The sequence below is a fragment of the Schistocerca cancellata genome, chromosome 2, assembly GCF_023864275.1.
Source record: "Schistocerca cancellata isolate TAMUIC-IGC-003103 chromosome 2, iqSchCanc2.1, whole genome shotgun sequence".
Lineage (NCBI taxonomy): Eukaryota > Metazoa > Arthropoda > Insecta > Orthoptera > Acrididae > Schistocerca > Schistocerca cancellata.
The window spans coordinates 752,500,914-752,573,002 of record NC_064627.1 but is presented as its reverse complement, the minus strand read 5'-3'; the positions used below and the strand labels follow the sequence as shown (position 1 = coordinate 752,573,002).

The following is a 72,089-nucleotide window of genomic DNA, read 5'->3' as shown; positions in this document are numbered from 1 at the left end:
GGCAGGGTCAAAGTTGATAGGAGGGGTAGATGGAGGGGGCGAGGACATCATCAGGGAGAGGGAGCTGGCGGAAGCCACCTTGGGAGAGGGTATGGAGGGTGGAGAGATGGAGACCGGGTGGGACATGGGAATACAGGCGCGGCAGCAGGCGGGGGTGGGAGAGGATCGGGGAGACGAGCGGGTGGGGAGGATCGAGTTTACGGGAGGTGTATAGGATTCGTAACCTTTCGAGGAAGAGGAGGTGGGGGAAGGGGATAAGGTCATACAGGATCCGCGTGGGGGAAGGGAGACGGATGCGATAGGCAAGGCGGAGAGCATGGCGTTCAAGGATTTGGAGGGATTTATAAAAGGAAGGGGGGGCGGAGATCCAGGCGGGATGGGCATAACAGAGGATAGGGCGGATGAGGGACTTATAGGTGTGGAGGATGGTGGAGGGGTCCAGACCCCACATTCGGCCGGAAAGGAGCTTGAGGAGACGGAGTCGGGAACGTGCCTTGGCTTGGATTGTCTGGAGATGGGGAGTCCAGGAGAGGCGACGGTCGAGGGTGACGCCAAGGTACTTAAGGGTGGGGGTGAGAGCAATGGGACGGCCATAAACGGTGAGATAGAAATCAAGGAGGCGGAAGGAGGGAGTGGTTTTGCCTACAATGATCGCCTGGGTTTTGGAAGGATTGACCTTGAGCAACCACTGGTTGCACCAAGCGGTGAACCGGTCAAGATGGGATTGGAGAAGGTGTTGGGAGCGTCGCAGGGTGGGGGCAAGGGCAAGAAAGGCGGTGTCATCGGCAAGTGGCTGGGAGAGGTGGCCGAAACACCATATCCTTAACATACCCCCATAAGAAAAAATCGCAGGGGGTAAGATCAGGGCTTTTTGGAGGCCAGTGATGAAGTGCTCTGTCACGGGCTGCCTGGCGGCCGATCCATCGCCTCGGGTAGTTGACGTTCAGGTTTCATAACTAACCTTTTTCGTAGGACTCTCCATACAGTTGATTGTGGAATTTGCAGCTCTCTGCTAGCTCTGCGAGTCGATTTTCCTGGGCTGCGAACAAATGCTTGCTGGATGCGTGCTACATTTTCATCACTCGTTCTCGGCCGTCCAGAACTTTTTCCCTTTGCACAAACACCCATTCTCTGTAAACTGTTTATACCAACGTTTAATACACCACCTATCAGGAGGTTTAACACCATACTTCGTTCGAAATGCACGCTGAACAACTGTCGTCGATTCACTTCTGCCGTACTCAATATCACAAAAAGCTTTCTGTTGAGCGGTCGCCATCTTAGCATCAACTGACGCTGATGCCTAGTCAACAGCGCCTCAAGCGAACAAATGTACAACTAAATGAAACTTTATAGCTCCCTTAATTCGCCAACAGATAGTGCTTAGCTCTGCCTTTTGTCGTTGCAGAGTTTTAAATTCCTAAAGTTGTGGTATTCTTTTTGAATCACCCTGTATATTACACCGCATTCCGTGGCAATGTTGAGTGCCTCCAATGGGAATAGGCATTAGAACAAATACCACAAATAACTGCGACACTAAAACATGTGAAATGGTCAGTTTCACGAGTTCTGCGTGAAATAAATGTCTGAGTAAGACTAACCTCGTGATGCACCGTGCAAGGTACCGAGACAAAAGTTTTGTGTATCTAAAAAATTGAAGAAACAGGTAATTGCTCAGCATCTGTCACCCTTAAAATCTGTTAATCCTATCAGCCAGTCCGCATCTACAGATATGAAGAGTTATGGAGAAACTAATTCGTCTAAGTCTGCAGGCTTTTGTGGCCGTTGTCACTGAAGTTAAAAGCTTCTGGGTTTTTGGCCTCATCATATTTCCTCTAAAATGATCGATGGTTCGACCCCTCTGCTGGGATCTTTCGGCATCCGCTACTGTTAGAACATTGTCAGAGACGAGTTTTTTTTTCCTTATTGTGATTTCATTCCCCTGCCCCATATGGGCAGGGGAGGGGAGGGCTGTCAGTGGCATAATCCGCCACTCTTCAGCAGAGTGACACGAGAACTAAAACAAGAATAAAATGATACATAAGGCGATAAAAAGGGGAGAAAACGGAGGTAAAAATACACTGACATGGAGACGTTCGTGGGGGACAATTAAAGTCACCAGAAAGTCAAAAAACACTGTTGGCGATTCCTAAAACACAGAAGACACTGAATGCTCAGGCACAGGTTAAAAGTCGGCCACAGTATTAAGAACAGTCTGGAACAACACACTTAAAAACCACGTGGAGCACACACGACGAAGAATAAAACTGCCAGGTGGGACCTGCTGAGGGAAAGGTCAGAGAGGATGGAAAAGGAGGGGAGAGCAACGGGCAGCAGGGGAAGCGGCGGGATGAAGAGAGTAGGGGCGTCAGTGGGTACACGAAGAGGTAGGAGACACATGGGGCAGGAGATGAAGAGGGAAGACAAGGCAGGATGGAGTGCAGAGACACTGCAAGGGGGGCACAAGAGAGGGAGGGGGAGAGGGAGGGGGAAGCCGCTCAGGAGGAGGAAGGGGGATGAGAGGGAGCCCTGAGGAGGAGGCAGGAAGATGCGGTTAGAGTTGGTAGGAAGGGTAGATGTCAGGGCAAAGCTCATCATCTGGGAGGGGTAGATGGTGGAAGTTGCATTGGGAAAGGAGATGGAGGGTGTGGAGATGGAGAGAGTGTGGGACAACGGTAAAGGCGTGGCAACTAGGTGGGGGTGGAGAGGAAGGGAGACACCAGGGGCTGAGGGGGATCAAAGCGGCGGACAATATATGGTGTGCGGATGTGTTCAAGGAGAAGGTGAAGGAGGTGGGGGAAGGGGATGAGGATGAGGTTGTAGAGGATGTGCGTGGGGTACGGAAGGCAGATGCGGAAGGCGAGGCGGAGTGCATGGTGTTCGAGGATTTGGAGGGCTTTATAGAACTGGGGAGGGGCGGAAATCCAAGCTACGCTGGCATAACAGAATGGGGCGCATCAAGGATTTGTAGGTGTGAAGGATGGTGGAAGGATGCAGACCCCATGTCCGGCCGGACAGGAGTTTCAGGAGGCGAAGGCGGTTGTGAGCTTTGTGTTGAATGGTAAGGAGATGGGGAGTCCAGGTGAGGTAGCGGTCGAGTGTGAGGCCAAGGTATTTGAGGGTAGGAGAGGTGGATAGGACGGCCATAAATAGCGAGGTAGAAATCATGGAGGCAGAAGGTCAGAGACGAATGTCGCGTCCTCTTATAAAGGGGAGTTTTTCTGCGTTCGTGCTTGAGAAAGGGTATTATTGGTTAAAATTCTTATGGCTACCATTGGTAGACCATAGTCATAGGGTAATATCCCCGCAAAAATGGTATTCAGACACCTTTCTTTAGTCAAAACAATATAAAAGACGGAAACTGTTTCACCTGATTGCCTCCATAATACAAGCTTCTATCAAGTGACATGTGGCTGCGGCAAAGCGTATACAGGCGAAACGGGAAGTACTGTTAAAAACCACATTAAGGAACACGAACGGCACATGCGGCTAAAACAAAGTGCAAAATCGGCGGTAGCGGAACATTATGAGAACTGTGGCTCTAACAGATTTTAATAACGTACGTGTGCTGCCTAAGGAAACAAACATTTATAGCAGAAAGGTCCGAGAAGCGGTTGAAATTTCCAAGAATGCATCGAATTTCAATAGAGAGGACAGCTATAGGCTTCCGGCATCGTGGCTCCCCGCCATCAAGGAAATGAATAGCGTCCGCGGTGTGCAAGCGACATACACAACGCGCTCCAAGTCACGTCAGTGGATAATATTTTGTGTAAACATTTCCCCTCTCTTGCTCTGTTCGTTTCGAATCTCGCCATTGATGACGGCCAACCAATAGTGGTAGCAGGAATTGTAACCAATAACCCTTCTCCAACCTATGTGTGGAATAGTGCCTTTCTATCCAATGGCGATGGGCCACCAATGGTATCCACAGGATTTTAGCCAACAACGCCCCTCCTCCATCAGTGCGGGAATATTAGCCTATGACTATGGCCCACCAATGGTAACCATAAAAATTTTAACCAATACTACTACTTCTCCAGCACGAACGCGGGAAAGCTCTGTTGTAAGAGGACGCGACACTCGTCTCTGACAATGTTGTAGCAGTAGTGGACACCGGAAGATCCCAGCAGAGGGGTCGAAACGTCTATCATTTTAGAGGAAATATGACACGGTCTAATAACCCAGAAAATTTTAACTTCAGAAACTAATTCGCATTTGAAAGGCAAACCAGGCTCCGAGAATAACGAATTAAACTGAAATATTGCTATGACGCAGTCCTAGAGCCATTTTTGAAATGAATGGGGGACTGCGGCTGGTCAAGCTTTTACAAATAAGGATACCAACAGCCATACTTTTATAAAAACATTAATTATATGATCAATTTCGACACTACATTAATGTTATCAGCCTCTATGCAAACTGTATGGTGGTAACCAACATTGGATTAGGGAAGGTACCATGTATATTCACTGTTCTCATTGGTCTATTTGCACTGTGGGCACTCTAGAAATAAAAAATCAGTAATAAATTTTATAAGAAGTACGTCTGTTGGTATACCTTATTTCTATCAAAATGTTAGTCAAATGGAGCCAAAACACAACCAGCTGATCAATCGCCGCAATATTGTTTCACCATCAACCTGGTATGAAACTTATTATACAATCTACCAAGTAACCAATTTAATCACTTCGTACAGGCATTCTAGTAACTCGTCTGTGTGGGAATTTATCTGACTCCAATGCCCACGTCACGCTTCCATGAGACGTGCAAAATTGTACTTTCGATTTACTGTCCACCAGGAACATGATAACAAGGAAATGTTTTACCTGATCTGAATGTGAAGACTTTCCATTGCACTTTTGCGTTACAAAGTTTAGTGGTGTGTCGTAGATACTGCTGCTTGTACCAGAGCTGTTAACAGGTTTCAACGAGTGCCATTACGAATGTAACATAACCCTATTTAGAGGCTATAGGGTTTCGATTTCCTCGATCAAGTTATTTCGCCCTCTCAATGGAAACATGTCCCAGAAAGTACGTAAATAGCACTCAGAGCACTGAGCAATATTAGTGTAACAATTTACGCGAAAGCTGTAAGGACATGACTTTGTGCTTTAGTTGGAGTAACAGTGTCAGGGATCCATATCCCTGTTTTCTTACAGGAATAGAGAACGGACCATTTGGAAGGGCCATAGGCAATGTGTGTCCCGTCACCCGATAAGTATGTTCTATTGTAAAACGCCGAAGCTCGGGGATGAGCTATGTAGAAGCCCCAACGCTAGAAAATTGGAGCGAAATGCAGCAAAATATGTAGCGGATCGATGTTTGACGCAGAAATTTGCAGGTCACCCTCAAAAAATAACGTATTGCGCATCACTTCGCGGGGAGAGCATTGCATGATTACTCGATTGTTTGGCAGTCACTGGATGCAGTTACATCCATTAAACATAGGATTATGTAAATTGTAGCGATCGGTAAGATCGAATTATAAAAAAAATGTCGGCAGTAATCACAAAATTGATTATCGGGAAAGCAGGTGCGAGACATTCATTGTACGAATCCATTGGAAGGTGACGCCAACCACGAAGGAGTTACTTTTCAGAACCCTCGTTCGCCCGGTATTTTGGTATTGGTCGTCAGACCCTTTGACAGTTAGGACGTATGAAATAAACAGGATCGAGACAAGACCAGCGTAATAAGAGTTTAGTAAACGGAGTAGCGACACGGAGATCGTCATTCAATTCCGGTGACAATTACAATAGAGGCGTTATATATTACGGCGTGGTTTACTATTTAATACCGGAGTGCGGTCTAGAAGAGTCAGCCGATATATCTATTCCTCACGAGTGTACCTCACAAATACCATTAAAATGGAATTTGAAATCACAGAGTCTTACACTCTTTCTTACGGTTCCCCGCTAGCACAGGAAAGATGGGAGTATTGAGGAGAGCTCTACATAGCCTCCACCATGTAGCATGAAGCCGCTCGCAGTATATGGCTGTACATTTATAGAATACTACCACACTAAAATTTTAATTTTACTGTCAAGACAGGAATGTAAATTTCAGACTGAAAATTTACGATACCTTACGACCTACCACAGTATCAGTCATAGGTGTCTGGCGCGAAACATGATAGTAGCCACATTTTTTTCTAGCTCTATCTGGTAAATGGTAACGGAGAATTAAGCCCTCTGACGAAGGATGCCACACTTACGAAAACTGAGGATAGGCTTCTTGTTTACAGCTGCATCAGCAGCTGGATTGTTTATCAAGCTTTCACGTAATTTATCTCAGTACTGCGGTACTTCACCGGAAAGAAAAGGGAAGGAGTATTGCCAGACAAAGGGTTGGGGTATCGTATCCTATCTACGACCAGGTGACGAGTGTAAACCTTAGTGATATAAAACTCCAGCATTTATCTTATTCGATTTGAGGAAATCACGGAAAATTTGTACCTGCATGACTGAGCGGGGATTTGAGCCGCTGTACTTCCGAACAAGGGTCCAAATAGTTACCAGTGCCGTTAAACAGCAAACGTGTATTGTGTCCAGCACAGCATAACGTATGGTGTAATCGTTATGAAGAATACAATTTTTTCATTCGAGGACTTTCAACTCATGGCAAACTATCAATACACTCCTAAACATTAGCCGAACTCGGACGCACTATTTGAATAGCCATGGGTGTCAAGCCATTACTTTATGGAGTAACGGAAGGTAGTACAAAATGAAGAATCACGCTGTGTGTGTCGCACGAGGTATTCCTTTCAGTTGGCCTTCACCCGAGTACGTTGTGAAGAATTAAAATCAGGAGATGCCAAAGTGAGGTTCTAGTTTTGGTTCATCACTAGTTTTAGCCTCTGACGAACTGACCGTAGCCACTTTGCAACAATCTTAGAAAAATGCATATTTTTGTACTAACTGCTTGGAATCTTACCATTTATCACTAATTCAATTGTGTTCACAGCTAACGCCACTGCATCATGTACGAAGAAAATTATATTTGCTACGTTAAGGGATTCAGAAACATTGAACTGAATCCCACGGGACATCACTGGCGTGACCCGTCGAACTAAAAAGATCCAGTACTATCTTCCATACTATATGGAGATTAGAAACGTTCTGCTTGCAGCACTCTGGAAGCAATGATGAATGCTTGACAACCAGTCCGCTTTTGACCAATGCCGCTATCACAAAGGGAACTCTTCCTTAGGACTAGTACAACCACTATGGCCACTATGACGCTACGATCATGTCTAAGGAATATGGGGTTTTTAAGTACGAAGTTACAGTTCTTTAGCTCTCATAATACAGAAAAGTTTAAAATACCCGTAACACGATAAAACGTTTCAACGATGTTGTAAAAATAGATCCACCATATGCAATATGACAGGAAAGTCGTGGAATTAGTAGACATTACCAACTTAGATTGTCATTTTCCAACCAGACTTCGACCACAGGTTACTTTAGAGTTCAGTTTGTCACCACTACTCACAGTGTGTGCCCAGAGTGATGCCACTGACTAAAGAAGGGTGGCAAAAAAGCTGATTACTCACCAGTACCAGTAATTAACGGAGAGCTTTCACCAAATGTTAATTGCCTTAATCTCAAGAGAGAAACACTATTATAGACGAGACTATCAACTTTGAACAGGATAGAATTTAGTATTTTATTGGATTTTGCAAGCAGCAACTAACATTACGATATCTCGTTACGGAAAACGATGTGACTCCTTTGAAACTGCGGGTGAGAGCGAGAAACCGTCTGCATTTCTCCTCTTCTAGGACTCCATTTCACAGAAAAAGAGGACGTAAATACAGAGAGGTTAAACAAGTGCTCTGACAGTCATCTAAGACTAAGCCTACGCTGCACCCAGCGAAACACTTCCATCTTATGGAATCATGAGCGTGGCAATGTCTGTAACATCGTGCTAGACGATTTAAAATGAAACATTGGCGTGCCGAATATGTATGCCATTTCAAACAGGGAACACTGCATACATCTGCAGCATCAGAGAACGTCTCGCAAAACTGAAACAAATCTAAATGAAAGAAGCCGAAACCTTTGCCTATGATGTCGCTACTGGAACCTCGAAATTAAATAACGGGTGGAACTTCAAATTTTTGCGACAACGCCAACTGAGACTCGATATACTTGCCATGCGTCACGTTGAAATGAGCCCTACGACACGTAACTGCACGGAAACACCTGCGCTGACTGAGGAATCGCTGGTGGGGCTCTTAAGCGAACAGTCGATGAATGTGGCGCCACCTGTTGTCTGCTGTGTGTTTCCCATTGTACAGAAACTAAGCTTTCCAGCAGTACTTGTTAAGGTCTCTCTCTCTCTCTCTCTCTCTCTCTCGACGCACACACAGATTTATCTGCCGACCGACCGACCAACCAACCAACCAACCAATTTCGTGGTAGCATACAGGCGTCCAGACCAACTGTACTCTCAGCTATTATAGCGGCTCCATGTTGTGATCTTTTTATCTAAGATTTGTTGAGTTTTTCTACGAGATCCCACTTTACACAGAACCAAAAACGGAGGTGTGCTCTCTTTCTTTTAGAGATAACAAGGCGAAGAAAAGCCGCGAGAAAGCATTGGGCGAACATTCGAGGGTTGGATTCCCTCACTTCTTCGTCGAAGAGTTTCACTGCCTGGGCTACTCTCAGGGTGCACCTTCGACGTGGAAGATCCCCACCCTTGCCTTGCCGTCTGCTCGCCGTCACTACTGCTCGCAGCCGTCGCCGTCGCCGCCGCCGCCGCCGCCGCCGCCGCCGTTTGGTCGCCGCCTGCCGGTCCTCGCCGCCGCCGCCGTTTGGTCGCCGCCTGCCGGTCCTCGCCGCCTGCCGGTCCTCGCCGCCTGCCGCCTGTCGGTGCTCGCCGCCGCCGCCGCCGCCTGCCGGTCCTCGCCGCCTGCCGCCTGCCGGTGCACGCCGCCTGCCGGTGCTCGCCGCCCTCGCCGCCGCCTGCCGCTGCTGCCTGCTGTCCGTCCGTCTGTTTCGCCGCCGCCTGCTGTCCGTCCGTCTGTTTCGCCGCCGCCTGCTGCCCGTCCGTCTGTTCGCCGCCGCCGCCGCCGCCAGCCGGTGCTCACCGCCGCCGGTGCTCGCCGCCGCCGCCGTCGCCGTCCGCCCTGGTCGTCCGACCCTGATCTTCGTCCGTCTGCGTCTTCGCCTGTTCCCCGTTTGTGTCCTTTCCTTTTCGTGCTGTGCGTTTTTTCTTCCTGTCGTCATGTCCGCCCCCACCACCACCATCACTACTACCACCACCGCCATCGTCTATACATCCCCTTCCGCCGCCTCCACCACTATAACTTGGTGTGCCCAGTCCCCCCCCCCCCTCCTTTCATCCCACCTCTCCTCACTCTCCCTTCTCCCTCTATCTTTGTCGCCCCCTCTCCCGCTTCTTCCTCTCGCTCGTCTCGTACTGAGCCTTTCCCCCCACTCCCCCAGCCTGTCACTGCAGCTCCGGCTCGGGTGGTGGCCCGTCGGGCCACTGTCCACGACCCGCTCTCCCCGTCACCTTCGCCATCACCGCCGCCACTGCCACCGTCATCTTCATCGTCGCCGTCGCCTTCGCCTTCACCGTTCCCATCTCCGGCGCCGACTCCTGCCCCGGGACCTGCCACTCCCCGCCACATTCCCGTTGTTCCCGTCCCCCACACCTCCTCTGCCGCCGTCAAGCGCCCCAGTGGCACTCCTGTCTCTTCTGCTCCGAAAAAGGCTCCGCCTCGTCCCCATTCCCCCACCCCTGATGCCATGGATGTCTCCCTGCCCGTCCCTGCCCCCTCCTCCTCCTCCTCTACACCCTCCTCCTACCGCTACCTCCTCTCCCGTCCCGATCCCTCCCTCCTTGAAGCCCGGAACCTCACCCTCTTCCTTCGCCAGCATTGTCCTCGTGCCCCCATCTCCCTCCTCACTCCTCGCCGTGATTCGGTACTCATCTCCTCCCCCAGCCCTACCCTCCACACGGACCTCCTTTTCCGCATCCCTATCGCCCGCTTTGGCCCTCATGCCTCTCTCACCCCTGCTCCATCGCCACCTCCCTCCCGCCAACCACAACCTCCGCGTCGCCCGCCGACCCTCACCGCCGTGATCACTCGGCTCAGTCCAGTGATCACGGAGGAGGAGGTGTTGGCGGAGCTTCAAGCCCATCCCCATCTGGAGGTGCGTGCGGTTCGCCGGATCCATAACGCTGCCGGCCCCACCCGCCTTATGCGCGTTTTCTCTGAGCACGCCCCCTCCATAGACCGTCTCCTGAAGGAGGGTGCCCTCCTTTTTAACCAGCGTTATAAAGTTGACCCCTCCCGTTCCCCTCCTCAATCCCTCCACTGCCAAAGGTGCTTGCGATATAATGCGCACCCCACATCAGAGTGCCGCGAGGCCTTCACCTGCCCGCACTGTAGGCAAGCCCACTTTTTACGGCAGTGCCCCAATCTCCGGTCCCCCCCTTCATGTAATACCTGTAACCTCCCTCATCCCACCTATTCCCAGAAGTGTAAGGCCCGACCCCCTCCTACCACTCCTGAACTCACCGTTCCTGTCCGCCCTCTGGACGCCCCCACCCCTCCCGGCAACTCCCTTCGCCCACCCCCTACCGCTGAGGACATCATCCGATTCCTCACCATTGTCCTGCAGAATGTACATCCTTTTCAGCGCCCACACACCCTCCAACAGATCTCCCTCGCCGCCCGATCCGTATTCCACCTCAAAATGTACGCCACCTACTCCAACAACCAGGCCCATTTCACCTTCTCCCGTCTTGACACCCTCGTTTAAATCCCTGTCATGGCGCGACAGCAACGTATCCTTTTCAACAACATACGCTCCCTTCCCGCCAACAAAAACCTCTTCCTACACACCCTTGCCACCCACCGCGTGGATGCCTTCCTCCTCAATGAAACCTTCCTGCAACCCCACCACACAGTCCACACTTCGCCCTACCTCCTCCACCGCTCCGATAATCCCCTCCCGATTGCGCGTGGCGGAGTTGCCATTGGGCACCACTGCCAGATCCCCGTTCAGTTCCAACCTCTCCTTCCCGACCCCACCGAACACCTGATCCTTAGTGTCTTCTTCCCCGGCCTTACCATTACCTGCGCCACCATCTATGTTCGCCCCAACGCTCCTCTTCCCTTCGACTTCCTCTCCCACAGTGACCGTACCTTCTCCTCCTACGTGATCGCCGCCGACCTCAACATCCATAGTCGCTCCGCCGCCCAGTTACGGCGGTGGCATCGGTTCCTCTCCTCCCTTCAAGGCGACCTCATTCCCATCCCCCAGCACACCCGAATCCAACTCCACTCCTAATGTTATCCTATCCTCCCCCAACCTCCTTGGCCGCATCTCCCAGTCCTCCTCACCATTTCAGACGGTCGTCGCCCTCGCCCTGACCCTCGTACTGATCCCCCCCCCTAAGTATGTCCACGACTATTCCCGAGCCGACTGGAATGCCTACCGGGATACCCTTTCCACCCAGGTCGATAGCCACCCTCTCACCTACCACCACCCTGACGATGTCACCCATGCCGCCTCCTTTCTCCAGAAGACCTTGTCTGAGGCCGTGGAGGCCCACGTCCCAACTGTCGCCATCCACCCCCACCGTCCTACCTTACCCCCACAGGCCGTTCTCCTCCTCTGTGAATCCCGTCGTCTCTACCATGCCTTCCTCCGCACGCGTGACCCGGACACACTACGACGCCACCGGCAACTCCAGCGACACGTTCGTAATTTGCTCGCGGCTAAGAAACGCCGGGACTGGCGACAGACATGCACCCGTTTAAATGCTACCCTACCAATCAACTCGTCCAAGTTCTGGTCGGCCTTCCGTCGCCTTACCGGAACTAAACCCTCCCCCTACTATCCTCTTCTCCACGATGATCACCCCTTCCCTGACGCCCTTAGTAAGGCCAACCACTTTGCCTCCTACCTCTCCGATGTTTTTTCCATCCCCGATGATCCCCAGTTCTATTACTCCGTCTTCCCAGATATCCGCGATCGAACTGACACCTCTGTCCCTCCCCTCGCTCCTGGTTTCCAGTACTTGGACAACATTACACACACGGAACTCAATGCTCCTATCACTACACAGGATCTCATTGCTACACTCTGCACAAAACGCAACACCACTCCTGGTCACGATCGTGCCACCTACCGTCACCTTCGTGGAGCTCCTGTCTCTTTCCTCTCCACCCTGGCCAGGCTCTACAATGTAGTCCTGTCCACCGGTTACTACCCCGACCTGTGGAAAACCTCCCGTATCCTCATGTTCCTTAAACCTGGCAAACCACCGTCTGCTGTCTCCTCCTACCATCCCATCAGCCTTACCTCGGTCTTCAGCAAGGTCCTGGAATCTGTCCTCACCCGCCGCATCCACCAACATCTCCGCCAGCACCGCCTCCTTCCTGTCACCCAGTGTGGCTTTCGGCCGTCCTTCTCTTCCGACGATCTTCTCCTTCACCTCACTCATCTCCTTTCCGAACAGCTTAATTCCCGTCGCTCCGCAATCTTCCTCTCCCTTGACCTCGAACGCGCTTATGACCGCGTCTGGCATTCCGGTCTCCTCTTCAAGCTCCAAACTTTTGCCCTTCCCATTAACTACTTCCGTCTGATCGGTTCCTTTCTCTCCCGCCGTCCTTCCTATGTCACCATCCATAACATAGATTCCTACACCTTTTTCCCCTCCGCCGGTGTGCCCCAAGGATCCGTCCTCTCCCCCCTTCTGTACCTTTTGTACACGGCAGACATGCCGCCGCCGTCGCCCCCCGTCCACCTCCTCCAGTTTGCTGATGACACCGCCTTCCTCGCCCTTGCCCCCACCCTGCAACGCTCCCAACGCCTTCTCCAATCCCATCTTGACCGGTTCACCGCTTGGTGCAACCAGTGGTTGCTCAAGGTCAATCCCTCCAAAACCCAGGCGATCATTGTAGGCAAAACCACCCCTTCCTTCTGCCTCCTTGATTTCTATCTCACCATCTATGGCCGTCCTATCGCCCTCACTCCCACCCTTAAGTACCTTGGCGTCACCCTCGACCGTCGCCTCTCCTGGACTCCCCATCTCCGGACAATCCAAGCCAAGGCACGCTCCCGCCTCAGTCTACTCAAGCTCCTCTCCGGCCGTACGTGGGGTCTGGACCCCTCCACCATCCTCCACACCTATAAATCCCTCATCCGCCCTATCCTTTGTTACGCCCATCCAGCCTGGATCTCCGCCCCCCCCTACCTTCTATAAATCCCTCCAAATCCTTGAATGCCATGCTCTCCGCCTTGCCTATCGCATCCGTCTCCCCTCCCCCACGCGGATCCTGTATGATCTCATCCCCTTCCCCCACCTCCTCCTTTTCCTTGAAAGGATACGGATCCTGTACACCTCCCGTAAACTTGATCCTCCTCACCCGCTCGTGTCCCCGATCCTCTCCCACCCCCGCCCGCTGCCGCGCCCGTATTCCCACGTCCCACCCGGTCTCCATCTCTCCACCCTCCTTACCCTTTCCCAAGGTGGCTTCCGCCAGCTCCCCCTCCCCGATGATGTCCTCCTCCCCTGCATCTACCTCTCCTATCAACTTTGATCCTCCCCCCCCACCTCCTGTGTCCTTTCCTTTAGGCACCCTCCCTCCCCCCCTTTCCCTTCCCTTCTCTTTCCTTTCCCCCCTCCCTCCTACCCTCTCCTCCGGGCTTCCCCTCCCCCTTCCTCCCTTCCCCTCTCTCCTTTGCCCGTGGCATCTCTGCTCTCCCCCCTCCCATTTCCCCTTCCTCCTCCTCCACCTCCCCTCTTGGCAGGTCCCCGGACTTGTACACGCTGAGTGAACATTCGCGCGCCGGAGATCATCGCCATCAGTGTCTCGTGAGTGCCGTCATGTTTAGTGTTCAGTGTTCCCGTCGTACTCCATCGTTCACCTGTGCCATCGCCATCTTCAGTGTTCGTGCGTCGTGATAACAGTTTGTAGTGGATTATCGTCGAGTGTGAACGGCTCCGTGTTTGTCTTTATGTGTCTCCTTTTTATTACCCACCGTTATGTCACCTTTGTGTATTCTTTCTGTTCTTTCTTATCTCCTCTACGGCTGAAGAGCGGCGTACCATGCTGCTGACAGCCTGCCTGTTTGTACGGGTTTTAAAATAACAATAAAGAAAAAAAAACATTGGGCGAAGAAGTGACTACTGCAAGGAAAGAAAGGAGCCGATGGTTTTCGTATGTATCTCTGAATACAGCAGCCGAACATCATCAAAACCGCCCCTAACGAGAAAGAACATAGTCATGAGGGACACTGTAAGCTGCGAAGGAAGAAAGGAACGAACATTGGGTTTGATGTCCCGCCGCCGTCGAGGTTATTATAGAGGGAGCACCAGCACAGATAATGTCTAGGAGAGGGAAGGAAATTTCGAAGGAACCGTCCGGGCATTTTCCTCGAGCGATTTAGAGAAATCACGGGAAAGCTAAATCTGGATGGCAGGAAGCGGGTTCGAACCGTTGTTCTTCCCCGTCGTCCAGTGTGCTAACCACTGCGCCACCTAGTCCTGTTGTAGGCCTCGGGGAGAGGCTGTTACATTACGATTTCTAGCCACTGGCAGAAGTTACGAGGACCTCAAACTCAGTACTGTTGCAGCTCCACAATTATTAACTTAAGTGACTCATGAAACCAGCAATGTGATAGATAGTTGACTGAGGAAATACATCATGGTGTCTCAAAATAAAGACGTTAATGTAAATGTTTTTAATTTATTTGTGTACGTAGCACAAAAATTTGTCCTGTAAGTCTAGGAAACTCATTTCAGATTCGAGGAAGAAAGACTACATAAGGTGGTGGCGCACATCATGTAATAAATACAACAAATACATAAGAAATGAAGCATTTAGCAACTGTCATAAATGCAAAAAATAAACTCACACTTCGCTCTTCATACGAGAGAGCTTAGATATAGGCTAAATTTCCGTAACAGTTATAACAATGGCGCAAGTATATTTTGTGAATTAACGTCCATTGAGTGTCAATATTTTGGTTTTCAGATTTATTTTCCGATATAAGTCGGAAATAAGAACTAAAAACAGAAATACAGAACGTAGACGGACTTTAATTCTATGTGCCACACGAAACCATTGTGTATCCGTTAAAAAAAATAATAAAGTGCTTCATTTCTTGCATCTTTATTGCTATAATCATCGCACGGCGTATCCCACGAATATCCACCATCTTTAAATTTCTTCAGAAACACTCTCCTTAAAGTTTCGACCACCTCGGCCAGTTGTTGCAACAGCGCACACGGCACAATTTGTTATGAGCACTATGGGACTTAACATGTGATGTCATCAGTCCCCTAGAACTTTGAACTACTTAAACCTAACTAACCTAAGGACATCACACATATCCATGCCCGAGGCAGGATTCGAACCTGCGACCGTAGCAGTCGCGGAGTTCCGGACTGAAGCGCCTAGAACCGCACGGCCGCCGCGGCCGGCTCTTACCCGTCCGACATCCGGAAAGGGAAAGTTCGTTGGTCAAAAGGCCAACACAGTCCAATTTGTCGGTCGGTCGGTTGGTTGGTGCACGTGCTGGGCTCTTTAACAACTATTTTATAAAATACTGAATTCTTAATTAACACTTTTTAAATAAAGATTAAAAAATTCGAAAATTTCATTGATCAGTCTAATAATTGTACACGAAAATAACTTGATTTCTACGAACAGTTGGTAAAAACAGCTAAACAACACAATTATTATTTTCTCGTAAATATTAACGCGTATGTCACAAAACCTTGTAAACTATCGTAAAGTAAATAAATACTCAAGTACAGATCTCCGATCCAGCCAGGAATCGAACGCAGACAGCTTGGCGTGACAGTCTGCCATGCTAATATTTCCAGTATAAATAATTGTTAAAAGACAGAACTTGGTGTAGGAAAGAAAGAATCAGAAAACTGTTTTTCAGGTCTCAGGCGAAATGAAATAATTTTTTCCATCGCCGGTCAACCCCTATGCTGTGAAGAATTTTCTCCGGTAACAACCCCTAGACCACGTACTACACGCCACACTTTTCACCGAAGAACGTTACAATAAACATAACCAAGAAAATAAATAATGATAATCTATTTTGAAGCGATAGGCAACGACGCTATTAGCATATGATCAATTATCTTACAGAAACATTGGTACCTGTCCCAACGGTCATACAGAATGAAGAATCAATGCCTCACTTGGAGGTCAGCATGCGATTCCTCATCCATATTCGTGACAAAAGTCAATGTAAAAAAATGATATCAGGCGCATTGAGAAAACACGTGTATGAAAACGAGGAACGTGTGACATTGTCACGTTGGAATGTACACAGAAACATGTTTTGCCCTTCACTACCGTCCCACCCGTCTTAGATTACTTGGACATGGAATTCGACGCGTACCACGGCGATCAGATGAGAATCGTCGTGAGGTTCGTTTTCTTTATTATTTAGACGTCCGTTCTATAGTTCTCATCGTTTATAAGTAGTGCATCATTTTGTCGCATCACAATAGCCTATCACGTGACATTGAGGTGCATCGACACGCTTGTGTCTACTAACCATGCAGTGCACAACTGCTACCGAATTTTACGGACTATACGGCGCTACAGATTACAAGACGCACCTTAATTTGTAAGCTATTTTTTTTAAATTAACAATTTTGCCATTTTTATTATTAGATTGCAAGTACAGACTACAAAAAAATTCTTAATTTGTAGAACCGAACTGACTTTTATAATCCCTGAAAAGTCATCTGAACTTTCTTCTTCTTCGTCGTCGTCGTTGTCCTCTTCATATATAAGATGGTCTTTACTGTCATCGACAGCGTTATTTACGCCACTTTTCGTGAAAGATTTAGCAATAATGTCTTCTCTCACTCTAGACCACGGCTGTTTTATCCGTTGGCACACTTTTTTGTTTGTAGGTCCTTTTTAAAGCCCCCTTCGGTGTGAATTCATTTTGGGTTTCATCCATCATCCATTTGTTCCATTCCTCTCTCATATACACATTAAATTGTTGATTGAGGCATGAAGAGGTTGCAATTGTGAAGTATGCCCTCCCAGAAAAACAACTAGCTCTGTATTTCCCTGTCTCGGTTTCTTTCTTACAGCATTTTTCAAATGACAGCTAAACTGATCTAGCACAAGAAGAGAACCCCTCTTCAATAAAGCGCCTTCCGTTCTGTACCACTATCTGTTAATCCATGATTTCATACCAGCCTCATACATCCAATCTTTATCATGTATGTGAACAACACCACATGACGCTATTTCAGAAGGTTTTCGCATTGTTTTGCTCTTAAAAATTGTCATTGGATTGGCCGGCCGAAGTGGCCGTGCGGTTAAAGACGCTGCAGTCTGGAACCGCAAGACCGCTACGGTCGCAGGTTCGAATCCTGCCTCGGGCATGGATGTGTGTGATGTCCTTAGGTTAGTTAGGTTTAACTAGTTCTAAGTTCTAGGGGACTAATGACCTCAGCAGTTGAGTCCCATAGTGCTCAGAGCCATTTGTCATTGGATTGAGTTTATTACCGTCAGCGTAACATGAAAGGACAACATTATAGTGCATTTTTCATGTGCACTTGGTTTTATAGCCAGCCGGAGTGGCCATGCGGTTCTAGGCGCTACAGTCTGGAGCCGAGCGGCCGCTACGGTCGCAGGTTCGAATCCTGCCTCGGGCATAGATGTGTGTGACGTCCTTAGGTTAGTTAGGTTTAATTAGTTCTAAGTTCTAGGCGACTGATAACATCAGAAGTTAAATCGCAAAGTGCTCAGAGCCATTTGAACCATTTTTTTGGTTTTATAGAGTTTTAGCACCTTTCATGGCAACAGTTTTGTTACTCGGAATATCAAATGTCAGAGACGTTCCGTCCATATTCGCTATTTGGTTTAGTTCCACATTGGTTTTCTTTCGATGTTGAATAATAAATCGATGGAAAGATAATATTGTCTCTTCATACTCTTGTGGCATTTTCTGGGGTATTTTGGTTTTGGTTAGCATGCTAAGTCCATGACACTTCATAAATGCCAGCCGGGGTGGCCGAGCGGTTCTAGGCGCTATAGTCTGGAACCGCGCAACCGCTCCGGTCGCAGGTTCGAATCCTGCCTCGGGCATGGCTGTGTGTGATGTCCTTAGGTTAGTTAGGTTTAAGTAGTTCTAAGTTCTAGGGGACTGATGACCTCAGAAATTGAGTACCATAGTGCTCAGAGCTGTTTGAACTTAATAAATCTGTGGTATCAACAAACTCCACCCTTAAAGTCTGTTAAGTTCCATTGTAGCGCTAGCTTACGAGTGTGTGTTTGAATCATTTTTGTATTAATTCCTTTGTCATTTTGACGGTGTCCTCGGATTCCTTTCAAAATGTCATCTTCTACTTTTTGCCATTTTGCATTCAGTCCTCTATTTGCACGTTTAGTCTTCCTTATTTTTTCCAGTTCTTTTTTACTAGCCCGTCAATCGCGAATGGTTTTCTCTGTTGGTGGAGGGTCAGTCAGCTGATCTGTTTCCATGTTCTTCTGCATACGCCGTTACTTTCAATTTATATCCCGAATCATATGAATACCTCTTATTTTTTCCATGACGAAACATAACTACTAAAAAAAATATTGTACTGTTACCGATAACACAAATCACTTTCAATTCAAGTGCACTGGGACCGTAGACTGCAATGACGCATCATAGACTAGGCAGTGTTCTCTATCTGTGATGGCGGGACGGAAGGCAGACAGTGTTAGCAACCGTGCGATTCTCCGCGACTCATGTTCGTCACATCGGTGCACTGCTGCAGCCAGTTGAATCCAATGTTGCCAGATAGAGATAGATTTCCCGCAGCATCGAATATGTGGCCATATTTAAGACTGGCGGGAATTTTTAATCAAACACCGGACATTTTTATATTAATTTCGAGTATAAGACGCACCTGAATTTGGAAGTAAAAAGTGGGTCTTATAGTGCGTAAAGTACGGTATATTTCATGTCAAGTTCATGTAGGGCGGCTACTCAATGGAGAACGCAAACGATGAATACGTTGATGCGCCTTTCTTGCTGGGTGTATCTGCTGCTGCCGCTGCTGATCGTGCGTATGTCGCACGTTATTCTCATACGCGTCATCCCGATAAGCACGTTTTTCGTCGCCTGAAGCAACGCCTTCGACAAACAGGTGATCTTCGCCCATAAGTAATGGACAGATGTCGCCCAAGGGCTAGACGTAATCAACAAACAGAGGACGTGATTGTTGTGACCGTTCACCAATCACCTCGGCGAAGTACCCGTGATACTTCCAGGCAGTTCTAGATACGTCAAGGACTGGATGTTTAAGTGTTGCTCTATGAAGCCTGTATCAATAACATTACACATTAACACCAGCGATCAGAAGACCGCATTCAACGAGTACGGTTTTTCAATGGCTTTTTACGAAGTGGAAGATAGCGAACATTTCATAAATAACATGATACACGAAACTTCCTGGCAGATTAAAACTGTGTGCCGGACCGAGACTCGAACTCGGGACCTTTGCCTTTCGCGGGCAAGTGCTCTACCAACTGAGCTACCCAAGCACGACTCACGCCCCGTCCTCAAAGCTTTATTTCTGCCAGTACCTCGCCTCCTACCTTCCAAACTTTACAGAAGCTCTCCTGCGAAACTTGCAGAACTAGCAGTGCTGAAAGAAAGGATAGTAAGGAGACATGGCTTAGCCACAGCCTAGCAGCATTCTGGAGACATGATACACACTTACGAATTTAGCTTCACTCGTGAAGGTATTTTCAAGCTCAGTAACAACGATTACTAGTAGTAACACAACTCACATGTCACCCATGAACGTGACTTTCAGGCACACATTGACATAAACTTGCGGGCTAGAATCTTGGTAATCTTGGGCCCTTATCTATTGTCGTACAAATTGAATGTACAACTGTATCGCACGTTTCTTTGCAATATGTTTCCTGATGCATTAGAAAACGTTCTACTTTGTGTTCAGCGACAGCTATGGTTTCAGCATGCTGGTGCACCGTTCCACTTCGGAATGAATGTGCATAACTATTTAAATGAAGTGTTTCCAAAAACGAGAATTGGTTATGTAGGTCCAATGCTCTGGCCTCCACGTTCCCAGGACTTTAATCCACTAGATTATTGTTTGTGAGAACACTTAAAGGAAAAAGTTTATAGTACTCCACCCACGATTGTACACGATTCACCAACTCGTGTGCATGGCGCTTCGACAATGGTGGATACCGTTGTGTTGCGTACCGCCTAGTAAAGTATGATCCAACGAGTGGCGAACTGTTTGCAGATGCAGGGTGGCCATTTTGAACATCTTCTCTAAATTAAACGTTGCTCGTACGTCTACGTACCGTTTCAGTGAAGATAAGCATTGATGTCAAACGTACAAAATGGAATTATTGGGCATAGCTGATGTGCAATTCAGTGTAGTCTTCCTAATGTGCTTTTGTACCTCACTGGATATAGACGATATTACTGTATCCTCTATTATTTTCTATTGACTTTATTTATGTTATGGACGAAACAATTTACTCAATTACGTAAGTTCATGTTTTATCTTCTTGTTGTTGTTGTGGTCTTCAGTCCTGAGACTGGTTTGATGCAGCTCTCCATGCTACTCTATCCTGTGCAAGCTTCTTCATCTCCCAGTAACTACTGCAACCTACATCCTTCTGAATCTGCTTAGTGTATTCATCTCTTTGTCTCCCTCTACGATTTTTACCTTCCACGCTGCCCTCCAATACTAAATTGGTGATCCCTTGATGCCTCAGAACATGTCCTACCAACCGATCCCTTATTCTAGTCAAGTTGTTCCACAAATTTCTCTTCTCCACAATCCTGTTCAATACCTCATCATTAGTTATGTGATCTACCCATCTAATCTTCAGCATTCTTCTGTAGCTCCACATTTCAAAAGCTTCGTTTCTCTTCTTGTCCAAACTATTTATCGTCCATATTTCACTTCCATACATGGCTACACTCCATACAAATACTTTCAGAAACGACTTCCTGACACTTAAATCAATACTCGATGTTAACACATTTCTCTTCTTCAGAAACGCTTTCCTTGCCATTGCCAGTCTACATTTTATATCCTCTCTACTTCGACCACCATCAGTTATTTTGCTTCCCAAATAGCAAAACTCCTTTCGTACTTTAAGTGTCTCATTTCCTAATCTAATTCCCTCAGCATCACCCGACTTAATTCGACTACATTGCATTATCCTCGTTTTGCTTTTGTTGATGTTCATCTTATATCCACCTTTCAAGACACTATCCATTCCGTTCAACTGCTCTTCCAAGTCTTTTGCTGTCTCTGACAGAATTACAATGTCATCGGCAAACCTCAAAGTTTTTATTTCTTCTCCATGGATTTTAATACCTACTCCAAATTTTTCTTTTGTTTCCTTCACTGCTTGCTCAATATACAGATTGAATAACATCGGGGAGAGGCTACAACCCTGTCTCACTCCCTTCCCAACCACTGCCTGCTTCCCTTTCGTGTCCCTCGACTCTTATAACTGCCATCTAGTTTCTGTACAAATTGTAAATAGCCTTTCGCTCCCTGTATTTTACCCCTGCCACCTTCAGAACTTGAAAGAGAGTATTCCAGTCAACATTGTCAAAAGCTTTCTCTAAGCCTATAAATGCTAGAAACGTGGGTTTGCCTTTCCTTAATCTAGCTTCTAAGATAAGTCGTAGGGTCAGTATTGCCTCACGCGTTCCAATATTTCTACGGAATCCAAACTGATCTTCCCCGAGGTCAGCTTCTACTAGGTTTTCCATTCGTCTGTAAAGAATTCGCGTTAGTATTTTGCAGCCGTGACTTATTAAACTGAAAGTTCGGTATTTTTCGCATCTGTCAACACCTGCTTTCTTTGGGATTGGAATTATTATATTCTTCTTGAAGTCTGAGGGTATTTCGCCCGTCTGATATATCTTGCTCACCAGACGGTAGAGTTTTGTCAGGACTGGCTCTCCCAAGGCTGTCAGTAGTTCTAATGGAATGTTGTCTACTCCCGGGGCCTTGTTTCGACTCAGGTCTTTCAGTGCTCTGTCAAACTCATCACGCAGTATCATATCTCCCATTTCATCTTCATCGACATCCTCTTCCATTTCCATAATATTGTCCTCAAGTACATCGCTATTGTATAGACCCTCTATATACTCCTTCCACCTTTCTGCTTTCCCTTCTTTGCTTAGAACTGGGTTTCCATCTGAGCTCTTGATATTCATACAAGTGGTTCTCTTTTCTCCAAAGGTCTCTTTAATTTTCCTGTAGGCGGCATCTATGCTACCCGTGGTGAGACAAGCTTCTACGTCCTTACATTTGTCCTCTAGCCATCCCTGCTTAGCCATTTTGCACTTCCTGTCGATTTCATTTTTGAGACATCTGTATTCCTTTCTGCCTGCTTCATTTACTGCATTTTTATATTTTCTCCTTTCATCAATTAAGTTCAATATTTCTTCTGTTACCCAAGGATTTCTAGCAGCCCTCGTCTTTTTACCTCCTTTATCCTCTGCTGCCTTAACTACTTCATCCCTCAAAGCTACCCATTCTTCTTCTACTGTATTTCTTCCTCCCATTCCTGTCAATTGTTCCCTTATGGTCTCCTTGAAACTCCGTACAACCTCTGGTTTAGTAAGTTTATCCAGGTCCCATTTCGTTAAATTGCCACCTTTTTGCAGTTTCTTCAGTTTTAATCTACAGTTCATAACCAATAGATTGTGATCAGAGTCCACATCTGCCCCAGGAAAAGTCTTACAATTTAAAACCTGGTTCCTAAATCTCTGTCTTACCATTATATAATCTATCTGAAACCTGTCAGTATCTCCTGGCTTCTTATATGTATACAACCTTCTTTTATGATTCTTGAACCAAGTGTTAGCTATGATAAAGTTGTGCTTTGTGCAAAATTCTACCAGACAGCTTCCTTTTTCATTTCTTCCCCCCCAATCCATATTCACCTACTACGTTTCCATCTCTCCCTTTTCCTACTACCGAATTCCAGTCACCCATGACTATTAAATTTTCGTCTCCCTTCAGTATCTGACTAATTTCTTTTATTTCGTCATGCATTTCTTCAATTTCTTCGTCATCTGCAGAGGTAGTTGGCATATAAACTTGTACTACTGTAGTAGTCTTAATGTTGGAAAAAAGGCAACAGCAGCAGTAAGAAATAGGTCGGATACCGCACCTTGGGGGTGTAAATTGGAAACAATACTTTAACTGAAAGAAAAAAAAAGTGGTGTGAGCGTGACTCAGCCTGTATATCCATTCCCGACGGCTTTGCCTCGTCTCAGTTCGCTTGCTCGTTATTTTTTGTCGCATTTGTTCGTGGCGGATACGACATGACACGCCTTCAGTTTCGTTGCTGACCCCTTCACTGAGTTCTTTTGTTACGAAGGGCAGCCAATCCCCTGGCCGAACACGTTCCGCTACCGTACCGCCGGGCTCAGAGGACAATCCGGCAGAGTGCAGAGTTCATGCTACCTTTCCTTTGGCCACATTGTATGCGGTTACAGTGCTCCACAGAGCGTTGTTTCTTAAATTACATTTTTTTAAACTTATTGGTGGGATCAGTTTTTTCTAGATACACATCTGTGTTGAATTCGGGTGACGAATCACATGCTGACCACCAAGTGCGGCATTTTTTCTTCACCATGTATATAAATTTCCTCTCGTCAGTACCACATATTCCATGGAAAAGAAGTATAATCCGACCTATCCCGTAGAACTCAAATCCACAGTCACCTACTTTGTGATTATATTGACCAGTCAGTATCGTACTCGCTGGATTCGAAACCCTGTTGTATATTATTCACAACTAAATTACTGAATACTTATGAAAATTCAACTAACATTACAAACTATCGAACCACCACCGCATCGCATGGTTAACATTTCTGTGGCTGAACGACTTGTTTGGCATAGCGGTAGTAAATTCCGTACACAAACCTGCTTCGTGAAGCAGTCTGTGTGTTAGTGGAAACTATATTAAAATCCGTAGAGTAGCTGCTGAGATTAACCGTCACATGCAGACAGAAAAGTAATTATATGTACTTTCAGACACGCTATAGATTCTGGTCAAGCTCCGCTGCTCCCTGGAGTTGCTGCGGCTGTTTATTTTACTGTTTTTCCCGCCAGATACTACCTCCTCCGTAGCTGACCAGCTCCTAGCTCCCATCATTGCCACGAGATGTCACTCCATGCACCAATTAAATGTGGAGCAGGGAGCACTACACATATTTATCACTCATCATTACTGTAACTACACACACAAACTATCCTACTGTACAAAGAAAAAAAACAAAGCTCGGTAGGAGACTTTCAGCCCAGCCCCTCATGCAGCATGCTGAGGACACCGCCTACTTAGCCACCACACACACAGTGAGGTATTTAGAGCTAATGCTCTGCAGGAAACTAACATGGAATGCACATCTCCTTACCAATCAACACAAAGACCGAAACCTACTATAAGCACTAACAGACTGCACCTATGTTTTACATCTGTCCCCAAGTATCTTCACCTATAGCCTCATTTGTCACATCCTCACCCACGCAAACGTTCCTGGATCTCAACCTCCTCTAAATTCCCCTTGAAATTCTGGAAAGACTTGACTCCACATCGACTTCCGCAGCCGTCTACCATCCCCAGCTCCCATCTTATACTAACTCATCCACGTCCCATTCTTCCTAGGGCGCCTTCTCAATTATTCGCAAAATTTAGTCGCAGCACCAAATATCCAACCCACTAATCACCAATCCAAGAACCCCGCTGCGCCAGAATTTCAAACAACTCAAGCTCCCCAACGATGAAATCCGCCCTTTGGTAAACCCATCTTTCCAACACTAGTCACAACGCTCCACCTGCTACCATCCTTCCATTTCTTTCCCTCCTTCTTTCCCGACCTTGCTTTTAGCCGCTACCTGCGGCTCCACGAGACTCCGTTCTCATACTCATTATTCCACCTCTGCCATGACGATGATCATTTCAAATACCATCAGCATTACCATTGCACCTTAGCATCACTCCCATTATCATCCGTGATTATATTTTAACTATAATATAAATCACGTATAACGGTTTAAAAAATCATCAATATTGTCCGCCGAGCCGGCCGAAGTGGCCGCGCGGTTCTGGCGCTGCAGTCTGGAACCGCGAGACCGCTACGGTCGCAGGCTCGAATCCTGCCTCGGGCATGGATGTGTGTGATGTCCTTAGGTTAGTTAGGTTTAACTAGTTCTAAGTTCTAGGGGACTAATGACCTCAGCAGTTGAGTCCCATAGTGCTCAGAGCCATTTGAACCATTTGTCCGCCAATGTTCTTTTCCCGGAAAAACTTTATTTAGTGTCATTCAGTTTTATGTAAAAACTCTAAATATTGTCGACTCATGTGTTTTTAAAATCATCGTCTCCTTTAGCTAAATTTATCTGCATTTTGAACCATCTATAAATTTTTATACACTTATATGAATATGGTGTCTGTTCTTTCGGCCACGTCCGAAAGAACATATCCATATAAGTGTATAGTTCTGGCAATACCGGCCGTGATCTTCCTCTTCTGTGCGGATGCACACATATTATCCGAACTCTTACGGGACTTGGTAAGAATGTCTTCCACGAGTAATGAGTGTATTAGTTAGGAGCACTACGAATATAGTGTGTGGACATATAAGGTGAGAATGTGGGTCTCGCGGTAGGCGTGCGTGAGATACTCCCTGCAGTCGCACTATTCTCTGTGCCCTCGGTGGCTCAGATGGATAGGGCGTCTGCCATGTAAGCAGGAGATCCTGGGTTTGAGTCCCGGTCAGAGCACATGTTTTCATCTGTCCGCGTTGATTTATATCAACACGCGTCAGCAGCTGAAGGTATTAATATATAATTCTAATTTCATTTTGTAAATTTGTGTAGCGCTTACCTGAAGAGCGGTTTTATCCGCTGCCAGTCAGCCCTGTCCAGCTTTCGTAAATACCACAGCATATTCAAATGGTTCAAATGGCTCTGAGCACTATGGGACTTAACATCTGAGGTCATCAGTCCCCTAGAACTTATACTACTTAAACTTAACTAACCTAAGGACATCACACACACCCATGACCGAGACAGGATTCGAACCTGCGACCGTAGCGGTCGCGCGGTTCCAGACTGAAGCGCCTAGAACCGCTCGGCCACTTCGGCCGGCACCATAGCACAAACACTGCACGGACTGAGGGAACTGTTCGCCTGAAATACGCTATGAACAACCACGAGTCCGCAATATTGACACTACGAGAATTCAGAAAACCATTCTAAAACGTCAGCTTTGACATATTGCTCAGAAAAATGCGACAGCTAATTTTTTCACATAGACCCCTGATGTGGTGTGAAAGCTGCTTGAAAAACAGACAGCGACTTGTTGTCTGCAGGAATGAAAAGTCGTCCTGTTCTCTCAGGAGTACTACAAGAGTCAGTCAAGAGCCCACCATTGTTCTCCTAGTACAGTGGTTTCCAACCTTTCTTGAAACATTACTCTTGAGTGCAATTAAATATTTACTAGTACCTCCGCCCTTCCCTCCTCCCCTGTCATTTGTTGCCCTCCTCCCACGCCCGCATCATCACCAACTCTACATCTACATCTACATGGATATTCTGCAAATGATATTTAAGTGCCTGGCAGAGGGTTCATCGAACCACCTTCACAATTCTCTATTATTCCAATCTCGTCTAGCGCGCGGAAATATGTGGTCACTATCAATTGGGGTCGTCACCGCAACATCTTCCATCCCTTTTGCATTAATGAATATTTCGAGGGAAATTTTATCTAAAATTTGTCGATATTTCAAGAACATTCTTGAATGTTAACGCATATTTTCTTATGTTCTAAAATGTTCTCGAATATTCAACAATACTCTAGAGTCTTCTACATTATCCTAGAGTGTTCTTTAGCGTTTTAGAATGTTCTCGAGTTTTGTTAAAAGTTCTCGAATATCTGTAAACGTTTTGAAATGTTGTCGAATATTTTGAAATGTGTTCGGTGTTTTATAAAGTAATGAGCGAGTGAGCGACAGAGTACTTTATTTCATTTTAGGATATCATTGAATACGTAAGAGAATTCAGGAATATATAGGAGTATTTTTCAGCATGCTAGAATATATTTGAGTATGAAATATAAAAAGTTTTGGAATTTTTTTGAATGTTCGTTTTCATGACTTTCTTGAATGCTATCAAGCAACAACAATTTTTTTTTGAGCCATCAGTCTTCAGACTGTTTTGATGCGACACGCCACAAATTCCTCTCCCGTGCTAACCTTTTCATCTCAGAGCAGCACTTACAACCTACATCCTCAATTATTTGCTAGATGTATTCCAGTCTGTGTCTTCCTCTACAGTTTTTACTCTCTGCAGCTCCCTCTAGTACCATGGAAGTTATTCCCAGATGTCTTATCATCCTGTCCCTTCTTCCTGTCAGTGTTTTCAATATATTCCTTTGCTCACTGAGAAACTTCTCGTTTCTTACCACATCTTAAATACTTCGATTCTCTCCTGTTTTGGTCTTCCCACAGTCCATGTCTCATTACCATTCAACAATCTACTCGAAAGTACGTTCTCAGAACTTTCTCCCTCACATTAACACCTATGACCTATGTTTGATACTAATAGACTTCTCTCGTCCAGGACTGCCACTTTTGCCAATGCTTTTCTGCTTCTCGTGTCCTCCCTGCTTCGTCCGTCATTGGTAATTTTGCTGCCTACGTAGCAGAATTTCTTAACTTTATGTACTTCGTGATCACCAGTCCCAATCTGAAGTTCCTCATTGTTCTCATTTTTCCTACTTCTCATTATTTTCGCCTTTCTTCGATTTACTCTTCATTCATGTACTTTACTCATTAGACTGTTCATTACATCCTGTAATTCTTCTTCACTTTCACTGATGATAGCAATGTCATAAGCGAATGTTATCACTGATATCCTTTCACCCTGAATTTTATCCCACTCTTGAACTTATTTTTTTTTTTTTTATTTCTGTCACCGTTTCTTCGATACATAGACTGAACAGTAGGGGAAAAGACTACATCTGTGTCCTATACTCTACTGAATCCGATCATTTTGTTCTTGGTCTTCCACTCTTCACGTTCTGTCTTATTCTTCTACATATTGTATATTACCCGTCTTTTCCTATGGCTTACCCATAATTTTCTCAGACTTTCGAACATCTTGCACCATTTTACATCGTCGAACGCTTTTTCCTTGTCGATACATCGTATGAACGTGACTTGAATTTTCTTCAATTTTGGTTCCATTACCAACAGCAGCTGACTGCACTACTTCTCTAGTGCCTTTACCTTTCCTAAAACCAAATTGATCGTCATCTAATAGTTCCTCAGTTTTCTTTTCCATTCTTTAATATGTTATTCTTGTCAGCAAATTGGACGTATGAGTTATTAAGTTGACTGTGCCGTTATTCTCTCACTTGACGGCTCTTGCTATCTTCGGAATTGCATGGATGATGTTTTTCCAGTAATCTGGTGGTATATCGCCAGTCTCATATATTATACACTCAAATGTGAATAGTCGTTTTGTTGCCATTTTCCTAATGATTGTAGAAATTTCGATGAAATGTTATAGCTTCCTTCTGTCTTATTTTATGTTAAGTGTTCCAAAGAACTCTTAAATTCCGATTGTAATACTGGATCCGCTGTCTCTTCCTTGTGGACTGCTGTTTTTTTCTCTCTCATCAGACAAGCTCTCCCCCTCGTAGAGGCTATCAGTGTACTCTTTCCACTTATCAGGTCTCTCCTCTGCATTTAACAGTAGAATTCCCATTGCACTCTTGCTTTTAATTTCACCGAACATTGTTTTTACTTTTGTCTGTCCTAAGTCACTCCTTTCGCAATCATTTCTTTTGTGATCAGAGTCTACATCTGCTCCTGGGGACGTCTTGCAATCCAACATCTGATTTCGAAATGTCTGCCTTACCATAACGTAATCTGACTGGAATCTTCCGTTTCTTTTGGCGTTTCCCAAGTATACCTTCTCCTCCTGTGATTCTTGAACAGAGTATTCTCTATTCCCTCTCATTAGCCGAAATTTATTGCAGAACTCGGTTAGTCTTTCTTCTCTCTAAGCCTACTACCAAGCTCGCACTCACTCGTAACCATCTATTCTGCTCCTTCCCGTACAACCGCATTTCAGTCCTCCATAATTATTAGATTGTCATTTCCCTTTACGTACTGAATTAGCTGTTCAGTATCCTCATATAGTTCCTCTATCACTTCGTCATCAACAAGCGACATTGGCATGTGTACCTGAATTATTGTTGTCGGTGTTGGTTTGCTGTCGGTTCTGAAGAGAACAATGGTATCACTGAATTGTTCACAGCAACTCTCTCCCTGCCCCATCTTCCTATTTACAACGAATCCTACTCCTATAATACAATTTTCTGCTGTTGATATTTACCTATACTCAGTTTACCGGAAATCTTTGTCTTCTTTCCATTTAACTGGCCGGCCGGAGTGGCCGAGGGGTTCTAGACACTACAGTCTGGAACCACGCGACCGCTAGGGTCGCATGTTCGAATCTTGCCTCGGGCATGGATCTGTGTGATGTCCTTAGGTTAGTTAGGTTTAAGTAGTTCTAAGTTCTAGGGGACTGATGACGTCAGAAGTTAAGTCTCATAGTACTCAGTGCCATTTGAACCATTCCATTTCACTTGACTGACCCGTACTATGTCTAGATTGAGCCTAAGCATTTCCATATTCAGATTTTCAAGCTTGCCTACCCCATTCAGACTTCCACTCCCCATCTCGTATAACATCGCCCTTTCGTCGATTATGCAACCATTTTCTCCTCCCGGAGATCCGAATGGGGACTAGTCTGGAACCATCACGATACTTTTTCAGTTACAGGTCACATGTCCTGCGGATACACATAGCGTGTCTTTAATGCAGTGGTTTCCACAGCCTTACGCATACTCATGCCGTTGAGCACTGCTGATTCTCCCGACTTTTAGGGGCAGTTTTCCACCCTAAGGGCCAAATAATGCCCTGAACCTCCGTCTGATCCCCCGCCCTCTTTGACAAGGCTGTTGGCAGAATGAGGGAGGCTTCCTATGCCGGATGTCTTTGGCCGCAATTGCAGATGATTTTTATTCAGAATTCAAACAGTTGCGTGGCTGGAGTCTGGGACCGAGAACGTTTTGATTACTAATCAAAGAAACTACTCCTTTCTTACGTTTTTAAAAAATATTTAAATGCTGATAAAAGAAGGAAGTTTAAGTTTATATATATTTAATTTAATACGTCGAAAAGAAAAGACAAGTGACAATCCTCGTCACGGAGGGGAGTCAAAACAAAACAGACATCTGCACCACATTCCCAGTAGCACGCAGTGATGCATCATTAAACCCTTCGTCCAGCCGGATCAACTTAACTATCCCCGCCAGTGGGGCGGCTCCCCTATTTTGGTGCCAATTTGCATAAACTGCATATATTATCGTATTTAAACGTTCGGTCCCACGAATCGTTTCATTCCAGGGACACCCCAGCCGTCGAGTGGATCGTGAAATACAATTCCTAAATAGTTGGCAAAGTAAGTTCTGTATTTCGTATGACAACTTGTGAGCTCATGTTTTTCTTGTAGGTATATCCAATAATTCATCACAGACAACTCATCTTGCGATATATTATGCGTCCAGTGTGCAGTGATCCAGTTGACCACGTGCATCTTACGTTTGGGAAAGAACGTCGTGTTTGGTAAAAAATGTGCGTCTGACGTGACTTCTGTATCTGTGGTGCGCCGAAGGAAGGCGAGAATACGACGCGTCAGCAACCAAATGACCCTCGCCGCGCCGCACACTAATCCATGTTATTCCGTGTCCAACAAACCACAGGTCATGCAAAGGGGATAACCAACCATATGAATGGCTTACAACCGGTTCCATGTAACAATTTGGCTGTTGATGAGGATATACCACGTCGATCGCTCTGCCGTTGGCAGGACTGGCTTATGCACTGCGCGCCAGATATGCTGCCAAGCTGTCGTTGGATGTTGGATTTCTATGACGCTGTAGTCGTGGTGACTCATCAAACAGCAATAGATCTCCTGAGTCATGGCTGTTCTCATGGAAGATACTTCCGGACGAACTATAATCCACGAGAAATTGGGCTACGTGTGCAAGTCAAGGCGGGATGTTTCCCATCGCTATCGAAGGTTCGAACGACGAAGGAAGAAATTCATCTATCTGAGCTGATGTTACGGTGTGTTTTCGCTGTTGTCAATTCCGAACCAGTGCTCGGAGATAAGGTGCCAAATGTTTGATGCGCACGTTCGTTTGTTTGAGGCCAACGTTCCGGAAAGGTGGGGTTAACGTGTCTTACTTGATCTCAACACCTAGATACTGACATAGTACGCAAAGGCAGCCATAAGGCGGTCGCTGTACCCTTTGGTATCGGTAGGATCTGCGCTAGATGTGGCAGTCGTGACGCGATGTAAACGTTGGTGTGCGCTACACGTTGGACCATCGAATTGTTGTGTATCGACAATCACACATAACTCGCCGCCGCTGACCACCGCGAAGAACGAGTAAATGTGGTCCCTAGGCAACGTAGTGTTTCCACCGTCTGAAACGGTCCTAGCACGTCTTCCAGACCTCGTCCACTGCTTAGTATTCCGGACTTCGTCATGTCAACGACACCACCTGCCGCCATCCCGAAAGTATTAACAGGCCCGACAACCTGACGCACTCCATGTCCTGAACGGACGAGGAGTATCAGGTCGACAAATGAGATCTCATGTAGCGTTATTCGAGGGAGAGAGTGTCGCATGACAGGCATCAGCAGTTCGAGTGCTATCGCAAAAAGCACCACTGAAAGCGAGCACCCATGTCGGATCAAACTGTTAATGTTAATTGAGCAGACTTCCCGACGGTTTACCACCATCTTTGATATAGCTCCTCGTATCAGTCTCGTAACTATGGAGATGAAGACCGGTGGAATCGCCGTTCGAATCATAACTGACGATAAAAAATCATAGTTTACGCTGTCGAATGCACGACCAAAGTCCACCGATATTAGAGCTGCTCGCATTCGACACGATTCTGCAAGGATTATGAGGTCGCGATATTCACTTGAAGCTGCGTGGATGTCGCTTCGTACCCCTGGGATTGCCTGATCAGTGAAGGTAGTTCTCGATATCGCTAGTTTAAAACAATACGATAGCAGTCATGCAAAGGTTTTGTATTCGTTGTTTAGCATGGTGAGCGACCGATACTGCTTCGCAAATCCGGTGGCACGTTCATGTCAGGGTGCATCAGCACCCTCTACATCTACACACATAGTGGCATCATCAATTTCGCGAATTCCCGATAAAATTCAATGTTGCCCTATCCGGCCTTGGGAATTAATGTGTTGCTCCTTACTTGAGTGCCCCCATTATTTCAACTTCTGTGAGTAGCTCCAGTAGTGCAGTCTTATCCATCTCAGTCAGTTTCGTTGGAAACTGTTGCAGTACATCCACCCCCAGCCGGAGGTCCGTCGGTGCGCCGGCTTAGAGGTGGCGGCAATACTTCAAAAATCCAGCCGCGATGTTCTTTTGTATCATCAGTTGATGACCCTCTGAGCTACGGAGCGCTGTGACTAACAATCGGCGGTAGCGTTTGTGTTCTCGCGATACATGATGCATCGAGATCGTTCCCCAGCGGTGTTGTCTGGGCACCTTACCTGGATCAGGATGCCTCCCATTTGACGTCGCGTGATCGATAGGATACGTGCCTTGGCAAGATGAACTTCTGTCTGGTATTCTAGAGACGGATGCTGAAATGACAACTCACAAAGTATCGTGTAATAATAATCAAGAATGTCCTTATCAATCTCGTCTTATCCAGACCGTGTTGTGTAAGAGCTCTTTGTATCATCTACCTAGCACAAAATGAACACCAGTGAAGCAGCGAGACGTAAGCTGGAACGTGGCATTGACAAGGCGCCCGTACGCCCTCGACTCGCTGACGACATTCGGGGTCCGCTAACAGTGACGAATTGAGCTTCCATATGCCGCTGCTTCTCCACGGACTTTTTTTTTAAGGAGAAATGTGGCACATAGATGAGCTAGCTGGTCGGTAAAGGCAGTGGGCCATCATTCAGCATCGACAACCTTACCTCGTAGGCCAAGAGAAACATATATCCGATGAAGTGACTAGTGAAAAACGTATATCCGTCGCTGTCCCCAGGGTTTCTGTCTCATGTGTCGGATAAGTCAATTTCCCGGCATATCGCTTGTACTTCACTATAGGTATTGTAATGTGGAGTTTGATTCTTCGGGATTTATACAAAGCTGAACTCTCCAGCCATCAGTAAATGATCGAATCCGCCGGTAAATAAGGGAACGATCTCTTCTTAATAATATTTCGCACGTGCGCTTCTGTTTTCTGTACCGGATGGGCCGTAAATGTTGACAATACGGACCCCATGAACTGTTATTGACAGTCCCCGTGCTGAAGGTATACAAACCAGGTCGCGAACTGGTATCCCCTCTCGGACAAATATCGCCGTTCCAGTGTCGTTGTTCGAGTTCGGCGCCGTGTAGGAGATGTAGCAGAGTACTTCTGGAACACAGTAGTCCAGATTTCCTGCACCATCAGGATATCCACATCTGAGGCATACAGTAAATGCTGCTTACAGTTGAACTGATCGTACTGACGTTAACTGTACCTATTTTGTGTTTGGGCCAGTGTCCGTCATCTTCGCACTATGCAGATCTGGCGAAAATCCGCGAAGTTGGTGGTCTCCTTACACGTCCTCAGAAGGTTGCCCATCTGATCTCTTCCCGTGGCATTAGTTGCCCTCAGTTGTGGAAGAGGGTTGAGAGTCTCCACTAAGAGGAGATATCATCGATGGATGATATCTTCGTCTTGTTTAGCCCACACGGTACCAGCGAGGGTCCCTACTACGCCAGACACGACATCCTTTCACAAACCGAATGCACTTGTTCAGCGTCATCCGGTGGCAATTGGTCCATGTCATATTTCCAGAGTCATCAGGTGTCTCAGTATGAGGAGAGGGCGAATCTCCAGCGAGGAGGCGCTTCTAACGACTCGTTGGGGAACGTTGTTACACGCCCTGATCTCGACCTCTGGTCCTGTTGAACTCTGCAACTCCTGTTGCACCGCCGTTGCTACAGCGTCCGTGGAACTTGCACTTCAGTTTCCATGCCGTTTGGTGTGTGCTCGTTCTCGTGAACTATCTCCTGCATCGTCTGGGGCTGGAGCGGAGTGGGAGCCATCTCAACATTATTGTGGCCTTCATCTGATGGTTCGAATACGCGCTCCGACCTCAGCGTCATGTCCTCACAGAGCGCCGACGCGTATGTCAGTGGTAGTGACATCCTGTGCTGGCCATCACAGATGACAATGGCTGTACAGCCGCCTAGATTTAAATAGGAGGGAACATGTTTTATAAGGGCGATTCACACCTGGCGAACACTGTTTATCATTGGATACGAACTAAAACTTGCCCAACGCTCGGCTGTCACTACTAACTCTACCATATGGCTGGAGTGATTCAGTTGTCAGTGATTCAGGTACTTCGAAGGGCAGCTCAAAGATTCGAATCGTGCGCACGCCCATGCCCGCATGAACCACTAACACGTCGCTAATATGACCATCAGAATGTCGAAACTGGAATCCTCGTTTGGCGGCTTCTATAGTGGGATGACATGTTGCGTCGTCGACCATCTTCACATAAACAGTGCTGCTCACAATTGATAAGTGAATTTCAATGGGATCCGTGTATCTAATATGCTCCTCATCTCTCAGCAAGCCTTCAATTTCGAATGCTTTCGGTTTTGCGTACTCATTAGAGAACGTAGACAGCGCGTAGGATTTTTGAAACGTATGTGCCGCTGCTATCGTTTCAATAAGCACCACTGGTGTAAACACCGCCTCTTCCTCGAGCGCTTCGCAACCGGAACTTAAACGGGTTCCAGCTGCTCCACTGCTAAAGGCAGACTGACGATTCTTGTCTGCTCCTCCGCCCTCTTTGACACGGCCATTGGCAGAATGAGGAAGTCTTCGAACACCATTGCTAATGATTTTCTTTTTTCAAAAAAACGGTGACAGGGTTCGAATCTGGGACTGAGGACGCTTTGATTACTAGTCAAAGAAACCACCCCTAAGGCATGGATGCGAGGATTTGGTACACATAATAGTCACTATCTGGAAAGGAGAACTGTGGTGGTAAAAACCATATACCTCTCATTGGGGTGAGAGTAGGTGTTGGGAATAGGGTGACATAGAAGATGGACACAGACAGGTAGGAGGAGAAAATTCACAGAGAGTTAGGGTGAGGCAGGAGATGGACTGAGACATGGGGAAGGAGGAGATGATCAGAGGGGGATGAGGAGATGGACAGCTAGAAAGGGAAGGAGGAGACAGGCCAAGAAAGTTTGAAAGAGGAGGTGAACAGAGAAAGGGGGGAGGAAGAGGTGGGCAAGGTGGGAGCAGGGGGAGGATGGGAGGAGGAAGAAGACGGGGTGGTGTAGGAGGCACGTAGAAAATGGAGAAGTATTGGGCAGGTTGGGAAGGATGAAGGAGTGATGAGGCAGATTGTAGAGAGAGTGTGAGAAGGCAGGTGGAAGTGAGAAATGAGAGGGGGAGTGGGAAGACGGATGTAATAGAGGCAGGTTTTCAGGAAGAAAAGGGAAAGAGCGGCAGGTTGTGAGGAAGCAGATGGAATAGGGACAAGGCGCTATCAAGGAGGTGAAAGAGGGGAGAGAGAAACAGAATGGGGAAGGAGGACAAGCGGAGAATTTAAATTTTTTCCTAATTATTTTGGTGAAACCATAACTAGCATGTTCCGTCATGTGGGCACCCACTGTGGTTCTTCTGCCCTGTGTGTGTGAGTATAGATGGGGGTGGGATGCAAAGATAGCGACATACTAACCTGCAATGCTTGTAGAAATTTGTACTAAACCTTGGCTCATGTAGCTTTTGCGAAAAAAAAATACTGAGATAGCATCGCAATAGTTGAGGCTAGGGATAAAAAATGGTGCCACAAAAGCACAGCATAGACACATAGAGCAATATGATCAAATTTGTTATATACATGACTTATTTTTTGTATAAGTTGGAGTCAGTCACCTCTACTTCCCATAGAGATGGGGATGAGAAGGAGGTGATCGTAAAAATGTTCTAAGACAATTAGTTGTTTTTTTTTCCTTTATTAAGCTGAGTGGAAATACTTTAAAAGTATGATGTGCTTTTTGTCTCTTACTCGTGCTGCCTTGCGTGTCAACCAGGTCGCGAGAGTGAGCATGGCAGCGTACCAACGTTTTTGTCTGTATACTTCGGGACCTAAGATCATGACTTTCGGCTGAATGCTACAAAAAAGTTAACATCCTCTCCGGGAGCGTATGGTGCAAAACAGCACAGATTCAGACATATATGTGTCGAATATATATGTGACATGAGCGTACATGGGCGAAGCCGCGGGTAAAATGTTAGTCAAATACAAGAAGCATTATTTGAAAAACATGGAAAAGGAAGAAATGTTTGCATTCATGCAAGTAGAGTCTGAGATATATCTTCTGTAGTGCGTTAGAGAACACTACGGCTGGGTGGTCACCGCTGGTGTTCCCGTAGACGGGGCAGGAGGCAGGTCTCCACCAGCTCCTCCATGGCCTCTGTCATCCTCGAACGGTAGCGTTCGTCGCGCTCGTACGCGGCCTTCGCCAGAGCCTTACGGTCCAACAAGAAACTCTCCAAGTCAGCATCCTGCGGAACAAGAATGACACATCCACATTACTCATAACCGTCTCCATACGCCCTGGACATAGAAGACTACAATAACGTTAATAACAAACTATGTTTCTTAGGCATATGAATAGCGAGGAAGTGAAAAGGCAGATTAGAAATTTGCAATATCTAAGAGACTAATAATGGTTCCAAAAAGCGGAATCTATAGAAAAGACAGAGTGACGTCGAAGTTGCAAAATTGATTTTGTGTATTACTTGATGACTGGTTTCGAGCCTAAACTCATTATCGAAGCACACAATAAGCTATGCAATAAAGTAAATTACGACACCACATGATTGTTCATTGTAGTTAAACACAAAATAGAACAGGACTGAACTTCATTCACCTAATGTTAGGTGAATGAAGTTCAGCCATATGCTGCTTTGCACTAAAGATGTATTTAATTGCAATGAACCTTCTTGTGGCTGTCGGAATGTACGTTACTGCATACCTTATTGGATGATTCGGTAATAAGCTTAGGCTCGAAGCTAGTTATTAAGTAATAAAGAAAATTAATATTTGCAACATGGACAGTTCTCTGCAAAGTATTGCATAATTGGTAAACCATACCGTTGCTGAAGTCACCCATTCCAGAATGTTGGAAATTAGTAAAACAGAGAGAATTAACATTTTACTTTATGGCGTTATCTTTTAAGCACACTCAAAAGCAATGGTGCAAGTAACAAAATACCCTCTCAGAATTAAAATCAAATAGACTCAGCAATGAAGGTTGCTACTGATACTGCTATTTAGGTTAAGAGTATGCAGGAAAATGACGGTTACAAAACACGGTAGACAGATAATTCAAACGGGAATTACAGTTCACGGAGAAGAAACGAAAGCTTTGAGGTAACAGAATGACATTGTAATTCTGTCAGAGACGGCAAAGGACTTGTAAGACCAGTTAAACGGAATGTATAGCGTCCTGAAAAGAGATTATTAGATAAACATTAACAAAATTAAAACAAGGGTGGTTGAATGCAGTCGAAGGGGTAGCGCCAGCTCTGAGGATAGTGTCTCTCTGAGCAACAGTGTGCATTGAGAAGGGCTATGACCATGTGAGATCTTCTGTGAGAGGGACACAGGTATAGAAGACGTAAGAAAAGTGGACAGAACTTTAGCGACGTGTGTCTGAAGTGTGCAAGTCCAACTGCAACGCCCACAGGAAATGTCAGACTGTTGCAACTACTTCACATCACTATGGTTTTGGCAGTAATGTCGAGTGGAGATGTTGCAAAACATTTACTACTAGACACCTGGGAAAATTTGTGCTGGACTTCCAACGTTTTAATCGCTGGTAACCACTCCTCCATCTGAGTGAACTCTTTTATCATATTCTCTTTTCCCAATTGAAGACCCCATCCTCTTAATGAGGGGATGCTACCAATGGTTAATAAACTATGGCCCAGTGTGTAGCTACAGAGGCATATACAGCGAAGGTGGTAGGCAGTTTTACTCATGACGACGAGGATGATGGTAATCCTCGTAATGTACGCAACTTATAGGGCCAGAACGCTGAGAATCTGATGCGCAGCGCTGAAGACATGAAAGATTTAGGACTTTTAACTCCTCACTGTCAGTTCCCGTAACTGAGTGGTCAGTGCGACTGACTGCCATGCGGAGTATCCAGGTTCAATTTTTGGTACTACCAGGGCTTTCCTGAGTGGGAGGACTGCAGTGGGATACACTAAGCTCGTGATGTTTATTGACGAACTACTTGAGCGGGTAGTAGTGGGTCCAGGTCACGAAAACTGACAACGGGCAGGAAAGTGGTGTGCTGATCCTACACCCAAGCTTACTGGATGTAATGACACAATTGGCAGAGGACGACAAGGCGGCCGATCGGTACCGATGAACCCTACAGGACCTGTGGATGGAGTTTTCTTAACTCCATTTTCTTGCTGAATACCCATGATTTAAGCATCTGCAGTAGCCCAATAGTAAGAAGAATCTGTACCTGTTGTAGAGGCAGCAAGAGGGCTTGCAAAATGTAGACGGTGACGATAACGGCCACAGGCTTAGAGTCGTCGCAGGACTGCAGGAAGATCTGTAAAGGCAGGACGGAGTCTACGTTGAGGTCGTGCTGACGAAGCACCTCGGCCAGGGACTGGTGGTACAGCTCCAGTAGCTTCCGCCCGTGGGTCTGCCGCAGTTCACGCGTCGTGTTCAGATGGAGGAAGAGCAAGACGTCGTGCGCTGGAGGCTCCAGGTGCAGCGTCTGGAAGTCCACCAACCGCACCGACAGCTCGCCCTTGGCGTCTTTCGCGAACAGCATGTTGTTTAACCACAGGTCTCTGTGGCACAGTACGTTTCGGTACCTGCATAGCAAGCCACAAATGCCTTAACAAGGAGCCTGAATTCTTTTTAGGACATGTAGTCGCCTTACTGCTAACATTCGTATGTTTATTCAGACTTTGAATGACTTTTTTTCTTCAAGTAGGTCATTAAAATACGTAATCATTAAGAGAACCATTTAAGTGGTAGAAATAGTGTCTTTTTATGTGCAGAAATTTTGCAAAATAAGGGCATAAACGCATTTATGCCATGAGCGCTGGATTATTCCATCCAGTTGTTCCAAAAGGATGGCTGCCTCAGTTGAATGTAGCCCGGTAACTTGCACACTTCGAGCGTTCTCCGTGCTGTCTCGTTACTACATGGCAGGGAAACACAGAATTTGTGAACCATAAGTGCAGGGAAAGCACTTCGTAACTAGGCGCGCGTGATTGTATGCAGTTCCACAGAATTTGTGTCCGAAGAAGCAAACAAAGAAGCAAAGATCTCATTAAAAACTGAGCTTGAGATAGATGCAGGAACCGCTAACTATTTCAGTCGCTCGATAAAGAGAATAAAAAAGTAGGGAGAAAACATTGCTCCAAATTCTTCCCAACGCTTTACCACTTCTGGAAGACGTGGAAGAAGGAGAAAAAACTTATCCTTGCCTAATCTACATCTACGTGATTACTCTGAAATTCACAACTAAGTGCTTACCAGAGGGTTCATCGTATCACTTTTAAGTTTTTTCTCTGTCGTTCCACTCTCGTAAAGCGCTCGGGAAAAACGAACACGAAAATCTTTCCGTACAAGCTCTGATTTCTCTTATTTTAGTATGGTGATCATTTAAACGTATATAAGTGGGCACCACCGATATATTTTCGGATTCGGGAGAGAAAGTTAATGATTAAAATTTCATGACACAGATCCTACAGCAATGAAAAACACTTTTGTCTTAATGGTTGTCGTCACATATCATATTCGTGGCACTCTCTCCCCTATTTCGCGATAATACAGAACGACCTGCACTTCTTTGGACTTTTCTGATGCCCTCTGTCAATCCGTCAATCCTAACTGATCCCATACCGCACATACCGCCTGCTTCACGTCTGCTGTGCAGCGAGCTACCTTAATTTAAGTATTAACTGTATTTTTCTTACTTGTCACTTCTTCTTCCGTGTGTATTTGCTTTTAGGAAGCTTTAATTTTCGAGTGCTCTTAATAGTGTTCCATAGATTTCGTGTTTGTTTTGAATACAGTCAGAGAGAGTCCCTTTAGTCAGCCATAGCGCCAGTAGTGTCAGTGTCGTCGTAACTGCCGCCTGCTTCACGTCTGCAGTGCAGCGAGCTACCTTAATTTAAGTATTAACTGTATTTTTCTTACTTGTCACTTCTTCTTCCGTGTGTATTTGCTTTTAGGAAGCTTTATTTTTCGAGTGCTCTTAATAGTGTTCCATAGATTTCGTGTTTGTTTTGAATACAGTAAGAGAGAGTCCCTGTAGTCAACCATAGTGCCAGTAGTGCTAGAGTTTGTTTTCAATACAGTTCAGAGACAGGTAGTGCTATTTTCATTGTTTTCTACAAGAAGTGGCTAGCAACCACAGTTTAGTGAATAAGCAGCCGCCTTTAGTGAATTAGCAGTCTAGTTAAAGGTTGATTAACTCCCTTCAGTAAATTGTTTCCTTAGGATGGATAGGATGTGTGACTGCTGTGTACGGACGCAGGAGGAGCTGGCCACTGTTCGCGAACAGCTGAGCGTGTTGATGGCCGCGGTCAGCCGTCTTCAGGCTGCTGCCTCGGAGTGTAGCGGCAGTGGGGAGTCTGGTGCGTCGCAAGGTACACCCCAGGTGTTACATGCTTCACCCACTGTCCCTGCTGTCGAGACATCTTCGCGGGTACCGGGCGCGGTTGGGCCACCCTCTCCCCAAGGGGAGTGGCGGGTTCAGCGGCGTTCGCGGCGCACGAGGCGGAAGGTCAATGTGGAGGCTGGCCGTATGGCATCGCCCGCTCTGCCTGTGAGGGGACATGTGGCTGCTCCTTCAGCAAGGTCCGAGCAGGCACACGGGGGGAGGGGTTTATTAGTTATTGGGAGCTCCAACGTTAGGCGGGTGATGGAGCCCCTTAGGGAAATAGCGAGAAGGTCGGGGAAGAAGGCCAGTGTTCACTCTGTCTGCTTGCCGGGGGGTCTCATCCGAGATGTGGAGGAGGCCCTACCGGCGGCGATAGAGAGCACTGGGTGCACCCGACTGCAAATTGTTGCTCATGTCGGCACCAATGACTCCTGCCGTCTGGGTTCAGAGGTCATCCTCAGTTCGTACAGGCGGTTGGCGGAATTGGTGAAGGCGGAAAGCCTCGCTCGCGGGGTGGAATCAGAGCTAACTATTTGTAGTATCGTTCCCAGAACCGATCGCGGTCCTCTGGTTTGGAGCCGAGTGGAAGGCTTAAACCAGAGGCTCAGACGATTCTGCGGAGATCTGGGGTGCAAATTTCTCGACCTCCGCTATCGGGTGGAGAAATGTAGGGTCCCGCTGAATAGGTCAGGCGTGCACTACACGCCGGAAGCGGCTACAAGGGTAGCGGAGTACGTGTGGAGTGCACATGGGGGTTTTTTAGGTTAGAGAATCCCCTCCCCAGGCCCGACAAGACGCCTCCTGAGACGCGGCAAGATAGGAGTAGGCAAAATGCAACAGGGAATAACAATATTAATGTGCTAATAGTAAACTGCAGGAGCGTCTATAGAAAGGTCCCAGAACTGCTCTCATTAATAAACGATCACAACGCCCATATAGTACTAGGGACAGAAAGTTGTCTGAAACCAGACGTAAACAGTAACGAAATCCTAAACTCAGATTGGAATGTATACCGCAGAGACAGGCTGAACAGTGAAGGGGGAGGCGTGTTTATTGCGGTAAGAAGTGCAATAGTATCGAAGGAAATTGACGGAGATCCGAAATGTGAAATGATTTGGGTGAAGGTCGCGGTTAAAGCAGGCTCAGACATGGTAATTGGATGTCTCTATAGGCCCCCTGGCTCAGCAGCTGTTGTGGCTGAGCACCTGAAGGATAATTTGGAAAATATTTCGAGTAGATTTCCCCACCATGTTATAGTTCTGGTTGGAGATTTTAATTTGCCGGATATAGACTGGGAGACTCAGACGTTCATAACGGGTGGCAGGGACAAAGAATCCAGTGAAATTTTTTTAAGTGCTTTATCTGAAAACTACCTTGAGCAGTTAAACAGAGAACCGACTCGTGGCGATAACATATTAGACCTTCTGGTGACAAACAGACCCGAACTATTTGAAAAAGTTAACGCAGAACAGGGACTCAGTGATCATAAAGCGGTTACGGCATCGATGATTTCAGCCGTAAATAGGAATATTAAAAAGGGTAGGAAGATTTTTCTGTTTAGAAAAAGTGACAAAAAGCAGATTTCAGAGTACCTGTTGGCTCAACACAAAAGTTTTGTCTCAAGTACTGATAGTGTTGAGGATCAGTGGACCAAGTTCAAAACCATCGTACAATGTGCGTTAGATGAGTATGTGCCAAGCAAGATCGTAAGAGATGGAAAAGAGCCACCGTGGTTCAACAACCGAGTTAGAAAACTGCTGCGGAAGCAAAGGGAACTTCACAGCAAACATAAACATAGCCAAAGCCTTGCAGACAAACAAAAAATACGCGAAGCGAAATGTAGTGTGAAGAGAGCTATGCGAGAGGCGTTCAATGAATTCGAAAGTAAAATTCTGTGTACTGACTTGGCAGAAAATCCTAAGAAATTTTGGTCTTATGTCAAAGCGGTAGGTGGATCAAAACAAAATGTCCAGACACTCTGTGACCAAAATGGTACTGAAACAGAGGATGACAGACTAAAGGCTGAGATACTAAATGTCTTTTTCCAAAGTTGTTTCACAGAGGAAGATTGCACTGTAGTTCCTTCTCTAGATTGTCGCACAGATGACAAAATGGTAGATATCGAAATAGACGACAGAGGGATAGAGAAACAATTAAAATCGCTCAAAAGAGGAAAGGCCTCTGGACCTGATGGGATACCAGTTCAATTTTACACAGAGTACGCGAAGGAACTTGCCCCCCTTCTTGCAGCGGTGTACCGTAGGTCTCTAGAAGAGCGTAGCGTTCCAAAGGATTGGAAAAGGGCACAGGTCATCCCCGTTTTCAAGAAGGGACGTCGAACAGATGTGCAGAACTATAGACCTATATCTCTAACGTCGATCAGTTGTAGAATTTTGGAACACGTATTGTGTTCGAGTATAATGACTTTTCTGGAGACTAGAAATCTACTCTGTAGGAATCAGCATGGGTTTCGAAAAAGACGGTCATGTGAAACCCAGCTCGCGCTATTCGTCCACGAGACTCAGAGGGCCATAGACACGGGTTCACAGGTAGATGCCGTGTTTCTTGACTTCCGCAAGGCGTTCGATACAGTTCCCCACAGTCGTTTATTGAACAAAGTAAGAGCATATGGACTATCAGACCAATTGTGTGATTGGATTGAGGAGTTCCTAGATAACAGGACGCAGCATGTTATTCTCAATGGAGAGAAGTCTTCCGAAGTAAGAGTAATTTCAGGTGTGCCGCAGGGGAGTGTCATAGGACCGTTGCTATTCACAATATACATAAATGACCTGGTGGATGACATCGGAAGTTCACTGAGGCTTTTTGCAGATGATGCTGTGGTGTATCGAGAGGTTGTAACAATGGAAAATTGTACTGAAATGCAGGAGGATCTGCAGCGAATTGACGCATGGTGCAGGGAATGGCAACTGAATCTCAATGTAGACAAGTGTAATGTGCTGCGAATACACAGAAAGATAGATCCTTTATCATTTAGATACAAAATAGCAGGTCAGCAACTGGAAGCAGTTAATACCATAAATTATCTGGGAGTACGCATTAGGAGTGATTTAAAATGGAATGATCATATAATGTTGATTGTCGGTAAAGCAGATGCCAGACTGAGATTCATTGGAAGAATCCTAAGGAAATGCAATCCGAAAACAAAGGAAGTAGGTTACAGTACGCTTGTTCGCCCACTGCTTGAATACTGCTCAGCAGTGTGGGATCCGTACCAGATAGGGTTGATACAAGACATAGAGAAGATCCAACGGAGAGCAGCGCGCTTCGTTACAGGATCATTTAGTAATCGCGAAAGCGTTACGGAGATGATAGATAAACTCCAGTGGAAGACTCTGCAGGAGAGACGCTCAGTAGCTCGGTACGGGCTTTTGTCAAAGTTTCGAGAACATACCTTCACCGAAGAGTCAAGCAGTATATTGCTCCCTCCTACGTATATCTCGCGAAGAGACCATGAGGATAAAATCAGAGAGATTAGAGCCCACACAGAGGCATACCGACAATCCTTCTTTCCACGAACAATACGAGACTGGAATAGAAGGGAGAACCGATAGAGGTACTGAAGGTACCCTCCGCCACACACCGTCAGGTGGCTTGCGGAGTATGGATGTAGATGTAGATGTAGATGTAGCAGTACTCTAGAAGAGGGCGGAGAAGCGCAGTGTAAGCGGTCTCTTTAGTAGACATGTTGCATTTTGGAAGTGTTCTGCCAGTATATCACAGTCTTTGGTTTGCTTTCCCCACAACATTACCTATGTGATCGTTCCAGTTTAAGTTATTCGTAATTGCAATCCCTGAGTAGTTAGCTGAATTAACAGCCATTGGTTTTGTGATTTATCGTATAGCCGAAATGTAGGGGATTGCTTGAAGCACTCATGTTGATCACTTAACACTGCTCGTTATTTATAGTCAATTCCCACTTTGCGCACCATACAGATATCCTGTATAAACCGTTTTGTAATTACTTTTGATCACCTGACGACTATACAAGACGGTTAACAATCTAAATCGGCTGCTCAGATTGTCTCCTAAATCATTTATGTAGATGAGGAACAGCAGAGGGCCCACATCACTAACTTGGGGAACACCAGATATTATTTCTGTTTTAATCTGCGGCTTACCGACAGTTACCTCGAACAGTGACTTTTCTGATAGAAAATCACGAATCCAGTCGCACAACTGAGACGATACTCCATAGCCAAGCAGTTTGATTAGACTTTGTGAAATATATAACCGACATTTGACTTACAGAAAGTTTTATTCCACATCTAGGTTCCGGCCTTAGGCCATTATCAAATGACTCAAGTGTTAAAAATCATTAGACTTGAGTAGAATAGAAGGCATCGTCAAATTTGTTTTTCTTTGTTGTTATTTGATACCACTGCCCACTGTGGGCAGGGATGGGCTGGCAGCGGCACAATTCGCTGTTCTTCAGCCAAGAGAGTGTATAAACTAGCCAAGGAGAAACGTTAAAAACAAATAATATGGGGATAAAAGATGACGTGGGCAAATGATAAGGGGAAACAATTGGGGCAGAAATACACAAAAAGGAGTAGTTTAACGAGGCACATTGGCATAAAATCCAGATGTAAGGAAAATCACACTCGACACAAGAAATAGTACAGAAACACTGGCAGCACTTGAGCATGGGAAAAAACAGCATTCACAGTATGAAAGCCACATGGGACGACGACACTTAAAACACACTGCACTTATGTAGCACATACGGTGAGCACTAAACCATGATGGAGAGTAACTGGAGTAACTCTGGAAGCAACTGCCAAGGGATGGGAGGCCAGAGAGGAGGGAAAGAGAAGGGTGGGGAGGGGGGGAGGTAGGGGCAGAAGGGGGGAGCCAGTAACACACCAAGGGACGGGAGATGGGGAAGGTGGGGAAGGGGACTAGTCAGGAAGGAGCGCAAAGGCTGGGAAAGGAGGAGTGAGACAGACAAGGGGGAGGAGGCATGAAACAACAAAGGGGAAGGGAAAGGAGAGGGAGCCCTAGGGAGGAGGGGAGAAGAAGAGGAGGGTCAGAGTTGGAAGACAGATAAATATCAGGCTGAAGCTCATCATCTGGGATGGGGTGACGCTGAAAGTTTCTGTGAAAGAGGGGAAGAGGGTGTGGAGATCAGAGAGGGTAGGAGACATTGGTAGAGGTGGAGAGGGAAGAAGACACTAGGGGGTGAAGGGGATTGAGTCGGCAGAGAGTGTAAAGGAGGTGGGAAAGAGATGAGGTCATAGAGGATGTTTATGGGGGATGGGAGGCGGGTACAGAAAACGAGGTGGAGTGCATGACAGTCAAGGATTTCGAGGGCTTTATAGAGTTTAGTAGGGGTGGAGATCAAGGTGACACTGGCATAACAAAGGATGGGATGGACGAAGGATTTGTAGGTATGGAGGATGGTGGAAGGATGCAGTCCCCATGTTCGGCCAGACAAGAGTTTCAGGAGGCAGATCTATTGTTGGCTTTGCATTGGATGGCAAGGAGATAAGAAATCCAAGATATTTCAAGGTAGAAATGGATAGGACAGTCATAGATCGCAATATAGAAATCATGGATCCAGAAGGAGGGGTTATACAGTCTACAGTCTATGATGATTGCCTAGGTTTTGGAACAGTTGATCTGACAGATGACCCTTCCCGCATCTTGTCCGTATCCTAGAATGCATCCGAACCTTATACGTCATCTGCAGACTTGCTCCTCCTCACTCCCTGGTGTCTCCTACCCTCTCTAACCCCCAACTGTTGCCACGAATTTACTGTTGTGTCCCCCTCCCTCTCCATTTCCACATCCTCCACTTGCTTTATCATCACATCTGCCAACACCTACCCCTCCCAGATGATGAGCTTTGCCGTGATATCTACCCCTGAGTACACATCTGCCAGGATCTAAATAACAGTTGAATCATTCGAACTTTACACATGAATGGAGCATCTATATTTTTTGTTTGTATTTACTTACATGTAGGACGAGGAATCTACTATGGATCTTATATGTATATGCAACTCTAACCCCATCTTCCCCTCCCCCTCCACAGGGCTCCCTCTCCCTCCCTTCCCTTCCCGTGGGCGGTTTTTCCTATTCCTACACAGACTACCTTACTGGCGAACCCCTTTCATGTGTTTTTACCCCTCCCTGGCTTGCTTTCACTCTCCCACCCCACCCACCTCCTGTCCCTTGGTGCGCCACCCAACCACATTTTTTCATCCGACCGTCTCCAGCCCCCCCTCCCTCTTTCCCGCTGCACCCTTCTCTCAATTCTCTTCCCTCCTCTCAGGCCTCCCCTCCCTCAGCAGGTCCCGCTCGTTTTCTTTTTCACCGTTATAATCTTTGTCATGTGTGCTATACCTGGTGCAGTGTTTTTGAAGTGCCGTCGTTTTGATGTGGATTTTAATACAGTGGCCTACTTTTATCTTCTGTTTGTGACTCCAATGTGTTTTAAGTGCTACACACATCATGTGGGCCTTTTTTAACTGTGTCCCACAATGAACATCTCCATGTCAGCGTATTTTTAGCCCCCATTGTCTCCTCCCTTATCATGTACTTTTATTACCCTTTTATTGCCTTATTATATGTTTCGTGTAGTGTCATTGTTTTTAATTCATATAATATCCCTCGGCTGAAGAGCGGCGGATGGGGCAGCTGAATGAAATAACAATAAAGAAAAAAAGCTATATTTGTGACTGTGAGTGCCTCTAGCAGCACGAGTGGAAAACTTGATGGATGATATACCGAGAGGTCAGCTGTATTCCATTGCGTGTCTTGGGTATGCCATATGACGCTATGAGCCTAATTTGTGTTGGCTTCCAGAATGTAAAATTAGACACGTTAAATTTCAGGTGCTCCACTATAAAGAAAGGCGTAGATAATCAAATGAATAACCATGTTTTTGGAGCCTACTTTTTTAGCTCTTGTCACATGAATATGCACAGAAGCTATGTTATAAGTCATTTCAACTTCTTCTTCAGCAACATACAGTTTTTATACGCAAATGGTCGTACCATCATTATAGCCTTATTTTCATTTAGCCAGCTTTTAATGTAAGGGAAACCATTGTCGCACATAACATCATGTGGTTCCACGTACTTCAGCGTCTCACAATTAACGATTATATAACTATCATTGTCCCTACAACAGTAAAATTTTGAAATGAAGAAAAAAAATCCTGATGGATAGCAACAGCAATATTACAAAAAAAAGTTTTTATCTTTTTCCTTGTCTTTGACAAATAGTGAAGCCTTGAGACGCCCTTACAGCAATTATTATTTTCTTGTCAGGTCCGTAGCCAGATCACAACCATCCTGGCCGTATGACTGCTCTGTGGACCCGAAAACATTATAATGAATCAATACACCAATAGGGTTTAGGTAGTAATACTTGCAGCTACATTTTTCCTGTCCTTCTTTATTCTTTTCATAGTGCGATTGGAATAGGTAGTCATTTCTGCAATCCTCTCGGTTTTTAACGCAATTTTTGTTTCCTCGCTTGCCTCGTCCAACATAAATTCATTGGCATTGCGTTTAATCACACTTGCATGATTGTGAATAACCTTCGCTGCACCTGTGGCACACGAAGACTGCAGCGCCATGGCATGCACGGAACAGACAGCTCAATTATGAGCGCAAGTTGACAGGCGACAGGCAACTTTGTTGGCCACTCCTTCGAAACAACGGGGTGTACTCACCCAATGCCCATGACGAAAATGTGGTTCCGCACAGGTGCTACTGTATTTTACACAGGCTCTCCCCTTAAATATCAAGCTGTATGAAAATGTCTATAGGAGAATTTTATCCAGTAACGGACATCAGATGACACTGGTGATGTTATTATGTACGATATTTTCTTAAGTTAAATTAGCAAAACATCTGACTAAAATGTGTGGACATCGTAGATATCTTACGAAAATGCAGTAGACGAAACAACAATAACACTTCATAAACTGCACAACTTTTTAGGACCTACAGTTTATTATCTTGGGTTATGCTGCAGAGTGTAATTCTCGTCAACGCGTAGGGCTGTTGTGTACAATTCCTTCCCTGACTGACACTAAAGAAAAAAATATTTTCCTGGCGTCACCACGTCTAACCCCACAGGGATCTGTCTGGTCTCTAGGAATAGGGACTGGGCCACAGAGAGAAAAGTTTGCAAAATGTCAACAAGAACGTGGATTTTGATATTGTGAACATGTCTACTGTACTTGTAACTGTCAGTATTTTTATTTCTATTTTTTCTTAGTGTAAGACAGTAATACAGTGAGCATCTTAGGTCTGTGCTTACTTCCTGATTGGTAAATATATGACTAGGACCTGAATAGCATTCTTTATATTGCTGAACGCATGTAGATTTAATAATATGTTTATCTCCTTGTTAAAAAGATTGCTTTTATTTAAATTGTCTGCAATAATGGTAAAGCATTGAAAGTTGTCTGTTGTGTTTGCACGCTTGCCACCTTGCATAGATTCGGTTTTTGCTCTTCGTTTACTCAGGAGTACTTTTGCTGTGTTCTCTGAACCCACCGGTCGACTTTCTCTGTGACGTCTACTACGGTAGTTTCCCTCCTGATGATTTTTAGGGCAAGTATGGCTTGAGTTAATAGGGAGCTACGGTGCGCAGGTGCTGAGCATGTTTTTGCGAGTTTGGAACGAGAATGAAGCTTGTTCGTCCGTTATGTTGTGTTCGGAGCTGTGTTCGTGAGAAGGCGTACTTTTCATACAATTCTAAAGATGTGCTGCTGAAAGTGGCTGCATTTAAACATGCCAAGAGAGAGAGAGAGAGAGAGAGAGAGAGCAATAAATCACCAACTGGTTTGTATTTGTATAGTGCTTAAGTTAATTGTATACCTCCTCTCATGGAACTTCTCTGAATAAATGTGTGACGAGCTTTGTTGACATGTCGACATTTCTCAGACCCAGATATTGAATGCCAAGGCATAGTGGTATTCGCGGTTACGATTCTGTGGCGGAGGCTTTGTTCTGTCCATGAGCTACATATCATTCGCGATCAAGCGTAGCGTGTACGTATTTCATTCGCCAAATAGGTTTTTCATTTTTCATGCTTTTCAAACAAACGTTAAAGAACTTAGTTTTGGGTGACTGTGCTGAGTGTAGCGTGTGTTTCAAGTACAATTTTTCGGTTTGGCAAAAAAAAAAAAAAAAAAAAAAAAAAACTTTGTATTCTTGAGGTGCAATGGAAATCTCGTATCTTTATTTGAAATTTGTTACTTTCATGAACTTCTGTAACTCAGTACCAATTTTGCAAGACGGTAGAAGCGAGCAACCATGAGGCCTTGCACAAATGCTTCGTGCAAAAGTATCTAAAATAAATATTCTCGTGCCTAATCCGAGCAGCACTTCTGTTCATAGTAAGTATTCAGACGCGAATCACATTTTGCATTAGTAAATTATTTTTAGATCAGAAAAGGTAAGCTGCCAGGAGATCTTCGACTGGGGAGCTGTTCCGGCATTTTGATTACGTGTCTTGTGATACGTGATAATACTAGGTCGCCACAACGCAGTATAACAACCTTGTACATGAATGTGTGAGTATCAGTCCGTATCTTCCTAATCTGGCGAAAACTAATTGGTATTGAGGGGATTCAACTGCAGTTCAGAAAAGAGAAAGTTCAACAATGGGCAATGATGACATATTTCAAATATTAAACGAGAATATGTTTCATAGTGCTATATAAGTACGCGTATTTGAAGAACCGTAACTGAAGACTGATTGCGTTATATTAATGTATTTGAGCCTCATTCACTTTGAAAGAGGGGCAACTTTTATGAGGAACTTAGTGATGATGATGATGATGATGATGATGTTTGGTTTTGTCGAGCGCTCAACTGCGCGGTTGTCAGCGCCCGTACAAATCCCCAACCTTTGCTCAGCCCAATCTAGCAACTTTCAGGAATGATGATGAAATGATGAGGACAACACAAACAGCCAGTCATCTCGAGGCAGGTGAAAATCCCTGCCCCCGCCTGGAATCGAACCCGGGACCCCGTGCTCGGGATGCGAGAACGCGACCGCGAAACCACGAGAGGAACTTAATGACCACTGGCTGTTGCAAGCACGAAAACAAGCAAATAACTTCAGAAAAACCATACATTACGCTCTTTGAAAGGGAAAAATAGACAAGAGTTAAGTATCGATAAATGACAAAGTTGAAAAAGTTACTTTCCGGAAAAAAATGAGCCAGGAACCGGAAAATGATTCGGCCGGTTGGTCAGTTGTTCGTGTGCGGGTTAACCGTCTCTGGTGTTATGTTTTGACACGTATGTCGAGAATTACGTATCTGTAAATGACAGACTGTAAACATAGGTAGTTCCAATACCCAGTAGCTTTATAAGCACCACATTGTCAAAATAATCTTATTGTCATGTGTTCCATATTCAGTGAAGGATGAGTACGATGTACATATTCTATTCCACGTGCCAAAATTTGATTGCGACTTCGACTAAACTGCGGTTTAATTCCGAACAGAAAGAAAGTTGGCACCGATAAACAAGGTCTACAAAAAAACTTCTTCCGGCTAATTTCTAACCATTACAGATGAGCCTCTTGCGGAAAATATATGATTTTAGGGAGATTTGTTGGGATACTACTTCGTTGAGGAACCAGGAAATGTGGCTAACCAGTGTACGCATTGCTGAGGCTACGTAAACGTACTCCCTTGAGGAGGACAATCAGAGCTACAGTTCCAAGTACTGAGCATGTTGCACAATCATTCTCATTATCTAACAGCCGCCATCGTTGGGAGACTTCGTCTTATCTGGTACAGATAAGTGACTCCGAAGTACGAAGTACAGATGGTTGGGAAGCTTTCCCTTTGTCTTATCTGGTACAGCTAAGTGACTGCGAAATACAGATGATTAGGAGGCTTTCCCTTCATAATGTACTGTGAAACAATTGCCTCAATAAATGTGCTTTTCCTTCGATGTCGGTGATGTCAATGTTTCCCTCAATCTCACATGTAACTTATTCGTAGATTTTCAACACCACTTGCTTTGATAACTGATGTTGGTCATGATTGATTCTGCTCATAATGACTAAGCAATAAGTATTTATTGCTTTCCACACTCAGTGTTGCATTTTTAGACGTGAAAATATTCTTATTGAATTTACAGATGTCGTACATCAGTAGAAAATAACTACATAAGTCCCATTTATATCTCGCCTTTGCCTAATACTGTTTTATATCTACTTCTTATAGCATTTCTTCTAAATATGTAATATCTTTATGACTTTTTGGTTGAGTCCATATAGAAATGGTTAAACATAATACCAATTATTTGGGAAATCTTCGCTCATTGCAGTGTCCGCCATTACGATGGCTATAATCCGTTCATTGTAAGAATAAACCTGATGTAAGCATTGCACTATGTATCCTTCCGCGTTTGCTGGAACCTCATTCGACTTTCGTTTCACGTTGAACTGCAGGCAAGCTGCCTCGAGTGCTGTCAAGGACGATAGTAAGGGTACGTTTTGTGCTGTGCGTTACGCGCACAACTTGGACGACACTGGCCGGTCAGCTGGTACAGCTAGCGTGCAGTGACGCGACCAGGTGCAGTTCACACGTAAAAAGAGACGAGAAAATGGTTCAAATGGCTCTGAGCACTGTGGGACTTAACAGCTGTGGTCATCAGTCCCCTAGAACTTAGAACTACTTAAACCTAACTAACCTAAGGACATCACACACATCCATGCCCGAGGCAGGATTCGAACCTGCGACCGTAGCAGTCGCGCGGTTCCGGACTGCGCGCCTAGAACCGCGAGACCACCGCGGCCGGCAGACGAGAAAAGGAGCAATACAGCTTCGAATGTCATTTAATTTTTAAGCAGAATGAAATACTACACTGCAAATCTACCACAATGCGCTCTTTAGACGACCAGACGAACACTGCAACACATTATCGTTTTTAGATAACGCACCATTGTAATTAAAAACAAGAATGATGAAAATGCCTGCCTTAACGTCAGGCTACTTTTTCTGCATAAGCTGTGTGTAACGTAAGAGAGTACTGAAGGATTTAACCGTGTAGTTAAATATTGAAGCCACTGAAGGTATTATTTACAATCAACTGGCAATCTCTCAGCTCCTTCCTTATCCGAATCCGAGAAATACACTCCTGGAAATTGAAATAAGAACACCGTGAATTCATTGTCCCAGGAAGGGGAAACTTTATTGACACATTCCTGGGGTCAGATACATCACATGATCACACTGACAGAACCACAGGCACATAGACACAGGCAACAGAGCATGCACAATGTCGGCACTAGTACAGTGTATATCCACCTTTCGCAGCAATGCAGGCTGCTATTCTCCCATGGAGACGATCGTAGAGATGCTGGATGTAGTCCCGTGGAACGGCTTGCCATGCCATTTCCACCTGGCGCCTCAGTTGGACCAGCGTTCGTGCTGGACGTGCAGACCGCGTGAGACACCGCTTCATCCAGTCCCAAACATGCTCAATGGGGGACAGATCCGGAGATCTTGCTGGCCAGGGTAGTTGACTTACACCTTCTAGAGCACGTTGGGTGGCACGGGATACATGCGGACGTGCATTGTCCTGTTGGAACAGCAAGTTCCCTTGCCGGTCTACGAATGGTAGAACGATGGGTTCGATGATGGTTTGGATGTACCGTGCACTATTCAGTGTCCCCTCGACGATCACCAGTGGTGTACGGCCAGTGTAGGAGATCGCTCCCCACACCATGATGCCGGGTGTTGGCCCTGTGTGCCTCGGTCGTATGCAGTCCTGATTGTGGCGCCCACCTGCACGGCGCCAAACACGCATACGACCATCATTGGCACCAAGGCAGAAGCGACTCTCATCGCTGAAGACGACACGTCTCCATTCGTCCCTACATTCACGCCTGTCGCGACACCACTGGAGGCGGGCTGCACGATGTTGGGGCGTGAGCGGAAGACGGCCTAACGGTGTGCGGGACCGTAGCCCAGCTTCATGGAGACGGTTGCGAATGGTCCTCGCCGATACCCCAGGAGCAACAGTGTCCCTAATTTGCTGGGAAGTGGCGGTGCGGTCCCGTACGGCACTGCGTAGGATCCTACGGTCTTGGCGTGCATCCGTGCGTCGCTGCGGTCCGGTCCCAGGTCGACGGGCACGTGCACCTTCCGCCGACCACTGGCGACAACATCGATGTACTATGGAGACCTCACGCCCCACGTGTAGAGCAATTCGGCGGTACGTCCACCCGGCCTCCCGCATGCCCACTATACGCCCTCGCTCAAAGTCCGTCAACTGCACATACGGTTCACGTCCACGCTGTCGCGGCATGCTACCAGTGTTAAAGACTGCGATGGAGCTCCGTATGCCACGGCAAACTGGCTGACACTGACGGCGGCGGTGCACAAATGCTGCGCAGCTAGCGCCATTCGACGGCCAACACCGCGGTTCCTGGTGTGTCCGCTGTGCCGTGCGTGTGATCATTGCTTGTACAGCCCTCTCGCAGTGTCCGGAGCAAGTATGGTGGGTCTGACACACCGGTGTCAATGTGTTCTTTTTTCCATTTCCAAGGGTGTATATTTCAATTCTGAAAGTGTCACCAGCTACGTTGATAACGAGCCTATCAACGACAGAATCCACGAAGCCAACCAGGAGCAGCATTTTCTCTTCTTTTAAGACCAGCCGTTCTATATTCCGCCAACACTGACGTGTGAAAACGCTTGGTGCGTTAGTTCAGTACGTCTGGCAGCTTAACAGTCTTTTTACTTCTCGGGCCAAATCGCGCAGCTTGGCTCCACATCGGTTCTGCTGGGTTCATATAGTAATGGTGCAGTAGCAAATGTAAAAATGCAGCATTTGTATGATGTGCTCGATGCTGTGAAAATGATTGTTTTTCGTGTTTCTACGATACTTTTGTACCACTGTGGTATAAAATGATGGACATAATCCAAATAAAGAGGATTTGGTTTTTCATTTTTGCCTTAAAAATAAATTGTTATGTTTGCTTAATTTAAACAACTTTATTAACAGTCTTTCATAGAAAATCGATAATTGAGAATTTGCATTTGAAACAAGAATATCGCGTCCAGTAAGAAATTAGAAACAAGAAGACGTGCACTATTCATGAAAATGATGATGATGAGTTTTATAATTACGAGATGTAGGTATTTCAAATTGAACGAAAAAAATGATGCCACTGATATATGAATCCATGCTCGAAAAACCGCCTACAGTTCACATTCCATTACGTAACCTATTGCGCTACATGTTAAATGTAGTGTTTGTATTCCAACTGCATTATATACAACGCGGAGAAAACTTCAAATACGACTGTCTCTGTAAATATATGAAAAACTTCAAGAACAGCCTATTTTTCGGCACTTTTTAACCGTGTTCCACGCGAGTGTTTCACTACGGAACGGAAAGCAGCCTCAGCCATTTTCGTACTACGCATCAACTGCGCGACAATCGGGGCACAACGTTGCAAAGGCTCTGACTGTACACGATTTTTGAAATGAAGACTACGTAGCTAAAGCGTGATTAAGAAAAACATTTGAATATCTTAAAGTTTCATTTAACGTAACTTAGTAATGAGATATCTAATACACGAGTACGACCTACTTCCAAGAGCGTAACAACACCAGCATACGTATGCTACGGCTTCTGACCAATCATCGCGTTTGTGTTTGTTTACATCATGTTTATTCTTATGATGAGGGGATTACAGTTGCAGGCAGTCAGGGTAGAGTAGCGCCTTTCCCATTGGTGGAACGCTGTGAGAGCACGGAGTATTTAAAACTAACAGTTACTTTACGGTAGTAGTAATGCTTACACACCGAATGTTGGCGTTTCTCAGTCGACGAGTTAACTTGTTCGAAGTTTCATGTAACATAGGCTACCGTTTCGAAAAATGTGGGTGTGAAATATACAAATTATTAAAGGTTTTTCTAATTGTTTTTATATTTTTATGCTTTCCTGATGACAGAAGTGAGTGGTTTCCACAGTGATTGCTGCAGCAATGATTTATTCAATTTAGCTTTAATTATGCAGTTCCTCAAATTTTTAGAAATACGGACAGTTCCACTGATAAAAAAAAGGGACCTATTTTCGTTACAATATGTAGACGCACAGGACGAATTGAGACAGAAGGCAAATGATGTTGCGATTGGAGCTCCTTTTTTTTTTTTTTTTTTTTTTTTTTTCAATACAAACGTTAGGTTGGAAGAGAAAATTGCGGAGGTAAGACAGGTAACTTACTTATTTTAAAGTCTCAGTGTGACAAATTTAGTGCTGTCTCGTGTATCGTAGGTTAGTCAAGAAAGTATTGAGTGAAAGCGCACTTAAAATTAGACTCGACATGTGTGTATCGGGAAATATGTGGCACTCTCAACGGAAAAAATTTGTCGCTGACACAAGATATACCCGAATAGTTGTGTATTGCTTTTGGAGGATTTGAATGAACCTTGCCTTCAAAGAGACGCGTTGAATTACATTTCCAGTGTCTTCTCCACATCATGAAAATAATCTAAATAATATCGAGAATGACGGTTTTGCTAATTTTATTGTGCTTGGGTGATACTTCTCAAAAATTACAACTTTGTTATCCAATCTTCATTAGTAAAAATTGTCGTAAACCTTAAACTGATTTGTAAATTAAATACAATTTGTTAATATAAGGACTTTCACTAAAATCTGCTTACTTCACAAGGAACTTAATCTGCGCAGATACCTATTTAATTGTGCCGTAGTGAACTTCTCTTAAAAAAGCTTTATGACGACAACTGAGGGCTTAAGGCGCTCGTCGTCAAAGATGGCCGATGACTTCGGAACCACTTTAGTCCGATCCACTAACGATGGCGTTTCGCGCGTGTCGAGACACGCATGGAGGATTGCATTGTTGGCGATTCCAGGCGACAGTAGCGGTACGCGCATGTTCGTGCTTTCCGCTTAAAGAAAGCGTATTTTCTGCAAATTATATCCCTCGCTTGTTTATGCAGATTTTATGACTTACCCACCACCATCAGCGAAGCAAACTTGTAACAAGTGGAATAGAAATTCGTTACACAACTCGCTACGATTATGTTTAATGCTCGCATTAGCTACGGCATTCACAGTAAAGTGCTCAGAACAATTGTGAACGCTCACTGGCTGTCGGAGAATGCATGACGTAGATGTGCAGAATAAACCTAAACTCGACCGCCATCGTTCGTGACTCCAACTATAGTAACATACCATTTACATGACCAAGACGTCTCAGACAGACAGATGAGTTCCGATCGCAGTTACATTATGTGCGTTCAGAAATGTTATCACGGACCTAACCTCACAGTTGGTGGGGAGGAGTGTCACAGTTGCCAGCTTCAGCCGCTGCAGCAGTGGTGTTCGAGAGATCGGGAAGTGGTAATTCTTGCATACGATGGTCACTTCCTACTTATCTGATATGCACACTTCTCTCGCACGGACTAATATCTGGGGGGGGGGGGGGGACGTAGTTTCTGAGTGGCAATGTGACATTCCCAGCGCAAAATTTTACTTTAGTCACTAGCTGATCTAAAATATCCGTTTATTTATGACTCTCCACTATGCACAGTTCGGCCGTGCAGCCAATTTCAACTTTCTGAAATTTATACAGCTGTGACATAGTTAAAAGACAAATGTGAGGAGAACATTAGTTATTACGTCGAAACAACATAAACTATATAAAGATAGTTTTACGTAAATACCAGATGTAACATAGTTAAAACAAAAAGAAATGGTGCAAAAGCGGAAAATTAAAAATAAAATTATATTTTAATCCAATTTACGACAGCCTGCGCGACACGTTGTTGTCATTCTGTAAGTTTTGCTGTACCAACGAATTATTTGAGCATTCTGTTTAATTTATCGATTCCAAAATTGAGAAGTATTCTACTTCTCGAAAGTTACAAAGACGCTGTTTCAGGGGCCATCTAGGGCTGCCATATCCACTGGGATGACAAGTTCTCCGAGAAGACGGATATAATATGCTGTGCATTCGTGGGAAAGAAAGTGCTTTCGCTGCCTTGTAACAGTGGCAAGTTAACGCGCGAGAGAGATCACCGTTACGTTTCTACCAGTCCCAGTGTCAAGTCAAATCCAACTTCTTCGTGTACTTGCGCCACCCAAAATATTAAATATTTTAATTAGTTCATAGAACAATGTAAAATGATGTTTATGCAAGGAATACTATGTTTGATCAAAATCTAACTAATAGTTTCCACAAAATTCGCTATTTTCCATAATATGACAGTCAGGGAGGTTGAAAAACACCAAGCAGAAATTTTTAGAAAATATATGTTTTGACGTAAAATTTGAATGTAGAATATTTGATAAAGTTGTCTTTAACACTCTCGGAAATTTTAGAAGAAATGTAAATTTTAAACTACGAGTATAACACAGAAAATATTAGTAGATTCCTGTAGACAGATGGAAGATAGCGTGTAGAAAATACAGTACTATATTGGTTATAGAAAATAATGACGAGATACCAGATTGCAGTACACTTAATGGAGTTTGCGAGGATACAGCTCACTCAAGGTTCCACAGCAAAAATCTGAAGACTGATAATTAGTAAGATAAGAAACTAAAATTAAGGTGAAATGTTCTTAAGTTTAAATTTACGATAGGGGTAATTATAGAGGCTTTACGATCCCAAATGGAGAAGGTATTAGTAATTTATTATGCAGACAGGGACCGTTTTGAGAACAGAAGCAGAGGCGCTGGCATTCTGACAGCGGTTGGTTCGTTTCGCAGTCCTCTCCGGATGGAAAAAAAGGCTACATTAGAAATCGCAGAGTTGCCTCAGGGATCAATAGCTACAAATCTTTCGCCAACAGTGTGTATTGCCGTCGGACAGTGTCGAGCTATGCGAATAGAGTGCATTGCGATGTTATCCCCAACCGGAAATACGAACCTCCGATGGTTGTGTACGGACGTCTTTGACTGGTATTGAGAAACCTTAAAGATCGCGCGCTTGTAGCACCGTTAAAAGCTGAAATATGAGCAAGTGGAATGAAGATTGCAAGTATCAAGTTTCAGATTATTTTCTGGATGTTCATCAAAATAATTTATAAGCCGTTGTTGCCGTGGTTCGAGCAATCCATTGTTAGGAAACACATCATCAAAACTCGTGACATTTTGAATCAGCAGTCCCAAATACTGTCGTCTCAGCAATGCGATATTGTCGAGCTTAGTGAACGGTGCTTTTCACGTAAACAATACGAATCAGACCCTACGTGGCGACAGTCGAGCAAGGAAATGTGGTGCAAGTGGAGATAGAAAGGAGGAGCTATACAGAATTGTGTGATTGTCAAAAATGTGATAAAAGCAGGTAAGAAGTAGAAGTGCGATAAAAGGAATATATTAATTAAAGAATTAAGGGGAAGTAATGTAATGATAAATTGTGAAAGAAACGCATAGTATAGTGGCTAGGGTACACTCATAGGGTGAGAAATTACATTTGCCTGAAACGATATTTGATTAAAAATTGAATGAATTTCGTGGAAACTATTCAAGAATGACAACAACTGGAACAAAACTGGTGTTGTAAAGTCAATGACGAGTGTGAGTACAAACTGAAATATTATCAGGTTGAAATTGGCTACTAAATTGTGACTTGCTTTTAACAACTTATTAATTATTAACTTAAGCCATGGACATTATACACTCTAAGAAAAAAAGCCGACATACCACGAAGGAATTGTCCAAATGGAACGGAAATCGGTAAATTTGGGGTACATGGGTACATGTACAGACAAACAAATGACAACAATTTCAGAAAAATTGGATGGTTTCTTCAAGAGGAAGAGCTTCACAAACTAAGCAACTCAAAATGCGTTGGCCCATCTCTGGCCCTTATACAAGCAATTATTCGGATTAGTATTGACTGATAGGGTTGCTGGATGTTCTCCTGGGGATGTCATGCCAAACTCTATCCAACTGCAGCGTTAGATCTTCAAAATCCCGAGATGATTCGAGGGCCTTGCCCATAATGCTCCCAACGTTCTCAACTGGGGAGAGATCAAGCGACCTTGCTGGCTAAGGTAGGTTTTCGCAAACATGAAGACAAGCAGTAGAAACTCTCGCCATGCGCGAAAGAGCATTATCTAGCTGACATGTTTACTCAGGATTGCAGATCATGAAAGGTAAGAAAACCGGACGACAGTCGGTTTGGTATACCAGGGCTGTCTGAAGTGTCCAGAAACGTTTTCTGCCTGGAATCTCATTGACTGAAGTAGAAACGTCTTCAGTGGTGAATATCGTCGACGTACCGCTCCGCTGTAAGAGTGCCGCAGATGACAACCAAAGGAGTCCTAATATGAAAGTAACCACAGACAGTCACTCCTGGTTTTCGAGTCGCATTGCGGACAACAATAGGATTAGTATCCCACCACTGTCCGGGGGCCTCCAGACACGTATTCCCTGATCTTCGGGCTCAGTTCGAAGCAAGACTCATCACTGAAGACATTTATACTCCAGTCAATGACATTCCAGGCTGAAAAAGTGTCTAGAGATGCCGCAAACAGCGGTGGGATAGCAACCTGACTGTCGCCCCGTTTTGTTGCCCCTCATGGCAAGCTATTCTAGGTTAACATTTCAGCAAGATAATGCCCACTGCACACGGCGAGAGTTTCGCCTGCTTGTCTTCGTGCTTGTCGAACTATACCTTGGCCAGCAACGTCACTGGATCTCTCCCCAGTTCAGAACGTTTGAAGCAGATCGGGATTTTGATGATGTAACGCGCCAATTGGACATGATTTGGCACGACATCCCTAAGCTGGAGTCAGAAGTGGAATAACGCGTTACTGACTTGCTCAGTTTGTGAAGATCCTCCTGGTGAAGAAATCACCCAATTTTTCTGAAATTGTAATTATTTGTCTATCTACAAAGGTACATCACATTTAATGATTTCCGTCCCATTCTGATAATTTATTCTTGGTGCGTCGTTTTCTTTGCCTATAATATCTATGCGTGTAATATCTATGAAATGAGAAAGTAAAATGTTGCCAACTACATTGAAACATCGAAACATGAAAGTGAGATTCGTAATAGGCACACAGTCGTAGCTGTATATTTGTTCAGCTATATGTAACTTCTTCGCACCCAACTAAATAATTTTCAAAGGCCATGATTAAAATGGTTCAAATGGCTCTGACCACTATGGGACTTAACGTATGAGGTCATCAGTCCCATAGAACTTAGAACTACTTAATCCCAACCAACCTAAGGAAATCACATACATCCATGCCAGAGGCAGGACTAGAACCTGTGACAGTAGTAGCCGCGCGGTTCGAGACTGCAGCGCCAAGAAACCGCTCGGCCACACCGACATGAGCCACGATTAAATTTCCAACCACTAAATGAATATTTTGAATACAACCACATGGAGGAACGTGTTACAGGCCAGAAAAAATGCTACCTTTCTCACCATAACTTACTTGTCAGATGGCTTGAGTAGTTCGTAGACATCTTCCATGACTGGGTTAACGAAACGGTGTAGTTCCTCATTGTGAGCCGTGCCTGGAGCGAAGCGAGGTATGAGGTCCAGTAGAACATGTGTAACACGGCGGCTTTCGGCCTGTGCGTCGTAATGGCTGGAGCCCCGCTCCTTCCTGTAGAAGGACTCCTCCAGAAGCAGGGGGTGGGCGTCAGCAAGTCGCCGCCCCTCGCGCTGCTCGTACACGAGGGAGGCCGCGTGGAACCGAGCCAGCGCCTTCAGCACGCACTTGCAATGCTCTAAGTCCAGCGGTTCCTTGGAGTCCAGCACGCCAAAGCCCGCCAACGCGAGGTCCTCCAGCACCAGTAAATCTGGCCGCAGGTAGCAACACTGGGGGACGGTGCCCAAGTACGTAGACGACTCGTAGTCGGAGCAGCGCAGGTGTTTCTGCACGTCCCTCTGAAGATCGCTGTAGAATAGTACCTCCTTCTGGTACGTCACACCGGACGCTGCGAATTTCCTCCTATAGTCGTCATCTACAGGCACCGCCTTGATGAAGAACTGTAGCTCGGTGCCCTCGGTGTCTCGGTTTTCCTTATCCCCTAGTAATACCGATACACGCAGCTTCAGGTGATCGCCCATGAGCCCCTTCATCTCAGAGCTCAGTGGAGACATTGTAAAGGACATCAGTTCGAAATCGTCACGCTGCAACTGCTTCTGGACGATCTTGCGGCATTCGTCTCGAGAGAGTGCTGATGTGGCGCTCATGCTGACGAAACCTCTGGTACACTCACCGTCAGTACTTGCAAGTGACTGGCTACGTAAAGTGACAGAGCACTGGTACTTAAACTGTATCTCAACTTCCCTATCTTAAGTACAGTATACGCAAGAGAAAGCGTTGTCGGAGGTTTCCTCACTGCAGTCGCTATCTATGACGCAATGGTCAGACAGCCTTAAATCAACATCTTTTCTTTTTCTGCTGCAAGGTCATACTTGCTCATAACGTAGAAATTATTTTGAGGTATGTGCTTGTATCTCGTCAAGTTTAAACAACAGTTAACTAGTTTGTGATACATAGCGTGTAGCTTTTATCGCGGCAGATAACATTTAAGAGTCGCTAATTAACACTGTTCCCGACCTTTTCTTGTCAGTGCCGCTTTCCCATTTGACTGATTAGTTCCAGATGCAAGACAAGTGCTTGAAAACTAAACGCAGATTAAAAAAAAAAAAAATTCGGGTATATGTATCTTGGAACATCACGTCAGAAAGCGTCGGCATCCCGTCGACGAGTTGAGCTCGAAAAAAATTCGTGTCATCGATATTACTAGTATTATATAGTTAAGGCATACTCAGATCCACGTCCCGCCTTAGTTCTTCAATTCATTTGTTTTCTTAATTTTACCTTAACTATTTCCTCCTCCTATTTCTGCGTTACTTTTTCCTCTGCTGTGCCAAGCTGAACCTATTTTCTTTTCTTTTATCCTTCGAATAGTTTGTAACACTTTTATTTCACAAACCATCTTAGTCTGTATTTTTATCTTATTTTTTCAAAATGGCCTGTTGCATCTGCTTGCTTACTGGCATCGACTGCTAAAGATCTTTAAACATGTTTAGTTAATCTCTTGAGGAAGTGGGTACGATATTCTCAGGCGGGGAGATTGGAATAAAAAGAAGCTGAAATCTATCCAAGGGTTGTTTTGAAGACCACAGTGCTTTTTTAGGTATAGTCCTATTAGAATTGGTATCCTGTTACCTTCCTCTGACTCACCCAGCCAATTTTAGGCTGACCGACAGTTTAACTCCGCTTCCAAACCACCAGTCAGTAGGAGAGGAAACGTGCACTTGTCCTGCAAGGCAAGTCAGAAGACATTTTAGAAATTGGCGATCTACGTCAAATGATGGAGGCCTCAAATTTTATGTACAGCTTTGGTAGACGACCAGTGAAAGATATATGCATTTCTAGGCCACGATTTTGAGTACTTTATTCACTGTTCAACAATTTTGACAAGTTTTAAAGTTTTGTAAAAATTTTTCACTGAAATGCAGCACGTCAAACGTGGCCAATGCTGTTGCCGGACCATTATGCCGCCCTTGACTTAAGAGGCTCATATTTACAAAATATTGACATTTGGGAGTCAGAAATTTGTTTACCTTACCAAAACTGCGTACAAAATACGAACAAAATCTGAGACATTCGAAAAGGAAAAATCACTAAAATGAGATTGCTTTACATGGAATATCCTATTTAATTTATCTGTTTGTCGGTGACCGAAAATATTTCGTTTCATATGTGGTTGGTTGTCATAATATAGAACTGATAAACAGATCTGTGCAATCAGATCTTCTGTAAAAGCATGCTATACACTTCTGTCTACTCTACCTTGACTATCCTTGGTTCTATCTGCTGGCTCCACATATGCGTCACTGCCCTAGCTGCAAATCTTGTTGGTGCCCAAAATTGACGGTAGCCAGCGCGCTACAGAGAGGCTAAATGTTTTTTTTTTTTCCATTTCGAACTCAATGACATACTTATATTGTGCCCTTGAGCAGAGACGTGGTTCATTGAACACTCACACGTTTCTGCTTTTGCTGACGTGTCTTAATTGGCTGAGATTGGCGTCTACAATCATACACATTACTGGTACTCTATTCAATAATCCACATTTGTTTCCACTTGGGTCATTCTCCTAAGTGTTGCAGTTTTTATAAACGCTACTGTTGTAAGCTTTCTATGTAATTTATCTACGTATAGAATACTTAATACTGTTTTCTAAAAATTTTCTTCTCGTGTAACGTGTCCTTAAGATATCGTATTAAACTGCTGAACAATACAGACTGTGGGCTGGCCATATATTGCACTTCAGAACAGTGTCGTCAAGCAAATCTTTAATCTTAGTGAAGTATTGAATTTAAAATAAAAGTGAATCTACTTAAATCCCAAAACAAACGAATTGTATACTCAGTGAAAAATGTTTAACTGAAGCTCAATACAGAGGTACATTATGAAAGTTACGTGATATGAAGTGCAATGTCTCATTTGAAATACCTACAAAATAAAATACAGCTCATCTCGGAAGAAAATAACTGTTTACGGCTACCTTCACTGCTCAAAGTAAATTTAGCTGTTTACTTAGCCCAACACCTGAAAATTCAGACTACGTACTGCCTAATTACAAGAATGCAAAGTGAGATCTGCCCTAGGATCTGCTTCTTCCCCAGCATGCCATTTTGTGTCTGGTGTACTGACGTTCTCGAAAGAAAATCGAAAGCAAATGCAACAGCTAAAGAAAAATAATCTACTCACTACTCAAGTCTTCTTTGGTTGTCAGAAATAATCTGTTCATGCGTGTGGCGTAAGGTGCAATGTACACAGACAATTTAAAACTTTATTAAGGAAGGTTTTGCTCTAAAGAAAAGAGTTATTGAAAAATAAAACTCTTATGATTGTTGAAAAAGACTGTACAACTTAAGAAGACTCTAACAATTACAAAATGCACTCAGTACATAAATCGCAGACATTTAAACCAACTGCGTTATTTATGACATACTGAAAACAAAGAGATCAAATTAACACTAATCATGAATATTATTAGTTACCTAACGAACAAAGACTTCTTCAATTAACAGTTCTGAAAACAAAAATTTCATTCTTGTACGTGCATCGGTTACCTTGAAATATTCCTCCAAAAATCTTCTCCATCCATGCAATCAAGAAAATATCTTTACAAACAAGTTTTCATCTCCATAATAAAGTATTCCAGATAATTTCCAGCAAGTAGCCTAATAACAGATCTTCCTCCATAAAACCTAACTGCTCGCTGCTGTGCCTCTAATAAGAATGGCGTAGCGCTGCACAAGTGACTGGCGGCCAAGAGCAACGCAGATTACATTAAACTCAGAGTCAAGGATCTTATCCACTACTCGTGCAGTGCGCTGATGCATCGTAGTCCCAGTACAGTAAAGGTGAAATTTTTGCATTGGGAGAAAACATACGAAAAAATGTATTCCGAACCATCGGTGCTACAATTGAATTTAACACTACACTCTATGTCTGTTGAGGTTTATTAAACCCACAAAGGGGCTTGATTTGATTTACGTGCTGTTATTTGCTCTAAGACCCACCAGATCCTCTCAAGATATATTGAATAATAATTTCCTCTTAGAAGTGTACTAGACCCTTTTATTGTCATGAGGTCTTTGAACGGTCGCATACATTCCAGACTCATTCTTCCAGTACAGTTTTTTACTCAATCGATTGGTTGCTATTTCATCTAAAATTTTTAGAATTTCCGAAGTTATTTATGTTTTCTGCCTTGTTTCATCTCAAATCTTCGACAGCTCTTTGAAACAGTAGTCCGAAACCCCCTATGGCTCCCAAACCGAGCCTCGTAGCAGTCCGCAATGTGCTCATTACTACTACCCGTTCTCTTCTCTGTTCTACAGCGGATTTTTTTTTTATTGTACTCTTAATGTTGACTCCCTTGCTTTTAATTTCAGTCCCTGTCTTTTCGACGACCATTTCCGTTTCGCTGACTTCACATTTTTCCAGCAGCTGTGTCGCTTTAGTTTCCTGGCACTTCCTACTGATGTCATTAGTAAGCGACTCAGACTGATTCATTTACTTCTTTTCCTTGTTTTTACTTCTCTCGTTGATTAAGTGAAGCGTTTCTTCTGTCACCTGAAGTTTGTTTGCGGTTGCCTTCATGTACTAATACTCGTCCATCAGACGACTATGAGTGTCTTCTTAGGATGTCCATTCCTCTTCAGCCGGACTACCTACCGCAATTCCATGTCAGTACTCTCATTACTTCAGTTTCCCACTTTTTTGCACATTGAATCCCTATGCCTTACAGTCCAACGTCTTGTCGAGATACAAATCACCTGCTCTCTTCCCATCTCGCCATGCCTCTTCCGCATTCTTCCACATTCTTCTCTTGTGATTGTTACTGTACTATTTATTTCTATTACTAGCTGAAACGTATTGCAGTACTCAAGACGTCTTTAGCCTCACCAATTATCTCACTGACCTTAATCAGCTCTAACGTGTACCATGGCAGACTGTGTCCGCCGTCCACAGAAATATTGTCTCTTATCAAGAGAAATGAAAGTCAGAACATATTCTAACTGGCAGTTACAGTATCCGAAGTGAACGACAAAACTAGTGTCTAGCCTCATTGCTGTGAATCTATCGCAACATCTTAGAATATATTCTGAGCTGAACGTAAAGAGTTACCTCGTACTGACTGACCGCCTTCATGTCAGTTATCAATCATGCGAAATCCAAGCAGCGTCTTTTTTACATGACGTTCTCAAAGCCATGGATCGAGCCAATCACATAGGTGCAGTATTTCCTGACCATCTAAACGGATTTGACTGGGCAAACACCGACTTTTATTAATAAAACAACGATCATATGAGCTATCAAACAAAGAACACAAATCTCAGTTTTTATTTTTATTATGCCTACTCATCCTATGTCGCCACAGACATAAAAATCTTGCCAAAATTTCCTGACACAGAAGAAACGCAAAGGCGTCAATAATATGAAACACCACAGAATATTAAAAAAAACATTAGTTGCATGATTTATAATAGTGTGTTAATTACAATTGACATTTGTCAGAGTCGTCACTCAGCAGGAGCAGGAGCAGATCACAGCGCAGGCGCTATTAATCAAATGGCTCTGAGCACTATGGGACTTAACTTCTGAGGTCATCAGTCCCCTAGAACTTGGAACACTTAAACCTAACTAACCGAAGGACATCACGCACATCCATGCCCGAGGCACGATTCGAGCCTGCGACCGTAGCGGTCGCTCGGTTCCAGACTGAAGCGCCTAGAACCGCTCGGCCATACCGTCCGGCCGCTATTAATCGTCATACAATGTAGTGTAGGAAACGTAGTGTGTCAGCATACCGTTACTGCCTTTCTGTTCACATCGGGGACACTGCCCTGGAAGAATAACTATTGCTACTCCTTCTTGTACAATAGGCTGTGTCAACTGTAAGAGCAGAATTTTATGTGATTCATGTCTTACTTGTGAAACAGCCTTTACTGATGACCAAGACAAAGGAATCTACCGCACGAGAGGCGCTGGCTATACTCTTTGTGGATGAATTAAGTCTACTATTGTTTCTCTTTCAATGAATCAGCCCGACATCTAACTTTGTAACAACGAGTGAGTCCCTAGTTGATACAGTTATGGTATAAAGATACACAGGTGTTAAAGATGAATAAATACTGATTGGAAAATAAGAGTACCTCAAATATATTGTAAATGACAATAAAAAAATGTTTGTAGTGGATACAGGGATAATGGAAAGGTCGAATACAGTAAATGTAAGGATGCTGGGGTGTATGAGACTGCCTGCAGTAACCGACTCCAGAATTATATAGGTTTAAAGAACACATAAGCCTTGCCTGCTCCAAATCGGCTAGCTCAGTTCATCTAACACAAACGGGTCGCTCTATTTCCAACATTCAAAAGAATTTGCTTGTTATACACAGCAGACAAAAATAGGGCGACCCACCACGAAGGAATTATCCGAATGGGACGGAAATCGATAGACGTGACGTACACGTGAACAGATTACAGTTTCAGAAAGAAAACTGTATGATTTATTCAAAAGAAAGAGCTTCACGAACTGAGCAAGTCAGTAGCACATCGGTTCACATCTGGCCCTTACGCAAGCAGTTATTCGGCTAGTCATTGATTGACAGAGCTGTTGGGTGCCCTTCCGAGGGATACATGCTTGATGTCTTCCTTGACGGCGAAATCATTTTTAAGCAGTATAATTGTCCATGCCTAGGAGTCAAAACCTTGCTACAGTGGCTTGAGGAGCACTATAGTAAACTGACGTTGATGTCTCGGCTACAAAATTCGCCTAATGAAAGTCCTATGGAAACCATCTGGATCACTATCTGGCGGCATCACCTCGTAAGCGAATCAGCGGCCTGTTATTTAGGCGAATTACATGACTTGTGCGTAGACATTTAATGCCACATACATCCACAATCCTACCAGCAAACTGTCTGACCCATGATACGCAGGATTAGTGAGGTATTTCTTTCCAAAGACGGATAAACAAGTTATTAAGCTGGTGGGCGTCACAACGTTTTGTCTCATTAGTGTATATCATAGGTGTACAAGGAAGGGCAGCATTTATGTTCAATAATATGCTATTACGTTATACTGGACCTGGTGGTATTAAATTACAACGCAGTTTATTTACTTATTTATTTATTTTGTTTTTAATCCTCAGTCTTTATCGGATGAGGTAGCGCAGTGGACTCGCAGTGGACTTGCATTGCGGAGGACGACGGTTCAAACCCGCGTCCGGCCATACTGACTTAGGTTTTTTATAATTTCCCTAAATCACTTCAGGCAAATGCCGGGACGGTTCCTTTGAAAGGCTACGGCTGGCTTCCTTCCCCATCCTTTCCTAATCCTATGGAACTGATGACCTCGCTGTTTGGTCCCTTCCCCTCATACCAACCAACCAATTTTCACTTTTCTGGCAGGTCAGATGCGGCTTGCCACTAATTCCTCTCCTGCGTTAATCTCTTCGACTCACAGCAGCACTTGCACCCTACGTCTTCATTTATCTGTTGGATATATTCAGATCTCTGTCGTCCCATACAGTTCTTGCTCTCCACAGTTCCATGTAGTGTCATGGACGTTATTCCCCGATGACTTAACACATGTCCTGTGATGTTGTGCCTTCTTCTTGTCAGTTTTTCCTTTTGCTGCATCCTTCGCCGGTTCTGTGGACAACAGCCTCATTCATTATCTTATCAGTTCACCTGTTTTTCAACGTCATTCTGTAGCACAACGTCTCAAACGTTCGATTCTCTCCTGTTCCTGGGAGGCGGGGAAGGTGACCACGAGGAAACGATGGAGCATAAATTTACTGGAGAGAATATTTGTTACCTCCGGACAACAGCAGGCTTTTAGCTTTGAAGGGCTGTACGTGGTGCAGAGCTGGTACCAGATGACCATGTGATCCTCCACTGCTGACGCAGGTCATGGCAGCCAAGTGCTGTATACAGGATGAGTCTGCAGGAAGGGTACATGCTTTGAGGGGTTATAGTATTAGCAATTCTGGAGAAAAAGACTTCTCATGACTTACAGATAAGCCCTATGATTTCCGAGGTGGAATGAATTCAACATAACTTTTCTACATTTTTTCCAACAACTCGAAAACCACACCCCCCAACATCGTGTCGGAGTACAAAATTAATCCACAATAAATTTCCTAAAAAAAATGTCCTACTCAGTTTTGCTTTAGGACTAATGGTCTGGACGAAGAGAGTGCGATAATTTTGAAAATCTCACGCGATGCTCCCGCGCTGTTGCTTAGGCAGTTTCTGAAGGCCAGTTTGAGGTAGATTAAGGATTTGATAGAACCCAAGTGTGCTTTATATGACTTCCTATACACTACTATGGTACACTGTAAACAGTGACAGTGCTTGAATAATACAGAAAATAACTAACAATGTACGCTGAATGTGTTCTACCCTGGAAACCATTCGGAATCGGAATAGCACATACGTCCACATGAAGTTTTTTGTTCAGAATTACTAACACTATCACTCCTGAGAGCATATCCCTTTCCTCCTGACTCAACCTGTATCTGCCAGTCGGTTGTGTGGAATTAACGCAGTAAGACTGGTCATCGTGAAGACGCGACAGCATGGCAGAAAGCACCTATCGCATTTGGACGTGGGCGTGACATCACAGTGAATCATGTTGGCCGATTTACTACTCTAGCTACGCGTAATGTACAATGTACCTGCAACGACTGGTGTACCAATCGCATTGCAAGAATAGTGGCTGCACAAAGATCTTTTGACCAGGACTGCTGGGAGACCGCATAATTGTCAGATCTTCTCGATGTAATTTGGCTCGAGACCCGTCAGTGAACGCAGGCCCATCTTCGCCAGTTCCCGACAGAAAATTGTGAAGGGAGCTTCATGCAACGGACGTTTGGAGCCGGGCACCTAGCATAAGTTCATTCCTCATAGCGGCAAATAAAGATGCACATCTACAAAGGAGAAACAACAGAGGCACATAACAGTAGTTGACTGGAGACAAAAAGTGTAGTCTAACGCGTCAGTGTTTAACCTGTTTACGAATGAAGCAAGGAGTCTGTTGCACCGATGGCCAAATGTGTCTTCAGCCTGTATTTAATGGAGGACGTAGACCGGAGTGGTCTGTAACGTTTTCGGTTGTATTTGGTGCCATGACTTGGGATCACTCATCCAGGCAACCGAGTAAATGAACTAAGATGTTTCCTCCAACATTCTTAGTGATCAGGTGTTGCTATTTCCTGTATATCTCAATGATGCGTTTGCTGTGACATTCCCATTTTCCAAGCCTATAGCCGCATTTACAGGACTGCACATGTACGTTCCTGGTGTGACGAAACTCAGGCGCCCTACCGCACATGGACTGACTTGCTAAGTCACACCGTCACTGAAAACCGTAGATGATGTACGGGACTATTTGGAACAGCAGGAGAAACATAGCATCTACATCTACAGCTGCATACAGCCTCCGAAAGCCACAGGACGGTGTGTGGCGGAGCATACCCTGTACCACTACTAGTCTCTTCCTTTCCTTTTCCAGTCGCAAATCGAGCGAGGGAATATGACTGTCTACACGCCTCCATAGGAACCCTAAGTTCGTGGCCATTACGGGAAACGCATGCAGGATGTTTCCGAAGTGATGGTCAATAATTCACAGACAAATAGTAGCTCAAAAGCGCCAATCAGTCGTTGCCGAGGTATCGCATTAATTCGAGTTAGGAACTAATTGTAAACGCACCTGGATACCGCGGTATTTACGTTGGTATCTCAATGCTTGGTTTCAAATGGTTCTGAGCACTATGGGACTTAACTTCTGAGGTCATCAGTCTCCTAGAACTTAGAACTACTTAAAGCTAACTATCCTAAGAACATCACACACATCCATGCCCGGGGCAGGATTCGAACCTGCGACCGTAGCGGTCGCGCGATTCCAGACTGTAGCGCCTAGAACCGCTCGGCCACCCTGGCCGGCTCAATGTTTGGGGTCTACTATCTGTTTGTTTACGCATGTGCAACTACTTCCCTTCCCCCCTCCGTGCACTGTGCCGTAACGGCCTCACAATCATTTACGTACGTGAAGACACCATGCACAGAGATTACACGAATGAAGAGTGCGCTGACATGCACATTATGTATGGCAAAGCGAATGGCAGTCCCTCGAGGTTGCACGATTGTATGAAGAAGGTTTTCCTCTCCACAGGCAGCCCGACAGGCTTGCATTTAACCGGTTACATCAGCGCCTTAGAGGAGCCCGTATTTTCGCTCGCTATGTACGAGAAGGTCGACTCAGATCCATAACACCCGATGTTGAGGAAAGGGTGTTACTCATTGTACGCGGACGTCCGAATACTTCAACAAAGAGAATTGCTACTCAAGAGCGTCTCCTGACTCATGGCAGTGTGTAGAGGATTTCACATCGGCAAATGCTCAATCCATGTTATCTCCAGAGAGTGCAAGCCCTCAACAATGCAGACTTTCCTCCTAGAGAGAATTTATGCCAATCAGTGCAACAACAGTGTACCCTTGTAACCTCCCAACAGAAAAAAATCCGTAACCTCTCAACAGTAAAAAATACAAGTATAGCATTCACATTCACCGTAGCCTCCCACAGATAAATTCCGTAACCTTGGAACAATAAAATGTGACTAATCTCCTAATAAAAAAATGTGACTCACAGA

The 72,089-nt window shown here is 44.9% G+C and overlaps 1 protein-coding gene across 1 annotated transcript; it reads right to left on the bottom strand.

The window, feature by feature from the left end:
* Positions 1-36,188: 36,188 nt before the first annotated feature.
* LOC126162572 (uncharacterized) lies at positions 36,189-62,127 on the bottom strand. The gene is made up of 3 exons (XM_049919163.1): positions 61,325-62,127; positions 38,719-39,079; positions 36,189-36,739 (listed from the first exon to the last, which is right to left on the bottom strand). Exons 1-3 carry the CDS (start codon positions 62,089-62,091, stop codon positions 36,587-36,589), a joined length of 1,281 nt encoding a protein of 426 aa, XP_049775120.1. The 5' UTR covers positions 62,092-62,127; the 3' UTR covers positions 36,189-36,586.
* Between the last annotated feature and the right edge of the window lie 9,962 nt (positions 62,128-72,089).

Bases quoted from the DNA above. Each gene is read 5' to 3' on its own strand.
- LOC126162572 (XM_049919163.1), bottom strand. From the start codon at position 62,091: ATGAGCGCCACATCAGCACTCTCTCGAGACGAATGCCGCAAGATCGTC. The intron at 39,080-61,324 runs GTAAGTTATGGT...CTTGCTATGCAG, and splicing joins CTACTCAAGCCATCTGACAA to GTACCGAAACGTACTGTGCC. The intron at 36,740-38,718 runs GTACAGATTCTT...CTTGTTCCGCAG, and splicing joins TCTTGCTGCCTCTACAACAG to GATGCTGACTTGGAGAGTTT.